Source organism: Mesoplodon mirus, assembly GCF_964341445.2.
Source record: "Mesoplodon mirus genome assembly, chromosome: 5".
Taxonomy (NCBI): domain Eukaryota; kingdom Metazoa; phylum Chordata; class Mammalia; order Artiodactyla; family Ziphiidae; genus Mesoplodon; species Mesoplodon mirus.
Window position 1 is genome coordinate 150557707 of NC_138980.1, and position 59589 is coordinate 150617295.

Genomic DNA, 59589 nt, shown 5'->3' on the forward strand with positions numbered 1-59589 from the left:
ACGTAGGCTCTTCCCAGATCAGGGCTCAAGCCTGTATCCCCTGCATTGGCAGACAGATTCTTAACGACTGTACCACCAGGGAAGTCCCAGAACTTTTATTTTTAACAACCCCCAAAACTGGTACATGTGACAGGCTTTGGCAAATTGTGTCTGAGCCAACACTGAATCAGTAGAAGGGGAAGCAGATTTCGGCCAGACTGTGGAAGAGTCTGCAAGGACCCAGTCCTCTCCCCTTCTCCTGCAGAGACACACTCCCTGTTCCCCACTAGTCCCCACTTCCTGAAGTAGCACTTCAAAAACTGTTACTGTCCCCAGACCCTAATGAAACTATTAGACCACTGATGATATCAAGAAGCTGTTCTGGTCCATCTCGGAGAGATACTAGAAAACATTTTAACAAGTCTATTTCATTTACTAGTTATTTTGTTTTGTTCTGAATTGTTCCAACAGATTCCACTTACTCTGGGGGCATACGAGGAGCTCTGGGGGCTTACAAGGAACACACTCCTTTTTTCTGTTAAGTCTGATAAGGTCAGAATTGAAACCGCCAGAGGCTGGAGTAAAGAAGCAACAGCACCCCCTAGTGGCAAGCATGCTCCAGTCCCTTGAGTTAAACAATAGCGTTAGGCTCTGGAGTTAAACCACTCAGAGGGAATGAGAAACATAGAATCTTCTTAGGCTCCCAGTCAAGGGTTTGTTAAGCTAATAAGTACTCCAGATGGTATCTCTTTTTCCATTAAAATGTCACTGTGTGAATAGTTTGAGAAAGCAAAATGGCAGGCAATGACTTAGCTAAAGGAAGATTGCAGCAAAATAATTATTGTTAATGCTTTATCATCACACCCTTATCATTACACCTAAATACTGCGATTTGTGCATTAATTTTTTTCTAATAGGACATTTTATTCCAATATTATTTGTATAATTTTTACTTTCCTATTTTTTTAACATCTTTATTGGAGTATAATTGCTTTACAATGGTGTGTTAGTTTCTGCTTTATAACAAAGTGAATCAGGTATACATATACATATGTTCCCATATCTCTTCCCTCTTGCGTCTCCCTCCCTCCCACCCTCCCTATCCCACCCCTCTACGTGGTCACAAAGCACCGAGCTGATCTCCCTGTGCTATGCGGCTGCTTCCCACTAGCTATCTACCTTACGTTTGGTAGTGTATATATGTCCATGCCACTCTCTCACTCTGTCACAGCTTACGCTTGTGCATTAAAGTGAGGTCACTAGATGAGTATTCTCTGCTGGCATCAATTCCTTCATAAGAATGTTGTTTTAGGTTTAAATAGATTAAGTAGTATGAACAGGGCTTCACACTTCCCTTTTAGGCAAGATGTCCTTGCCCTTTACAACACTGGACACATCTTTGCCCTGGTGGTCCTGATGGCTGCAGATGGCAAGGATCAAATGACAATCGGGAGGCGATAAGACATTTTGTCATGATGGTTTTCAATAGTGGCAGGCACTTGCTAGCTTTAGGAGAGGACCCGGATTTGTTTGGGTTTCTAGCTATCATCTGGGTTTTTCAGTTCTTTGCAGTACGTGGCAGGAGCCTGCAAGTCTAAAAAACATTTCATTTGGTTTATATTTGAATGAAGTCAAACAGCTCTGAGAAAGCAGATACGAAAGATTTCCGTGGCTCTACAACTGTATTGGGTAAAATCCTGCAGAGGAAGTGTCAATATCAAAGGGCAAGGTCATTTATTTGCTCTTCACTTTAACCTTGTGGTGCCCAAGTAAAAAAAGGTGTTTTTTTTTTCTCAGACTAAGACTTCAGCATATTATACCCTAAAATAAAAATCAATCACTTTCAGAAAATGTCAGTCTGTCCCATAATTTTAAACACTACCTCCTTAAACTGTCTTTAAACAGATATATTTTGATATCAGATTCATCATTACATACTCCACAGGTCAAGAAAGAGTAAAGAATGAGTGGTGGAAAGGAGTAAAATCCTGAATTGTACAAATTTTTCAAATGTTTGTGACAAAATCTTAGAAACCAATGGAAAACAGTTATAAACACATAACTAGAGACTTTTCCTTAAAAGTAGGACTTCCCCGAAAGCAATAAAGGGTACTAGTTTTGTTTCACTAGTACAAATATGTGCTCTAAAGGTTGACAGTCTTTGTTCAAATCTTGAGCAAGTTGCTTAGCCTCTTTAATCCTCTTGTTTCCTTATCTGAAAAGTGGAAATAATATTATCTAACTCAAAGGGTTGTTATATTAACGAACCCGAGTAAAACAATTAGACAGCACCTGGAATATAGTAAGCTTAGTCCAATAAATGTGAGCTAGCATACAAAAGATTAGAGACAACCCAAATATTCATCAGCAGTGGATTGGTTAAGTAACTTGTACAGTATACACATTAAAAGAAATATTTTGCAGCTATTAAAAAAAACTGAAGAAGTTTTCTATGCACTGATATGGAAAGATCTACAAAATACACTGTTAAGAAGAAAAAGAAAGATACAGACCAATAAGTTACTTTGGAGTTAAAAGGATGAAGGAGGGGCTTCCCTGGTGGCGCAGTGGTTGAGAGTCCGCCTGCCGATGCAGGGGACACGGGTTCGTGCCCCGGTCCGGGAAGATCCCACATGCCACGGAGCGGCTGGACCCATGAGCCATGGCCGCTGAGCCTGTGCGTCTGGAGCCTGTGCCCCGCAACGCGAGAGGCCACAGCAGTGAGAGGCCCGCGTACCGCAAAAAAAAAAAAAAAAAAAAAGGATGAAGGAGAATAAGAATACATTTGGGGGAGGGGGTCTCTGCACCATCCCCAGGTGCAATGGCGCTTCTCTGGGTTTGTGGGGCTCACTGAGTGCCCAGGGAAAGTCAGGAGCAGAGCTCTGCACCAGCTGTGGAAGTGGACTGCGCTTCACTTTGGTCTATGTACCCAGATGATTTTCATCCACCTTGGGTAGTTATCCCCTTTGATCATCAGCACTGCTCTATGTTATATATGAAAGTTATTAAGAAAGTCCATTCTAAGAGTTCTCATCACAAGGAAAAATATTTTTTTTTCTGTTTCTTTAATTTTGTATCTATATGAGATGAGGGATGTTCACTAAACTTATTGTGATAATTATTTCATTATGTACGTAAGTCAAATCATTATGCTGTACACCTCAAACCTATACAGTGCTGTGTATCAATTATATCTTAATAAAACAGAAGAAAAAAGTTTAAACAATTAATTCAAAAAGAATACTTTCATACTTCTTTGTATTTGCATGAAGAAACTCTGAAAGGATACATGAGAAACTAATAAAAATTATTATCTGACAAGGGATACATGGAGAAGGGGACTAGGTTGTCGACTGGAAAAAAAAAAAAAAACACAACCTAGAAGTGGAGAATTACGTTTTATTCAGAGGATCTTCTAAGGGCTTAAGCCTGGAAGACAGCCTCCCAGAGCACTCTCAGGCACTGCTCCAAGGAGGCAGGGGGCAGCCAGGATATACAGGAGTTTTGCAACAGAAACCAGACAGCTGGACCATCAAAAGATTACTGTTAATGAAGAAAACCAGACATCTCAAGTTACTGAATTTAGCGCTGTTCTGTGTATGGGAAGATGCAAGAGTCTGGGCTCACTGAAATCACTCCTTTGTCGTGCACCTTAGTATCCTGCTTTTCTCCATCCTGAATCCCCTCAGGGTGCACAGTTGGGAGTGGCTGCAGTGGCTGCTGGCTTGGTGGCTGCAACATCCTTTGTTTACTGACAACAACATTTTTCACTCACAAGGTGAAAAGATGGAAACAGGTTAGATTGAAAAAGAGATGGAACTAAGACTTTACACCTTATACTTGCTTATATTTTTAATATGTTAATGAATGCATTACTTATTCGCAAAAGAAATTTTAAATGATTTAATTTTATTTTGTTAGCTGCTATTACTTTTTTATTCACAGTGCAATAAAATAAGCATCCTAAAGATGCTCTGTCTTTTGTATGTCTGCTTCTTTGTTGGTTCTTTTGTTTGAAGGAACCGGAGTATATTGTGATGATACACAGAGCCATGATAGAAACAGGAATCTTATTGAAATGCTTCATGGGCACCAGGGGCAAAAGGATGGTCTGGATGCAAGGTAGATCTGGTGATTCATAGATCTTCACTTTAATGCACTGCTGGTATAGTTCCTTGATATTTACATAACCGTGTTTCCAATGTATGCTCTTTAACAGTGAGCATATGGGACTTCCCTCGTGGTGCAGTGGTTGAGAATCCACCTGCTAATGCAGGGGATAGCAGTTCGAGCCCTGGTCCAGGAAGATCCCACATGCCCCGGAGCAACAAAGCCCGTGCGCCACAACTACTGAGCCTGCCTGCCACAACTACTGAAGCCCGCCCGCCTAGAGCCTGTGCTCCACAACAAGAGAAGCCACCGTGACGAGAAGCCCACGCACGGCAACGAAGAGTAGCCCCCGCTCACCTCAACTAAAGAAAGCCCACGGGCAGCAGCAAAGACCCAATGCAGCCAAATATAAATAAATAAGTAAATTTATTAAAAAAAAACAGTGATGGGGATATATGTATATGTATAGCCGAATCACTTTGTTATAAAGCAGAAACTAACACACCATTGTAAAGTAATTATACTCCAATAAAGATGTTAAAAAAAAGTGAGCATATGAGTGAAGTGCACTGATGGTATGTATTTAAATATACATATAGATGTAATAAGTTACTTGTACTTGTAAAGAAATTAGTCTCACTCTCTTTTTTCTCCTTCTTCAGCTTCTACTAGTATGAACCTGCTTCTTGGGAGAAAATGTGGCTTGTCAGAAAGACCATCAGACAAATCTTGTTTCAAATGTAGGCTTTACTGTTTGCTGAGTTATCCTCTTAAGCTTCAATTTTCTTACTTAAAGCATAATGAAACCTTCTTTATAGGGTTGATGAAATCAAGATATATAAAATACACAATGCAGCATCTTGAACACATATAGGCTTCCACACCCTCCCCACCCATGGGTAATAAGTGAGTTTTTTAAATATATGCATAAGCAAATATGAGCCAAAGAGAAATGTTAGCAAATATTTTTAGCGGTTTATCCAAAGATATTCCTCCAGTGATACACAGTTTGGGTGTCAGACTTCCTGAGAAAATCAAATCAACTTACAAACATTCAGTCCAGAAGGAACCTGATTAATAATTACCAAGGAGATTACCAACTATCTGACATTAGATTCTTATGAGTCTGTGAAGATAGTTACTGGGGAACCTAGGGCTATTTTACTGGTCTAAGTTTATATGATCTAAAATGAGAATGTACAGGCTTATCAAAGTATCAGGACCTTTTCTTTAGACTGAAATTATATCAACTTGCATTGCGACAGTGATGGTACAGTTCACGCAATGGGAAAGGCCAGTTGACAGTTGCATTACTGTAACTTTGATTAGGCAAACAGTGAAACCAGTTATGTTAATAAATGCTTTTATTGTCAAAAAATCTTTCAAAACCTGTGGTCCAATGCAGGGTGAAATGAAGAGGGCACCTCATTTGTGAAAACATCAAGAAGAACTTGGCAGAACATTTAGCACTTAGAGTCAGTAGAGGTTAGTGGCTTCTCCCATCAAGACTAAAGTGGGGAAACCTCAAAATGGGAAGTAGCCTTTCAACACTGTCCAAACACAGGAAGCAACCTTTCAGTTCACAGGGGAAATTGAGCAACACTCTTGAATTGTATAAAACAGACCCATGAAAATGGACGTACTTGTTAATGTCTGCTCTGAAGTGTGTCTAAAACTGCCACTTACTTCTCCCCCAGAATAGACCCTATGTTTTTAGGTAGCAGGTTGAGAAACACATATTTTAACAGGATGGGCACATACATAAATGAATCAGTGCAATACAGCGCCTCAGAATCATTCTTGACTATTTCTTCCTTCTCACTACCTCCCACACCCAATTAGTCAACAAGTTCTGTAGAACATACTTCGAGTTATACACCCCTTTCTACTGTCAGTGTAGAGCCAAGCCCTCCATATCTTTTACTCCTTATCTTCTGTCTGGTATATTCACTTATTGGGATATAATTCACATAGCATAAAACTCACCCTTTTAAAATGTATAATTCAGTGATTTAAAAAATATTCACACGAGTGTGAAGCCATCACCACTACCTACAGAAATCCTGTAACCCTTAGCAGTCACTCCCTATTTTCCACAGCCTTCTAGGTCCTGGAAACAACTAATCTACTTTCTGTCTCCGTGAATTTACCTCTTGTAGACACTTTATATAAATAGAATCATATAACAAGTGGCTTTTTGTGTCTGACTTCTTCACTTAGCACAATGTTTTCAAGGTTCACCCATGTTGTGGCATGTATCAGTACTTTATTCCTTTTTATGGATGAATAATATTCTATGGCTGTACTGTATTTTGTTTATGCATTCATCAGTTCATGGACATTTGAGTTGTTTCACTTTGGGGCTATTATAAATAATGCTGCTATGAACATTCATATAGAAGTTTTTATATGGACACATGTCTCCATGTCTTTTGAGACTATACCTAAGAGCAGAATTACTGAGTCATATGGTAACTCTTTGCTTAACATTTTGGGGAACTACCAAACTGTCTCCAAAAAGAGCTGCACCATTTTACATTCCCACCAACAATGTATGAAAGTTTTAATTTCTCCACAACTTCAGCAACACTTCTTACTGTCCAACTTTTTACTTACAGCCATCTGAAAGGGTACAAAATGGTATCTCAGTGTGGCTTTGATTTTTATTTCTCTAATAACTAATAATATTGAGCATCTTTTCATGTGCCTTTTGGCCATATGTATTTCTTTTTTGGAGTAATGTCCTTTACACATTTTTTAAATTTGGTTCCTTGTTTTTTTGTTATTGAGTTGTAAGAGTTCTTTACATATTTTAGTTACTAGACCCTTATCAGATATATAATTTACAAATATTTTCTCCCATTCTATAGGTCGTCTTTTCACTTTCTTGATAGTGTTCTTTCATGGACAAAAGTTTTTAGTTTAGATGAAGTCCATTATATCTAATTTTTTTGCTCTTCCCTTGCTTTTGGTGTCATATCTAAGAATCCACTGTCAAATCCAAGGTCATGAAAATTTAGCCCTATATTTTATCAAAGAGTTTCATAGCTCTTTTTAGGTCTTCATTCATTTTGAGTTAATTTTGTATATGTTCTGAGGTAGGAGTCCAACTTCATTCTTTTGCCTATGGATATATAGTTGTCCTAGTACCATTTGTTAAAGAGACTTTTATTTACCCATTGAATTGTCTCAACATCCTGTTGAAAATCCTCATCTTAGGAGGAAAACTTTTTAAAATCCTTTACCATTAAATGTGATGTTTGTTGTGGGTTTTTCATAAATTCTCTTTATCATGTTGGAGAAGTTCCCTTCTACTCCTATTTTGTAAAGTATTTATATCATGAAATGGTGCATCTCACCTGCATCTACAGAGATGGTTGTGGGCTTTCTGTCCTTTACTGCTTTAATATGATGTATTACCTTAACTGATGTTCATATGTTGAACCAACCTTGCATTCCTGGAATAAACCCTCATTTGGCCATGGTATGTACTCCTTTTTATATGTTGTCAGATTCAGTTTACTAGTATTTTCTTGAGGAACTTTGTGTCTATACTAATAAGGGTTATTGTTCTGTAGCTTTCTTTTCTTGTTATATCTTTCTCTGGTTTTCATGTCAAAGTAATACTGGCCTCCTAGAGTGAGTTGGAACATGTTCCCTCCTCTTCTATTTTTGGGAAAATTTTGTGAAGGATTGGAAGGACTCCATCTCTGTCACCTTACCCTCCTATTAGTAAACATTTGTATAAGTAACCATTTGTGTTTGTTTGGGGTGTCTTTCCAGTGTTTCTTTCATGCAAATATAAGAAATACAAATATATGTTCTTATGATTGGATGGATGAAAAGAGAGAAGAAGGATGAAACAGTTATCCACAAGTCTTTCAGTGTAAGAAATCTTGGATTCTTACAGTCAAAACTACACTTGCCAATTCTCCCCATTCCACCCTGTCAATTATCCCTAATATATATGTCAAAACCACAAGGCTTATTAAATTCAGTCTGCCTGTTCTCTTCCTGTACCCTGTGATTGGTCTTACTTTAAAGTGACGATTATGAACCTCAAGTGGGCCTTTAAATGTAATCACACTACTTTGCCTAGTCCATTCAATTGTTCATCCTGACTATTTCACACTTCTTTTTCTAAACCGTTTTCCACAAATTCACTCTCTAGTAATAACCTTCTTCTCTACCTCCCTGAGAAAACTGGACCAAAAGAGAGAGCTTCCACATACCCTCACTGAACCAATGTATTTTCTCTCTGGTTAGCATGTTGCTTCTTTATACTCCTAACTCAGTAGCTAGAAATTCTACCTCACATTTCTCTACTAGAGTCCTGAAGAGAAGAAAGATAACTTTGGACTCATACTGAGTCTTTTTTGATCTCTAGAATCCCTGGGATGCCTATCAGAGAACATTGGTTCAGAATACTCTCAGACAGGCATTCTAAACAAGAAAGAAGCCTTGCCCCAACCTCAGCCCTGGAACTAAACTGGTGTCTTTTGGGGCACTGGGATGGATGTGAAGATGGGTGAGTTGATGCTAACAAGATTTTTTTGTGTGTGTGTGCTTTAAATATTTGTTTGGGGAAGGGGGTCACACATTTCTACTCAATTAAGATAAACATTTATACAGTCCAAGTCTTTTATTTTCTTTACACCCATTATGCCATGAATTCATAGGGAATGGGCTCCAACAGTTCAGGCTCCTTTCCATTGGTTCTAACGAAGTGTGCTTCTCTGGGTGGAGCAGGCTGGCGCTTCAGTTGAACCCAAGTACCTTTCTCTTTGGCTTCCTTCTTTTTCTGATTATTTTCCTTCACCCATTTCAGGAAGCTATCTCAGCTCTTAGAGTGCTTAATATGCTTGATACACACATTAATTCTCTTGGCAAGAATCTTGCCCTTAACCTGATTGTTTACAATGATGCCAACAGCATGCTGGGTAACACTGTAGACTCTCCCAGTTTTGCCATGGTAACATTTGTGGGGCATTCCTTTTTGAACAGCGCCCATTCCCTTGATATCCACAATATCGCCTTTCTTGTAGATTCGCAGGTATGTGGCCAAAGGAACAACTCCATGTTTTCTAAAAGGCCTAGAGAACATGTAGCGGGTGCCCCTACTCTTTCCCTCTGTGTTGGTCATTTTGGCGAATTACGGGAAGATGGCGGTTCCGGCTGAAAAGCCTAACAAGATTTTAAGTGGCAGGAACAGAGCTCTCTCTTAGCCACATAAGGCTTAGTAGAATCAATACTGGGCTTAACCAGTGTTTATCTTGCATGTCTATGCCCTATGACATTCCTCTCTTATTTGTCTTGTCATGAATCTTTCTTTACTGGTGTTTACTTAATATTGATAATTGGGATGCTAGGGAAAGGTAGGGGGTGCAATGGGGAAAGCTGGTGCGTATAACTTAGACTGAAAAAATCCAGAAATTCTTACACTGACTTGTTGATAACTATTTCATACTTACTTTCCCCCTCATAGTTTCAAGATCTACTATCTCACATTTGTTCTTAATCAATGGCTTTCTTATTTCATTGAAAAAATGGAATCCAATATAAAGGACTTCCACACACTCCCACTGTGCAACCATGCACCTACCAGCATCTAAGCCCAAATACTCTGCCTTACACTTTGTTACCACAGGTGAACTCTGCATGTTACTGAGGCCAACTCCTCCAACTGTTGACCAAATTCCATCTTGTTCACTCACATTTAGAACCTGCAGAGCCAGCATTCATTATCCTTAAAAACTCTGCTTAGAAACAGTCCTGCACTCAGTGAGATCACATCCCCACTCTTTTACAATTAAGCATTGCATGGTGGAGTGATTATGTGACCCTTGTTCCAGCAAAGATATTTAAGTGTTTCCCCAAACAAGTACATTTCCAAGACCCAATGATTTTCTGCATTTGGGCCCAAGGTATGTACTCAGAGCATTTTGCAGAATGAATAACATTCACAGACACAACCCCAGATCCCAGGGTTCAACTCCAGCCAGAGAGTTTCTAACTCTCTCAGGAAAAGTTTTGCCTAGTGTTTGATTCATTATTGATGAATGCCCCCAATAAAGTACAATAAAGTATGTTGATTAGGCCTATTTCAAGAAGAAAGCTTATTATCCTTTTAAATCCAGTAGGTTCCCCACACCTTATGCCAGAGGAACTTTTTTTCACTCTCATAACAACTAAGCACTCTGCTGAGTGATACGCCCCTTTGGTTAAAAAAAGAAAAGATAGGGCTTCCCTGGTAGCGCAGTGGTTGAGAGTCCACCTGCCGATGCAGGGGACACGGGTTTGTGCCCCGGTCCGGGAGGATCCCACATGCTGCGGAGTGGCTGGGCCCGTGAGCCATGGCCGCTGGGCCTGCGCGTCCGGAGCCTGTGCTCCGCAAAGGGAGAGGCCACAGCAGTGAGAGGCCCGCATACCGCAGAAAAAAAAAAAAAAAACAAAGAAAAGGTAAACCCTAAGTTTCTTCAGCAAGAGTATAAAAAATATGATGCTGCCCATAAATAAAATTGAATTTCTAAAAAGTTTTATATTCTATATGAAAGCATCTTTCAAAAATATATGGGAAAAAAATGCCACTGATGATTTAAGCTCCCAGGTAATGAAAGGAGCTATTGAGCCTAATTCTTCTAGGATAAATTCAAGACATTAAAGCAGTATTTCTCATGAATTAGTGGAAACATTAGGTCATTGCAAAAACTTTTCCATGTGTCCCAGCCTCTGTCATCTGCCCTCTCTTTTTTCACTTCTCTTTCAACCAAAAAAATTCCCCCATGTCAATTTTCAGGCATATTTTCCAGATACACTTAACCCCAATATTTATCTCTCATGACACCTGAAATTACAACTTTAACAATTTATTCTTTGCTTCAAACCATCCTCCCCCAGGCTGACCAACTTAAAAGTCCTACTTGAAAGAATACTGACTATGTAGAGGGAAAGAGAAAAGAAAGGTAAGGAAAAGATATAAGAAAGAAATTAAGCATATTAGCCTTTCAATCTGTGTCAGGGCTGAGCCAGTGATACCAACATTCCTGGATCTCAAAGCTCCCACTCTGGCCTTGCATCCTCCTCCAGCCCATTCTGCTGCCATGAGTAAATAGGTCATCTACTGTCTTTGTATAGTGACAGATGGTAACTAGACTTATCATGGTGATGATTTTGAAATGTATAGAATATCGAATCACTACTTTGTACACCAGGAACTAACATAGTGTTATAGGTCAATTATACTTCAAGAACAAACAAACAAAAGAACTCATAGAGAAAGAGATCAGATTTATGGTTACCAGAGTCAGGGGATGGGGGAGGAGGAATTGAATGAAAGCAGTCAAAAGGTACAAACTTCGTGTTATAAGATAATTAAGTATCAGGCATGTGATGTACAATGTGATTAATATAATTAACACTGCTGTATGTTATATATGAAAGTCATTAAAAGAGTAAATTCTAAGAGTTCTCATCACAAGAAAAAAGAGTTATTTTCTTTTTCTTTTATTTTGTATCTATAGGAGATGATGGATGTTTGCTAAACTTGTGATAATCTTTTCATAATGTATATAAGTCAAATAATTATGCTGTACACCTTAAACTTATACAGTGCCTTATGTCAATTATGTCTCAATAAAACTGGAATAAAAAAAAGGTTAAAAGTTGGGACTTCCCTGGCGGTTCAGTGGTTAAGAGTCTGTGCTTCCACTGCAGGGGACACGGGTTCGATCTCTGGACCTAGAACTAAGATCCCGCATGCCACACAGCATGGCCAGAAAAAAATAAAGGTCATCTACTTTACAAGGGGTTTCTTGACTGCAGCATCACCGCTGCCATCTCCAAGACTGCAGTGGTCCAATCAAGTGGGCGAAGCTGCAGCATGGGAACAGAGAGGTTACTGCTAACTCCTTCTACAAAGGCAGAGTGGATTGTATATTCCATCTTCCCAAAGAGCAGGAGTATGTTCCTTCTGGAAGGGCACCATGACAAGTGTCAACAGATGTTTCCTTACTTGAGCCCTTCACTTTGCTTTAAGGATAACTACAAGCAGGGGTTCTTAGGAGGAATACAAGCACACACAGCACCAAGGCATTTTGGTCCTTCGTGCAACAGCTGTAGCCACTTCACTCTTCTTCTTCCCCTCATCAGATTTTCCCTGAACCCAATTTGTACCTGATGTTGGAAAATCTGCCAAGGCAGCAGAATTTAAAAGCCTAGATGTTTTCCTACCCCCGTGATACTGTGAGCCAATGGTTGATATTGTAATGTGGGCACAAAGGAGTTGATGTGTCTCCTGGGGTCCTTGAATGCTGGAGGAAGATTTTCAGAAATGCAGGCAGGGACTTCCCTGGTGGTGCAGTGGTTAAGAATATGCCTGCCAATGCAGGGGACATGGGTTCAAGCCCTGGTCCGGGAAGATCCCACATGCCACAGAGCAACTAAGCCCATGCGCCACAACTACTGAGCCTGTGCTCTAGAGCTTGTGAACCACAACTACTGAGCCCACGTGCCACAACTACTGACGGCCACGCACCTAGAGCCTGTGCTCTGCAACAAGAGAAGCCACCGTAATGAGAAGCCCACACATGGCAACAAAGAGTAGCCCCTGCTTGCTGCAACTACAGACAGCCCACATGCAGCAACGAAGACCCAACGCAGCCAATAAATAAATAATAAATTCTTTATAAAAAATGCAGGCACATAAGCCTTTTTCTAGGCGCTTTATTCAAAATTCTTAGGGGCTGCATGGAGCCCCTGTGTTTGTCCTGTATGATAAATTGAAGAAAGCTATCTAGATGCTGTTTAACTAGAAATGGAAACCAAGGGAATCATGTAGAGTACTCATCATACTTACCATATGAACCACTGGCCTTTGAGAAATTTCTGGTGTCTTTTTATCCAAGGCAGGTTATATTTGCAGGTTGCTAAGGAAAGCTCTAGAAACAAGAATCAATTATGATCACACCCAACCACTGGCTCTGATGCTTCCACATACTGACTATTTCAGTTTGGGCAGGGAAAGAATAATTGTAATTTGGGGTCTAGAGATAAGGCAGCTCAGCCAATTGGATTTAAAGATCATCTAACTGAAATACTATTCTGTAAGATGTCAAATTATGTTCAAGTATTTATCTTGACAAATTATGTTTTCTATTTGAACTTAAGTCCTACATACCATTTTGCACAATTGAATATTTTCAGTTATGCTCTACATTGGACATTCTGTTGTAGAAAAATAAATACACAGAACACATTTTAGAAAAGATCTATTGAAAAGGAAAGCACAAGTTATGAAAGAAAAGCTACCTTACTTATCACCTCACACTGGTCAGAATGGCTATTCTCAAAAAGACAAGAAATAACAGGTGCAGGTGAGGATGTGGAAAAAATTGGTGCAGCCACTATGAAGAACAGTATGGAAAATTCCTTTAAAAACTAAAAATAGAGCTACCTTGTGATCCAGAAATCCCACTCCTAGGCATATATCCGGAAAAGATGAAAACTCTAATTCGAAAAGGTACATTCACCCCAGTGTACATAACAGCAGTATTTGCAATAGCCAAGACATGTATCCTAAGTGCCCACCAACAGATGAATGGATAAAGAAGATGTGGTGTATATATATATATATACAATGGAATATTACTCAACTATAAAAAATGAAGTATTGCCATATGCAGCAACATGGATGGACTTAGAGAAGATCATACTAAGTGAAGTAAGTCAGACAGAGAAAGACAAACATTACATGATATCAGATATCACTTATATGTGGAATCTAAAAAATAGTACAAATGAATCTATATACGAAACAAAAACAGACTCACAGACATAGGAAACAAACTTATGGTTACCAAAGGGGAGGAAAGAGGGATGAATTAGGAGTATGGTATTAACAGATACAAACTACTGTACATATAATAGATAAGCTACAAGGATTTACTGTATAACACAGAAAACTATATTCAATATCTTATAATAACCTATAATGGAAAATAATCTGAATATATATGTATATATATATATGAATCACTTTGCTGTACACCTGAAACTAACACAATATTGTAAATTAACTATATTCAATAAATAAATAAAATATTATTAAATGCAAAAGGAGAAAAAGAAAAGAAATGCTACTTTACTTACCATTTTGCCTATAGTTGACCTTGGATGAGAGAACTCTTTCTTATTTCTCTCTTGGCTCTTCCAAATGAGAAAATATATGTGAAAGGCACCAATCAGGTGCCTGGCACATTGCCAGAAATAAATACTCTTTTCCATTAAGCTTTATCTCCTCAGCTCACCGAACATTGCTATGGAACATAATAAAACCCAGAGTAAGTTACAAAAATAGCAACCTTTGGAACACTAACTAGAAATTATGAGTAGTAAACCATACACAGATGACTTGAAATAATTGATGCTACTCCACCTAATGTCTATTTAGTAACTGGATCAGAGACTGTTTCTGGTCCCTTTATGTTCATTCTCCCCTTGTTATATAGCAATGGAACTCTGATGTTGAACTGGACACACTATGACTTGAAATAAAGACTACATGTTATAATCTCCCTTGCAGTTAGGTGAGGCCATATTGCTAACTTCTGGCCAAGGTGATATTAGCAAACATGGTGTGTGCAACTTCCTGGAAGAGACCTATTCCAGCCCCTCTCCCTAAACACAACAAAACCCCAAGCCTCTCTTTCCCTGCTCTCTCAAGCCATTTTTTGGATCAGCTGGAAAGCCTGCCCAGGTCATTTTCCCCCAGAAAGCTTCATTTTGTATTCTGATACTCTCTTGATATGTGTATGCATCATCAGTTTTGATGTCCAAACCAAATTTTTGGGTAGAGGTCCATTTATGAGGGTATAAAAATACATAATGGAGCTCTCTGAGGATCTACTTTTTTGTGGGGTATCTACATGTTTAGCAAGATACCAGGAAGTTTCATAACCACCAAAACTTGGGAAGCACTACTCTGAAGTGTACAAATTATACAGAAGAGCAAAACAATAGTAAGCTAACATGGCACAGTCAAAAAGAAGAAAAAAGGAGCAAGAAAATCTTCTGGTCTCTCAATCTAGGTGTCAAATGTTTGCCGAGAAGTTAATATGAGCTGTCTTACAGGCCTCAGGAGATAACAGTGAACATATAACAGAGAAAACTCCTGCCCTCATGGGGCTTATGCTTCATATGAGTGTGAAGATATTACAATGCAATTGAGAATTTTCAGTGGAAGTGTTGAGTGGGAAGGATGCTTGCCTCTGTCACTTGGTCAAAGACCTACCCTTATTGTCCTCTCAACATAATAAAAATAAAAAGAGTTATAGTCAACCTTTTTTGAGTATTTATCAATATAATATGCCAGGCAGTGTACTTGGTACTTCATATGTATTACCAAGCATTCTAATATAAGCATTTACACCTGTATGTTTTCCCCTTTTGACTCATTTGGGTGTAATAAAAAAAAAAGCACTGCATCCAAATTCAGAATATTTGGACTCATTTCCTGATTTAACCATGTGCTTAACTTTCCTCACTTAACTTTCCTCACTCTCAATTTCATTAAATAGAAATATTGTCTATATACTGTCTTTCCAAAGTCATGGAGAAGACCAACTGACTTCTCACACGCTAAGCACTTAGGACAGCACTTAGCACATAGAAAAGACTTGACAAATACCAGTCATGATTACTGTGCCTAGTCAATCTTTTATTATTAAATAATAATGGTAAGTAAAAAGACATTGCACTGTAAATTCGGCTTCATGGCATGGATTTCACGGAGTACTAAGTTTTTCTCCCCGTTAGTTTAAACTTTTCTTGAGTAGAAACCACAAAATATAACTTACACTCATATTATCTTTATCTTATTTATTGTACCACTGATTATGAAGCTAAGACTGAGGACTTTATTGCCTCCTGTTCCATTTTTTAAAAGCTGAGTTTATCACTCTTTTAGAGGCAGAAATCCAAATGGAGTTTTTTGCTACATAAATATCTATCTGTTAGTAAAAAATATGAAAGAGTATTTAATTTGCATAGCATCTTCCAGTTCTAGGCCAAAATATTTTAAACAAACCTCTTAGAATATCAGTCATTATTAGTTATTATTACCAGGGTATTTAGAACTACACCATTATTTTTAAGCACCTTCAAAGAACCACATTGCATAGATGTAGTAACATCATTTACTTAAGCATGCTGGTTTTTTCTAGTCCTTTATAAACAAGGTGAGATTATACATCTTATTCAAAGATATATACATCTTTGCATACATTAACAAGAATATATGCAGGATGAGTTCCTAAAGTAAATTTACTGGGTCAAAAGTTACAGATAGTTTATTTTTACTTTTTAAATAAGCAATCAAATTGCCTTCCCAAAGGACTGCGATCATTTATACTCTCACCAGCAGTGGAAATGCTTTTCTAGCCAACACCTCTATTAACATTAATTTTAAAAACTGTCATTGGAAGAGGTTAAAATTAATGGCCAAAAGATGGAGGTTGAATTACTTGTAAATTGTAACTATGTACGTTTGCCTCCATCCCCTACAAACAAAAGTAACTGACCTCTAAATACATCTACTTTTTAGTCTCTATATTTAAAATGTATTAAGTTGTTTAAAGAAAACTTTTCCAATTAACTAAAGAAATAATTTTAATTATACAAAGTTTAATATGTCAGCCCTAGATTAGAGAGTTGGACCGATGTGGTTTTAAATATCTATATTGTCATTGATGTGTTAGCATTCAAAAGATCCAGAAGATGGCAGTATAATGACGTTTTCCCTAAATTTTAGAGAAAAATTTAAGCAGGAAAATCTGAAAATATAGATTCTTCCCATTTTTATTTTCTCTTTTCTTAAAATGATGCAAGATCACTAGATGTAAGGCACTAAGGAATGTGTAGAGGAGACCTCACACTTACAGGAAAGAGAAGTCATAATGGGTGGAACACACAGCAGACAGGGAATTTGAGGACTGCCACTTTGAATTTCAGCCCTTTGAGCCAGGACACTCTAAATCTACACTTTCCTGTAGGTGAAATCATCTAGCAACACCCTCCCCTCAAGACTATTACGAAGACTAAATGAGATAAAATATATAAACCTGTGCAGCACTGAGAATGTAATGAGCATTCTGGTTTTAATTTTTAAAATCCTCCTCTGTTAGAGATATCTACTGAAATATGCATGGTTGAAATAATATGGCATCTTAAATTTGCTTTTAAATGCTTTTTTTAAAAAAAGAAAAATATTGAGATTAAAAAAAGATTGACAAGTTATTGATAATTTTTGGAGTTGCTATGATAAGATTAAGGGGATTCGTGATACTACTCTGTTTATATGTTTTAAAATTGTCATGTGTATACACCATGTGTATACCTCAGTCTGGCTGAGATTCAGAGACTGGGTTGCAGGGCGGCAGCAGCGGATGCAGAGAGGGCAGGTAGAATGCTACTGCAGTGGTCCAGACAGGAGGTGATGGTGGCTTAGATTGGACTGGTGGGAGTGGAGATCTTAGAGAAGTGGATGGACTCAGAATGTTGTGGAGATAAAATTGACAAGACTTCTTGGTGATTTGGGATGGAGGGAGGTGGAGGGAAGACACTGCCAGAAGTCCTGGGTTTGGCCATTATTATAATTAAGGGAGTGGGCTATGGAGGAGGGTTGCAAGTTTGGGAACGGTTGTCTTTTTCCCATGATAAGTTTGAGATTTCTATCAGGCATGCTATGGAAATGTTGAGTAAACAATTGGATGGAGTTCACAACACAGGTCAGGACTAGAAATGTAGATGGGGGGGGGGACTTTGCAGGCAAAGTCACATAGATAACACTCACAGTCAGGGGACTGAGTGATGTCACCAAAGGAATGAAGAAATAGAGAGGGAACCTCAGGATAGATGTGCAGAGACTGAGCAAAGGAGAAGCCAGCAGAGGATTGATCTCCCCATCTGTAAAATAGGACTGTCTTAGGGCTATTGGAAGGAGTATATAGGCTTTTTGTATGTAACATCCCTTGTGGCACATAGTAGGGCTTCAATAGCCATTATTCCTCTTTGCCGCATTCATTTTTCACAGAGGGCCTCTCCTCCTACTTCCCTGGGGAAAGCAGAAAACAAAGGCCGTCAGGTGGCAATAGCATCAACTTTCAGTTTCCCCGGCAATTCAAACCTACCTGCAAGTGTATCATTCACTCCCTCTTCCTTCCAGTGTCCCAAGAAGACAAATTCCCTTTTCTCTTCAAATTTCATTTTTCCCAGCTGCCAATTCTATCCCTCCTACCTCTTCTGAGACATTGTCCTACCAATTATGACATTCTGTCTTATACTTTCTATTCTTTCCCCTTTACAGATTCTTCCTCTCAGTAATTCTGTAAGCATGAGTTCATTCCATCTTAAAAAAAAAAAAAAAGTCTTCCTTATTTCTTTTAGTGATTTTTCTCTAAAAAGTGCTGCTCAATTTTCATTGTGCACATGAGATACAAATGAACTTATTTACAAAACAGAAATAGACCCACAGGCATAGAAAACAAACTTATGGTTACCAAAGGGGAAAGGGGAAGAGGGATAAATTAGGAGGTTGGGATTAATATATACATATACTACTATATATAAAATAGATAAATAACAAGGACCTAGTGCATAGCACAGGGAACTATACTCAATATTTTGTAATAACCTATAATGGAAAAGAATCTAAAAAGAATATATATATACATATATATGTGTGTGTATATATATATATGTGTGTGTGTGTGTATATATATATATATATATATATATATATATATATATATATATGTAAAACTTTGTTGTACACCAGAAACTAACACAACATTGTAAGTCAGCTATATTTCAATTTAAAAAAAAATCAACTGGGGCTTCCCTGGTGGCGCAGTGGTTGAGAGTCCGCCTGCCGATGCAGGGGACACGGGTTCGTGCCCCGGTCCGGGAAGATCCCACATGCCGCGGAGCTGCTGGGCCCGTGAGCCATGGCCGCTGAGCCTGCGCGTCCGGAGCCTGTGCTCCGCAATGGGAGAGGCCACTGCAGTGAGAGGCCCGCGTACCACAAAAAAAAAAAAAAAAAAAAAAAAAAAAAAAATCAACTGACCATAAATGTAAAAACAAATTTATTGTGCATATGAAATATCAAGGGATACTGTTAGCATGCAGATTACTATTCATTAGGTAGAAGGGCTGCAGAGTTGAGGTTCTGCTGATGCTGATGTCGATGCCACTGGTCCACAGGCCACACTTCGAGTAGTGGTTCTCAACCTTGACTGTGTATCATTATCACCTAGAGAGCTTTAAAGAATGCCGATATCTGGGTGCCACTCCCAGAGATCTCTATATCTTTGACACAGGCTGTGGGCTCAGCATCAGGATTTTTAAAAATCTCCCCTGATGATTCTAATGTGCAGACAATATTGAGAACTCCTGCTATCCAGAGGGTAGAATTATGAGGGACTTTCTACACCATATATTTCTATAGTGTTTGAACTTTTTGCCAAATATTATGTTACCTTGGACTTAAAAAAAAAAGATGAATTAGAAGAAGAATGAGGATGGGACTTCCCTGGTGGTCCAGTGGTTAAGACTCCACACTTTCAGTGCCTCCACTGTACAGGACATGGGTTGGATCCCTGGTCAGGGAACTAAGATCCCACATGCCATGCAGCACAGGCAAAAAAAATTTAAAAAGAAGAAGAAGAAGAAGAAGAAGAAGAAGAAGAAGAAGAAGAAGAAGAAGAAGAAGAAGAAGAAGAAGGAGAAGGAGAAGGAGAAGGAGAAGGAGAAGGAGAAGGAGAAGGAGAAGGAGAAGGAGAAGGAGAAGGAGAAGGAGAAGGGGAAGGGGAAGGAGGAGGAGAAGGAGAAGGAGGAGAAGGAGAAGAAGGAGAAGAAGGAGAAGGAGGAGAAGGAGAAGAAGGAGAAGGAGGAGAAGGAGGAGAAGGAGAAGAAGGAGAAGAAGAAGAAGAAGGAGGAGGCACTTTCCTTTACAATCAAATTTCTTGAAGTGTCCACTTCCTCACTTTCCATTCACATCTCAACCCTCCCCAGTCTGGCTTCTGTACCCTTTTCTCTCTAAAGCTGTACTGACAATAACCACACAACGCAATGGGTCACGTCTCAGTTCTTACCTTACTAATCTTTGGCCAATGTTGCAAGAGGTCCCAGGAACCTAAAGCAATATCCCAGCACACATCATATCATTAATGATTTTTTTCTTCTTTCTTGTGGGCTACAAATGAGAATAGTAAATTATGAATGATTCCGTATTGTCATTAAGCAAGCAACAGTGCTGACACCTGGCAACAGATGAAATATGCATGCATGCAAAGCTCTTGTTAAAAAAACTCTCCACATCCAAAATTAATGTCCATCCTAAAGGAACTAAAAGGGTCAAAACATTTCTCCCTTTTTGAAGCAGACTCTCAAGAATTATAGCAAAGCTTCCCTGGGTCTGCTTTCTCACAAAGGGGAAGAAGTAGGTGTGTCCAAGACTGCTCAGACACTGAAAGAAGAAGAAACATTTTTCACAGATAACTTGTGCCAGTTCAGGTCCTCCAGGAAGCAGACGCTAAGATAGAATTCAAGTCCGTGAAGAGTCTGTGACACAGCAAGGGAGGAGGGAGCAGAAGTGGGGAGAGCTCATACTGCCTGCAGGTCAGACAAGGCAAGAAAGAAGGGAGGGGGGACTGGTGAGGAAAAGCACCGGACTACAGTGCAGCTCAGAGAAAGTCTCAGCCAGGCCAACAAGGAGTCCCAGAGTCAAGACTGCCTGGCAGAGTCCCCACACGTGGGAAGGACTGGCCTGGCTCCGGGACCCTCACCATGCTGAGTCCCTGACTCGGAACAGCCTGCCCAGAGTGCGGTCTCTGGACCACCGCAGTGGGTCCCTACAGAGAGCTCTTGGCCTGCAACTCTGCTCACAGCAGGATCCCCAGCAGCACACTCCCAGGCTGCCCAGGACTGAACTCGGCTGGTTAGTATTGGAATAATTTTAATATGGTTTGTGCAGAATAAAGAGGCAACAGAATAATCCTTTGACAGTTCTATCTCTTCGTTTCTGAAACTTTCGTCTCATTCCTTATCTTAAAAACACCAAAAGTAGGTCTAGTCTAAAAGTAAGGAAATTGGCCCTAATTTGATGAGACAGTCTCTGCTGACTTCTTGGAACACCCCACCCAGAGCTTCCGGGCACCCCTCTTGACGCTTCTTCCCCACCCAGTCCTCCTCTGTATACATCACTGATCCGCTGCCTGTCCCCTAAATTCTGCCCTTCCTCAAGCTGCGCTTGTCACTGTGTCCACACTACCTGGGCTACAGTTGTGATGGAATGATATCTGAAGTATTAACCGATGCAGTTTTTCATTAATAATATTTCCTCCTCTCTTGCATGATCCCTTCACCCATCCAAATATGGGAAGTGTGAGAGATACTAAAGACATGCGGTATTCGAATCTCTCTTTGGGTTTTATTGCTCACCTGGGGCCTAGGGGTAGGGTTGGGGGTTTACCCAGAACTGGGGATAAGGGGCAGGGGCCCTCTGGACGATATGCACATCTCAGTATCTTCATCTATTCTCCTTTCTCTCTGCTTCTGCATCCCAGAGAAATTGATCTGGTCTGCGAGGCATAGAGATGCAGGGCTGTCAAATCAGGACCCGAGCCAAAAGTATAGTGCATTAATCACTAGTAAAGTTGTCTCCCATTAGTGACAGAATGATACTACATATACCGGTGACACAGGACAATAGGAAGAAAGAATTGGGTCTTGAGCAAAAAACCAAGTCTTAGCCATGGAACAAAGAGAAAGAAGCACATTTTGAAAAATAAAAGGATGTCTTTTAGATTTAATCAGATACAAAACTTGCAGGCAAAATGAGAAGTGTTCCATACAGAAGCCTATAGGTAAAACAGCTCTAATCTTTTTTTTTTTTTAATTTATTTATTTTTGGCTGCTTTGGGTCTTCATTGCTGTGCGCAGGCTTTCTCTAGCTGCGGCGAGTGGGGGCTACTCTTCGTTGCGGTGCGCGGGCTTCTTATTGCGGTGGCTTCTTTTGTGGAATATGGGCTCTAGGGCGTGTGGGCTTCAGTAGCTGTGGAGTGCAGGCTTAGTCGCTCTGCGGCATGTGGGATCTTCCCCAACCAGGGCTCAAACCTGTGTCCCCTGCACTGGCAGGTGGATTTTTTTTTTTTTAACATCTTTATTGGAGTATAATTGCTTTACAATATTGTGTTAGTTTCTGCTGTATAACAAAGTGAATCAGCTATACCTACAGCAGATGAATTCTTAACCACTGCACCACCAGGGAAGCCCAAAACAGCCCTAATCTTAAATAGCTAAAAGTTTCTACCTCATTATCATATTACACAAGCTTTTCAGTGCCAGATTTTCCAGCAGAAGAGGAATAATGAGTTTAATAAGAATGATAATGAGGAGAAATTATCCCAGCCTGGATTTCTGGCCCAGATGAAAATATCTTTCTCTGAGCACCGGAAAAACAGGTTTGCAGCCCAGTGTGGATCTGGATTTTTCAGAATGTGGCCCCAGGACCTTCTGCCTCAGTGAGTTCCTGTTAAGAGGCTATTGCATAGACCTACTCCAGACCTACTGAGTCAGAATCTCTGCAGAATCTCTGCAACAATATACAACTTTAACAACCACCCCAAGTGATTTTTACACACACTCTAATTATAAAACCACTGCTTTAAAATTTAAGAAAATTTGCCAAAAGGGTGTGAAGAATGTTAACTCCTTGGATTAAAGAGACAGTCTATTTTATAGTCCCATTATAGAATAATAGAAAACTTTATGGCTCTTGTGCAGTTTAGGGTCAGGAGCAGGCAATACCCAGACCAGATTACAATAGCAACCTTATATTATTTAAAAGAGTAGATACTCTAAAATCCTCTCTTCATTGCAGCGCCATTCAAAATCTTCTCTTCAGACAGTTGAAGCTGGAAAACTGGAGAGGGTTTGAGTCGGTGGCTCTTTCCCCTCTGTGGGACATGGAGAGAGTAGCTGTGATAGATGACAGGGCCTCGGTCCCTGCCACCTCCTGAAAAGACCTGCAAGTGCGCTGCACCTCAAAGCGGGCAGTGATGGAAATGCTAGAACTGGGTGGCAGCTCTGCACAAAACCTCAGGGATGCACTGCCAGAGGAGATTCAGAAGCCCCTGCTGCAAGATGCGCAGTGGACTTTTGAATCAGCTGTGCAAGAGAATGTCAGCATTCATGGGCAAGCATGGCAGGAAGCTTCAGACAATTGCTTATGGATTCTGATATCAAAGTCCTTGAAACCCAGTTTGATGAAATCATAGTCCATGTAGCCACAAAATGTAAGCAGTATCCCCGAAAGATCCTTGAATGTGTCATCAAAATCATAAAAGCAAAACAAGAAATTCTGAAGCAGTACTAACCTGTTGTACATCCATTGGACCTAAAATATGACCCTGATCCAGCCCCTCGTACGGAAAACTTGAAATGCAGAGAAGAAACAATAGCTAAGGAGATTAGTGAAGCTACAAAGTCCTTGCCTGCATTAATTGAACAAGGAGATGGATTTTTCCCAAGTTTTAAAGATGCAGCCTATTATCCGGCTCCAGAAAGTCCACCAAGAAGTCTTCTTCCGGTTGTTATAGGAAACCAGATGTTAAACCTGAGAGCTTTATAGCACAAGTAAAAACCACACCAGTGGAGACTTCTGCTAGGAAAACCACTGACTTGGTACTGAGAAGAAAGGGAACTAAAGACTGCCCCCAGAGAAAATGGTATCCGTTGAGGTCAAAGAGAATCAGTCTTGATACATAAGCTCTTTCTGTTTATCTTGGGAGTTGAAATTAGGCACTATCAACATTTAGATTACAGCTTAATGCCTAGACAGGACTTCAATTAAAACAACAGATAACTAGTGATTCCTTTATACAAATATAGTAGCTCTATGCTGGGGTATGATGTAATATTGTATTTCTTCCCTCACCTTTTCATCTATAGTCAATGAAAAGCATATTTTTTTAAATATTTACACAAAGTCTGTCAATGGTCACTAAGAGTGCACACTTTTACTGTCCTTAAATACCATCAACACTTGGCTGCCTTACAGGTTGTTTTTTTTTTAAATAAATTTATTTATTTATTTTTGGCTGGGTTGGGCATTCGTTGATGCACGCGGGCTTTCTCTAGTTGCGGCGAGCAGGGGCTACTCTTTGTTGTGGTGTGAGGGCTTCTCAATGTGGTGACACCGCAGCATGTGGGATCTTCCCGGACCAGGGCTCGAACCCGTGTCTCCTGCATTGGTAGGCAGATTCTTAACCACTGTGTCTCAAGGGAAGTCCGAGCCTTACAGCTTTTAACGGAATTTCAGAAGTAACGTGTTTCATTGTGTTTCCTGGATATACATCTTTCTTTAAAAAAGAGCTGTGTAGGGACTTCCCTGGTGGCACAGTGGTTAAGAATCCGCCTGCCAATGCAGGGGACACGGGTTTGAGCCCTGGTTGGGGAAGATCCCACATGCTGCAGAGCAACTAAGCCCGTGTGCCACAACTACTGAGCCCGCGGGCCACAGTTGCTGAAGCCCACACACTCGTGCTGCAACTACTGAAGCCTGTGCGCCTAGAGCCCATGCTCTGCAACAAGAGAAGCCACTGCAATTAGAAGCCCGCGCACTGCCTTGAAGAGTAGCCCCCCTTCGCCACAGCTAGAGAAAGCCAGAGAGCAGCAACAAAGACCCAACACAGCCAAAAAATAAATACATAAATAAATAATTTAAAAAACAAAACAAAAAACAAAGATGCAAACGTGCATCTGGTTCCAGCAAGGCTGTGCCATCAACAACCGGCGTGAGTGAAATTGCACCTTGCCCTCCGTCTCCTATTGCTAATGATCCTTCAGCTCTACCATCTCCCACCTCCTCTCCCTCCTCCAGTCAGTAACTCTTCTTGCCTGTTCACTCGATGCCAGTCCCTTATGCCAGCTGTTGTACTGTACTACTGAACTTTTCATGGTACAGTACTATAAGATTAAAAATGTTTTATTTTTTGTTTGTTTTTTACGTATTATTTGTGTAAAAAGTATTATAAACCAATTACGGCACAGTATTATATAGCAGATTGTGTTTGTTGGGTACCTAGGCTAACTTTGTTGGACTTACGAACATGCTCTTGGAACAGAGCTCATTCGTATGTAAGGAACTTACTGTATTCCCTGGGATACCTCCCTGTGGGTCACTGCGACCACCCAGACCCAAGACCCTTCCCACACAGCTCTTCTGATCAAGGAAAGCACTCCCCCGCCCTTCCCTTGAGACCTTGGAGTAGTCATGTGCCTTGCTTTTACTAGATCCAGGGTACTGCACTCTCCTTTGTACTGTTTTTACATATTGCCTAGCCCTTTATAAATAGTCCGTTTATTAAACTCTCCTCAAATTGTCTAATTTGAATGTACCGTATATATATTATTAACCCCAGGCTGATACAGAATCTATTGGTGACAATAACCCAACAAGTTCTGTCCTCCAGGAACTAATCTTGAAGAAGGATATAGAGAAAAGTTTTTAATAACAGCACTACTATTGCTCATTTCAAAAGTTTAAACAACTAAAAGGTTATTTTTGTGAGAAACTTAACTTTGACACCAACGATTTTGTAGTTTTGAACTTATGCTTTTATTATTATGCTTTTTTGCCTTCCAGAAGACAAAAATTCATATGCATAGTCCTCTATTTCTTTCTTCACCCTTACAGTAACCTTGAGAGAGATTGAACACCTTCTAAATACTCAATATTGATTGTTTAATACATGCACAAACGAAGGATACCTATTGTCATATGAAAATGTTTAATTAAACATTTTTGAGATTAATTATTCCTTTTCAAAGATCATTTCTCATCTTTTTGTTAATAGAATTTTTGTGTGTGTCTTTGGAGACAATTTTTGATTTTTTTTTACCCAGAAAAGACACGGGGTTATTTTAGTACTTAAAACTAATGTAAATTTTATAAAAGTTACAGATTCAAAAAGCAGGGCTCTTTATTCAACTTACAAATCCTATTATTTTATTTCTAAATCTAGTGAATTTTAACATCTTCCTTTAAAGTAGCCTTTTAGATGTTGCAAGAATAAAATTAAGATAATATCCATGAAGTCTTTGGAGACCCTTGTAACAGAGATTTTAGATAAATGTTTCATTCTAATGAGAAGCTAAAGCAATCTGCTAAAACCCCGCAAAATTTATTTTTTAATTGTAGAAATTTGAAAGCTATTTGGTTTCTGTTATAATTATAATACTTAGATTAAACACACAAAAGTCAAATTAAAGTTAAACTCATTTGCTAAAAATAAATAAATAAATAAAGCAGTCTTTTATTAATATTTGGTGTCACTCACAAACTTAGTTAATTAAACCTCACTTAAATATTTTAAATTTAATATTCCTTCTACTTACTGCTTGTAACTAGCAGAACTTAACCAAATGTTTAGAACAATAATGTATCTAATAAAGTTGAAAATTATGTGAATCTTAAGTTCTCTTAAACATTTCAATGCTTTCTACAAACTTTGTAAACCTATCTTAATCTTTTCAACTTAAAAAAATCAGAACTCTAAAATTAAAAATTCAATTACACATTTTAAGTTAGAGTCATGAGGCTAACATATCAGATCCTCTAATTAGCCAAATTATCTTAACCACTACAAACATTTAAAATATGAAACATACACAGATCATTCCCAAAGTTAAGGCAAAATAATTAATTTCATTGGTTGTTAGTTCATTATTTCTATATGTAAGGGTCAATTGAGTTTTATCATTCGAGCAATTTGGGGCTATTACCACAAGCAAGTTGATTTAAACATTCCAAACAAACAAGGTTACCTGCTTAGCGGCTGATATCAAACCAAAAATTTTTGACCAAAACACCTCTAGAGCAGCCAACATCTAGGGCAGTTTTTCTTGCAACACTGACGCAACTTGCGCCCTATTTTATGGTCACTTTGCAATTAAAGGAATTATCCCCACTCTTCTCCAAGTGAAATTGTCTTACAGCCCCCATTCCCTGGATTCAGGTTATATATTACCTAATACTCAAGGTTGTATTCAATTCATTTATTTACTGTTTGATTCCATTCTTTACTCTTTTTGTATTTTTCCTTTTTTATAGGGGCACAATTCTTATATTTTTATGATATCCAATTAGGCTGTGCATATCTTCCTATCTGTGTCATGCTAATGATAGTACTCTTTTACCATCACTGCCACTCTTCTTCAGGTTACTATATATATGATAGGAAAGGTCTGGGCAAAGGATACATTTCATAGGTCTCCAGAGTAAGGACTTTAATGCTTCCCTACCCTCTTGGGCCCTGCTCTTGAGTCATATGCCTTAGCCTGAGAAGGACCAGTCAGAAATGACTTGGGTTGAGTGGGTCTGGGCTGGGAAGGCTTAGATTGGGAGGATTGGGGCTGGCATGGCTTGGGCTGAGTGGGTTTGGATGGAGAAGGTTTAGCTTGAGAGGTCTAGGGATGAGAAGGCTTAGATTGGGAGGACCAGGGTTGACATGGCTTAGATGGAGTGGGTTTGGATGGAGAGCACCTAGCTTGGGAGGGCTGGGGCTGAGAAGGCTTAGATTGGGAGGACTGAGACTTGGAGGGCTGGTGCTGAGTGGATTTGTCTGAGTGAGTTTGGGTTGGGAGAACACAAGTTGAGAGGGTTTGTGCTGGGACTGCTTGGCCTGGGATGACTTGGGCTGATTGGATTTGAACTGAGAGCTGAGCAAAAATTTGCTGTTGGACATAGGATTGAATCCCATTTGGAAAGATGGATTTGAAGGCCCACCTTGTGTCTTCAGCTTAGCTCCTTGCTGACAGGCAGTCCTTATGGGTTTTTGTATGGCTCCTGCTGCTTGAAACACTTGATGGTGAGGATTTTCAATATGGGATTTTGTTCTCATGAATTTTCTAATTGCCTCATTTGGCTGTGTTCCCCAGGCACAGACTTGCCTAGGCTGTGACTTCCCAACCACTCTTGCTGGCTGTGAACCCAGGGAATGGAGGTGACCTCCCTGGAAGTCCACTTCCCCAGAACTTTCAAGGGCTCCCATTTTCTGTGGTCTCTCAGGCCAGGCCTGTACATGCTGAGAAATGGGTCTTGGTGGTCTCCCAAAAGTTTTATCCATGTGACGTCCCTGAGCAGTTCTTGAAAATTTCATAAATCTTTCACCTGAATAAAATCTCTGAGGTTGGAATTATTGAATCCCAAAACTTTACCTGGACTATGGACCCTTGTATTCTGAAAGGGTGAAGGATGGAAACTCTGAGACCTCTGCTCTAACCAAAACTGGGAGACCATAACCCAGGGGGCTGTCAAAGAAACACGGTTATAATTATCTCCATTTCTGGTTGGTAAAGGACAGCAGTTTTTCAGAAAAGGCATGAATACTGGGGTGAGATGGAAATTCTCAAGATTTTGGCTGATCTCACATCTAGCCTCAGCCTCTCTTACTGACATCTAAGCGGGGCTTTCAGATGAGTTTTTTGGCTGACTGTGTCTTTGTGGTCCCTCAACTTCAGCTGTTCCAGCCAAGTTTTCAGTAGGGGAAACTTGAATCCCCTGCATATTCTCAAAGTCGTGGTCTATCTGTATCCCCAACTCCCTGGCCAGGGGTGCAATGTCCTCCACAGACATACATCTGAGTAAAGAGGACATCACTTCTTTCAGGGCAGCTTGAAGACCCTCCATGTTCCTCCCTGTCTCTCCAGCTTCCTCCTCCTCCCCAAAGAGCAGCTGTGATGGCTTCAACTTCAGGATCCTCTGGGAAATCTGAGCCTCCTCATTCCCCCTGGCCTGCGGAATGAGGACAAAGTAGCATCTTTCAGTGGCAGCTTCTCCTAAAAACATTAGCAAGTCCCATTCCTTCTCACCTAGGCAGTCAATGAAAAAAAACACAGCTGAGGAAACTTCCATCAAGAAACCAAACTGTGGGCTTCCCTGGTGGCGCAGTGGTTGAGAGTCCGCCTGCCGATGCAGGGGACACGGGTTCGTGCCCTGGTCCGGGAAGATCCCACATGCCGCAGAGCGGCTGGGCCCGTGAACCATAGCTGCTGAGCCTGCGCATCCAGAGCCTGTGCTCCGCAACAGGAGAGGCCACAAGAGTGAGAGGGCTGCGTACCTCAAAAACAAAACAAACAAACAAACAAACAAACAAAAGAAACCAAACTGTGTCCAAAAACTTTCTAGATCCCCACGAAGGCTGGCCACAGCAACAGCTTTCTGGAAAAAACTGGGGTTTTCCTTTAGACCATCACTATCAGGAAAACTCCATGTTACCTCAACCAGGCCATCAGAGATCTGCTGGGGAAGCACCAGAACAGGCAAATCCTGATGGAGAAAGATTCTGTGTGATTTCAGGTGGGCAGGGCTGAGCAGTGTGTTGAGGATTCTGGACTTGGAGAAGCTACAGTATCCTAGACGCACAAAAGAGATGACAGGCATCTTCATGAGAGTCAGAAATTTTCTGTATCCCCTGTAGGCCTTCCTGAAGACTGCATTGACTGCTCCTTCACAATGTCCTTAATGGCCCTCAGCATTAAAATGCTTTTGTTTTTTTCTGCATCTGGCAGTAGCAGGGAAGGGCAAACTGGCACTGATACGTGTTTGACATGACTTCACGTTGCAAAGAGCTATCTGAATACAGCATAGAGGCACGAAGGACATCAAGGGGATTAATGGTTTCTGGTTCTCTAATTTCCAAATTCTCTACTCCAGTCAAAAATTCCCCTTTGCGGGCTTCCCTGGTGGTGCAGTGGTTGAGAATCTGCCTGCCAATGCAGGGGACACAGGTTCGAGCCCTGGTCTGGGAGGATCCCACATGCCGCGGAGCAACTAGGCCCATGAGCCACAATTACTGAGCCTGCGCGTCTGGAGCCTGTGCTCCGCAACAAGAGAGGCTGCGATAGTGAGAGGCCCGCGCACTGCGATGAAGAGTGGCCCCCGCTTGCCACAACTAAAGAGAAAGCCCTCGCACAGAAACGAAGACCCAACACAGCCACAAGTAAATAAATAAATAAATAAAAATTAAAAAAAAAAAATTCCCCTTTGCTATCTTCACCCAGAACCTGTGTCTGAGGATTGAATCTCTGTCATATCCAGTGCTTGAACTTTCATCAGGAAGTTCCAGGCTAAGTCACCTGGAGTCTCAGTCACCCACCTACATCCTCGGTCTAAGAAGAATTGTTTAACGAAATCTGGCAGAAGCTTTCTGCTTGTAACCGGGTTAAAAAGGATAGGACATCTTTAAACACTTTTTTCTTTCTGTAGGAAATAAGATAGTCAGTGAATGTCGTGTTCAGCATCTAAGCTTCCTTCAATGACTTTTTAAATTAAATAAGTTATTGACATTTTCATTGGAAAAAAAAAAGATGAAACAATACAAGTAAAGTTCTTTTTCATTGTTCTGTCGATTCTATTTCCTTCTAAGAGATATGTCAATATAGTATGGTATGTTTCCTTCCCATCTTTTTTCTGTGCAAGTACATAAGTATGTTTGCATATGTAGAAATACACTGTTTGGTTTTAATGGATGCTATTTTATTTTATAAATGATATTATACTGAATGATCCTTCTTCGGTATAAAACTTTTTACTCAGTGGTGTTCCTTGCAAACTCTTCCAAGTAAGTATATGTAGAGAACTACTTAATTCATTTTAGCTAATCCATTGTACTTCATGGTTTGGAAGAACCATTATTTATTTAACAATTGTCTACTGGTGATCATTTAGGTTTTCCAATTTTTTTGGCTAATGTTTGTATGCAGCAATGAAAAACCCTGTTAAAAGCTTCATTATACACATGTATGAGGAATTCTCTAGGTTGATACCAATTTATTTCTTAAATGTTAACTCTTGCTAAAGTTTGGAGAAATGGAACATTTTGTTATCATTGAAGTTTTCTCAGAATTTACATGTTGTACCTAATTTCTCCTGAGGTCATTTTCTAATTTATCTTCTAGCCACTTCTTGGGAATACGGAGACAGTGCTTAGTAGAGAAAGAAAATCAGAGAGCATTTTCTGCTCCTGATGGATAGCAAATTAGCATAAGATTCTTGGATCCCCTATAAAAATAGCCTAGAAGAAACAGTAGAAGTGAGAGAAAGTATGGATTTCAAGAATTAACAAAAGTAAGGCTTCCCTGGTGGCACAGTGGTTAAGAATCCGCCTGCCAATGCAAGGAACACGGCTTCGAGCCCTGGTCCAGGAAGATCCCACATGCTGCGGAGCAACTAAGCCTGTGTGCCACAACTACTGAGCCTGCATGCCTAGAGCCCGTGCTCCACAAACAAGAGAAGCCACCACAATGAGAAGCCCACGCACTGCAACGGAGAGAAGCCCCCGCTGGCTGCAACTAGAGAAAGCCCACGCACAGCAACAAAGACCCAACACAGCCAAAAAAATAAATAAACTTAAAAAAAAAGAATTAACAAAAGTAACTCTAAGAAATCCTTGGATGGTCTGAAAGTTGCTTGAACTGGTATATATGATGGATGAAAAGTTGAGGGAGGAGTTAAGGCCAGCATGAAAGATTCCCAGAGGAGGCACTGAGAAGATGGGTTGCAGAGAGCATTTAATTTCTGCTCTTGCCTATCCCCTGCTTTTCCTTTGGACAAACATCCTCTGCTTCTTCAGCACAGAAATCAGTACTCACACAGCTCAAGCCAGATGCCTAACGTTGACAAGGTAATAAAAGGCTACTGTGGAGCAGTACAGGGATATACCTAATAAGCATAGAGATGGATGAAAAATTAAGAAGCAATAATTTCTAGAACCCAATACCATTTATGTAAATTAAAAATTCATGAAAATAGCCCATGTAAGGCAAAAAAAAAAAAAAAGATCAGAGATTTTAGCTGCCACCCACTGAAAGGAGACTGAGTTTTGAATTTGAGTCCAGTCAGGTTAATTGGGAACTAAACCAATGAAAAAAACCTAAGATTCTTTGGAGAATTTCACAATCCAGAGTCTCTATAACTGATCATACACAATGCATAGGACAAAATTCAAAGTTATGAGACATAGGAAGAAAGAGGAAATGTAACGCACACTTGATCAATGGAGACCCACTCCAGGATGACCCAGATGTTGGATTTAGCATATAAGAATTTTAAAGCAGCTATCTTAACTATTTTCAAGAATGTACAATAAAATAAACCCATAATGAATGATTAAATAGCAATTCTCAGGAAAAAAAAAAAAAGAAAGCATTTAAAAAATTGAAATTCTAGGGCTTCCCTGGTGGCGCAGTGGTTGACAGTCTGCTTGCCGACGCAGGGGACGCGGGTTCGTGTCCCGGTCTGGGACGATCCCACATGCCGCAGAGTGGCTGGGCCCGTGAGCCATGGCCGCTGAGCCTGTGCGTCCAGAGCCTGTGCTCCGCAATGGGAAAGGCCACAACAGTGAGAGGCCCATGTACCGCAAAAAAAAAAAAAAAAAATTGAAATTCTAGAATTAAAAGTGACAATACCTGAATCTTTTCAAAAATCAGTAGATGGACTGAAAAGAAGATTGGAAATGACAGAAGAAAAATTCAGTGTACTTAAAGATATAGCAGTAGAAATGACCCAATCTAAAGAATAAAGAGAAATTTAAAAAAAAAAATGAATGGAGCCTCAGGGACCTCAGGAAAGATATCAGAAACTCTAACATACATGTACTTGGAGTCTCAAAAAGAGAGGAGGGAGCAAGTGGGACAGAAAAACATTTGGATAAATAACAGCTGAGAATTTCCCAAATTTGGAAAAAAAATTCCAAATTTATAGATTCACAAACCCTACAGAAGATGAAAACAAAGAAAAGCACACCTAGACACATCAGAGTTAACCGCAGAAAAAAACTTTAAGAAAAAAATCTTGAAATCAAGCAGAAGAAAAGTAACACAACACTTAAAGGGGAGCAACGATAAAATGACAAGACTTAGCATCAGAAAAAATGCAAGCCAAATGACAGGAATGACATCCATAAAACACTGAAGGAAAAAATCTCCAATCTGAAATTCATTACAGCAAAAATATTCTGGATTGAAGGCAAAATAAAGACGTTTCAATAAACAAAAAATAAATAAAATTCTTCAGGATAACAGGAAATAACAACAAATTAAAACTTGGATCTTCAGGAAGAATAAAGGGCAGAGGAAATGGTAAATATATGGGTTCCTACCATCGACTGACCACAACCAGTATAAGCTAGAAGAGAAGGGAGTTGATTGATATAGTCCATATACAAGTTGACCTTATACATTGCAGAGCACACAGGCAACGGCTTAAGTCTTCCTGAGACTTTGACTTGAGACACAATGATGGGCGTGGGGGGCATAAAATGTAACATGACAAAAAGCGTGAAGATCCTTCTCCTTTGACTCAGATGCATTTGGATTTTTTTTTTCCGGTTCCCAGCTGCATAGACAAGTATTACAGAGGAAAGAGACAGAGGATAGCCACATGCCTCCAGTCAACTAGAGTGGATTGGTAACCATTAGAACTATACTGCAGGTCATAACTACATTATTATTGAGATTTTTCTTGACCTATTTTCTTAAAGGTGTTAAATTGATTGCAAAAATAGCCCCAATTAATGGTTTTCCGGCATCCATACTTTTTGCAATACTACTTCACAAGAGGTGGAGTCTATTTTTCCCCAACCCTTGAATTCTAATTAGCTTTGTGACTTGCTTTTGCCAACAGGGTGTGGCAGAATTGTATGCATTATGGGTTGAATTGTATACCCCCAAAACAGATATGTTGATGCTCCCAGTACTTCAGAATGTGGCCTTACTTGTGAATAAGGTCTTTACAGAGGTCATCAAGCTAAAATGAGATCATTAGGGTGGGCCCTAATGCAATCTGATCAGTGTCCTTATAAAAAGAGGAAATTTGAAAACAGAGACATGCACCAAGAAGATGGTCTACAAGCCAAGGAACACTGCAGGCTACCAGAAGCTGCGAGAGCAGGCTGGAACAGCTGCTTCCCTAGTGTCTTCAGAGAGAGTATGACCCTACCAACACCTTGGTTTCAGTCTTCTGGCCTCCATATCTGTGAAACAATATATTTCCCGTTGTTCTAAACCACCATTTTGTAGTACTTTATTGTGACAGCCCTAGGAAACCTATCATACAGATGGCGTGATAGTTCTGAGCCTAAGCCTAAAAATGCCTTGACTACTCTCTCTCTCTCTGTCTCTCTCTGACTACTCTCCCTCACCAGAAGAATATGCCTCGCAGAGTCTGAGAACAAGTCCAGACTAGCTTGCTAGATGAGAGATGAGCCTACGCCAGCTGACCACAGATATAGAGTAAACCCAGCGAAGACCAGAAGAACTGCTCAGCCAACTATAGACACATGAACAATTATACACTCTTATGGTTTTAAGTGACCCTAATTTTGAGATGCTATGTTGAGATATTATTATTGTGATAAATAAATGATACAGAAAAATCATGCAAAAAACACATAATATTAGAATGTTATCTATGGAGGAAGGTGAATGGGAAATAGAGAAAAAAAAATGAAATAGATGAACAAAAGGGGCTTTTTGCAGAATAATGAGGGTAGTATGCAATGACTAATTAATTAATTCAACCCTATGCAACAACTGTAATATATTTAAAAAATTAAGAATGAGGTCTAGGGCTTCCCTGGTGGCGCGGTGGTTGGGGGTCCGCCTGCCGATGCAGGGGACATGGGTTCGTGCCCCGGTCTGGGAGGATCCCACGTGCCGCGGAGCGGCTGGGCCCGTGAGCCGTGGCCGCTGAGCCTGCGCGTCCGGGGCCTGTGCTCCGCAGCGGGAGAGGCCACAGAGGTGGGGGGCCCGCGTGCCGCGAAAAAAGAAAAAAAAAAAAAGAATGAAGTCTAAAAGCAATTATATATTGGGAAGGTATGGGGGTGGGACAACAGCTGTGTTATGGGTTGAATTATGTACCCCTCAAATTCGTATGTTGAAATCCTAAGCCCCAGTACCTCAGAATGTAATGGTATTTGGAAATGGGGTCACAGGGTAGATGTAATTAGTTAAGATGAGGTCATTATGGTGAGCCCTAACCTAATATGACTGGTATTCTTATAAAAAGGGGAAATTTGAACATAGAGACATGAACCCAGGAAGACAACCATCTGAAGATGAAGGCAGATTGCGGGGGTAGGGTGAGGGAGGCAAGGGTGGAGGGGATGCTTCTACAAGCCAAAGAAGCCCAAAGATTTCCAGCAAACTACAAGAAGCTAGGAACAGATTCTTCTTTACAGCATTCCAAAGGAACCAACCCTAGAGACACCTTGATTTCAGACTTCCAGCCTCCAAACTGTAGGACAATACGTTTCAATTGTTATTGTTTAAGCTACCGAGTTTGTGGTGCTGTTTTGTTACAGCAGCCCTAGTAACTGTGTCAGGGTGTGCTGAGGAGGTAATTACTCTTTTCTGACCCATAACTGGATTATGAATTCCCAGGATTTGGACTGAATGTGAGTTGGTAGTTACCTTCCCCTTCTGTACTCAGAACTTGGTGATGTTTATTTTCCCAGACACTATCTCTCCAAATTAAGCATTTCTCATATTTTGAATTTTCATTGAGAAACATTCAAATTCAAGATTTCCTCATCAAAATGGCAATATTTGGACTGGATCAAGACAAGCTTTATTTTGGGATTTTATCCATTTATCACAAATTCCTCTCCCGTTTCCACTTTGATAGTTAGGTTCATAACCCCCATATGCCATTGGTCACAGAGGAGCTAAAATGATTAAAAAGGCTTAATCTGAGGAACAGAAGGTAACAGCTAAAATTAGTGGTTATATGTATCATGGAGGTGACTGCAGAAACCTTTAAGATGATAGTCAATATTTACTTTAGCTTATACTGTCCACTGTTCCTGGGTCCTGGGTTTTCCTCCCTGTCAACACTCACCTCTGAGGAAATTCCAAGTTAGAGAAGTCCAAGAAATTTTTGTGTAGCTGCTTTTCTGTTGCCGTCTGGTGCCTTTCCTCAGCCCCTCTCCCCATTATGTCATGGCAACCTAAAAATAAGTTGTTGCCTAATTAACTATACACACATCATTCCCATACTTTCCATACTCTTCTCCTCTTCCTCCTCCAATGACATGCCAGTTTCTGAATCCTCATAATTCTGTTCTTCATCAGAGAACTCCATGGTTTCAGAATACAGAGTCCTCTTTGCTGTCATAGATAATGCACTCTGGGTCATCATAAGCATCCTCTTCCACGGAGGTGTCTGCATCTTCAGAGTACCCAACAGATTCTAGATATTCCTCTTTTCCTAAGTGCAAAGAATCATCTGGCTCCTCATATCTCTGTTCATCCTGTAAATACTCAATTGTTGCTGGAAATTCATATTCAACATTCTCAGCCAACTGCAGAGATGTGAATTTTGGTGTGTTGTATTCCTTCTCATTTTCCCTTGAGGACCAAGCACTTTCCCGATAACCAGCCTTCTTGTCCGTGAAAGACTCAGAGGTTTCCAAATCCAAGTGTTCTTTCTCTTTGAAGGATATGGTGATCTCAGGATTCTCAGGCTCTTTCTCTCCAGGAATAAAAAATACCTTCCCTGCTTACTCCCACAGGTTGCGGTGGCTCTATATACTCATGTTTTAAAAGTTCTGGAAAGAATAGGAAAGGTTGGGGGATTTTTATTTTAGTTTTTGAAATTAACAGATGTTATATAATAACTTGACTTTCCATGACCTTAAAGCATCATCTCCTTCATTTCACTGGATAACAGGAATACCTACCACCTCCTACATAAATGGCAGCGACTCAACTGTCAGAACTTTCTCCCACTGAAAAATATCAGATCACACTCCTGCCTTGCTCAAAAGTTCGAGTCTTTCACAGCAAACTCAAAGAGTAAATGAGTGAAATAGAAAACTTGAATCCTGTGTTTACTTGTGGATTTACTGTGACCCCAAACCAGCTCAGACTACATAAGGCCATTGCTAATGAAATCTGATCCTAATGATTTCTAATCAAGAAGCAAATAGCTCTGATTTGGAATAAGTCCTGGAAATAACAAGACCTATTTCTCTAAGCATACGGGTCCTGTACTACATTAGAGACCATTAACATTATCTTTTTATCTGAGCCTCTGCCTCTCTAACATCTCTTAAAATAATCTTCACTATTTTTTAGAAAAGGAGCTACACCTGCCTCTGGTAGTAATTTACAGAACTGCTAAACAATTCATACTGGAGGAAGTGCGCCCTCATTTGCCACTAATTATCTTTGAACTAAGGTTCTGCTGGCATTCTTCTCACAGAGAAAACGAAGTTGTGGACTTTCCTGGTGGTGCAGTGGTTAAGAATCCGCCTGCTAATACAGGGGACACAGGTTTGACCCCTGGTCCGGAAAGATCCCACATGCCGTACAGCAACTAAGCCCGTGCGCCACAACTACTGAGCCTGCGCTCTAGAGCCTGTGAGCCACAACTACTGAAGCCCGCACGTATAGAGCCCATGCTCCTCAACAAGAGAAGCCACCGCAGTGAGAAGCCCATGCACCACAATGAAGAGTGGCCCCCGCTCAACGCAACTAGAGGAAACCCATGCGCAGCAACGAAGACCCAACGCAGCCAAAAATAAATTTTAAAAAAATGAAGTTGCTAATCTACCACATATGTGTGTTAAAAATTATTTTTCCTATATTTTCAAAATGGCTATACTAAGTGAAAGATGCAGCTTTTGGTCTTGAGGTTGTTAATACCCATGAATTCACTTACTTCATAAGGAAATCCTGATGTGTCACTAACAGTAGCCTCTTTCCAACTATGAGTATTTCAGAATGTCACTGCCAGAATAATAAGTTTATACTAGCACTAAAACAAGTGCAGGCTTTGGGGACATTCCCTGGTGGTGCAGCATATAAGACTCCATGCTAACAAGGCAGGGGGCCCAGGTTTGATCCCTGGTCAGGGAACTAGATCCCACATTCATGCTGCAACTAAGAGTTAGCATGCCACAACTAAGGAGCCCACCTGCCACAACTAAGACCCAGCACAACCAAATAAAATAAATAAATATTTTTTAAAAATTGCAGCTTTTGGATTGAGTTTGAACAAAAAATTATAAATCCCCTAAAACAATAAGATACATCATTCCCTGCATTTTAAATCTTGGACATTTTTCCCTTTTATCATATTTCAGTGAAAATTATCTCCAGGAGAATGACAAATGAAAATAAAAGGTAAAAATTTTATTTTTTTCAGGAAATCTGCCTCCTCCCTCTCAGCCCAAAAAAGTGTAGAAATTTAACTTACCATGATTCAAGTGATTTAAGTCCCAAATGGTAGCTGACTCTGAAAAAGTACTAAGTAGGGCTTCCCTGGTGGCACAGTGGTTGAGAATCTGCCTGCCAATGCAGGGGACACGGGTTCGAGCCCTGGTCTGGGAAGATCCCACATGCCGCGGAGCAACTAGGCCCATGAGCCACAACTACTGAGCCTGTGCGTCTGGAGCCTGTGCTCCGCAACAAGAGAGGCCGCGATAGTGAGAGGCCCGTGCACCGCGATGAAGAGTGGCCCCCGCTTGCCCCAACTAGAGAAAGCCCTCGCACAGAAACAAAGACCCAACACAGCCAAAAATAAATAAATAAATATTTAAATATTAAAAAAAAAAGTACTAAGTAAACAGTTGAGAAAAAGCTGACCACTCACTTCTCCCTTTTTCTGTACCAAAATTAACAGCTTCCAACTTTTCTTCATGGGATCTGTAATATTCTCCAGAATCTCATACTCTTCCTCAGAAATTAGCCTCTGAGAGGTTAATGTACCTAAGATACAATCAGGATCTTGTTGGAGGATTTCAAGTAACTTTTTTCATTCTTTTTCTATGATTTCTGAGGGAACACTCCCAGTAGCCAATGTTCCTGTTTTCTGCAGAGTAGGAAATGAACTATGAAATAGTTCCAATGCATAAATACAAGTTTTTGGGGAGTTTTTTTTGTTTTTGTTTTGTTTTTTTTAAGGCAAAGAGTAATTCTATTTGGCAAAGATTAACTATGTCAATGATGCCTAGTGTTGGAGAGGGGGGATAGAAACAAGCCAAAGCAGCGGGGGAACCCCGCCCTCAGCCCCCACGGACCCTGGCTCCCTGTAGATTATTTATCGTTTTTTGATGACTTGACTCAGTTTCATATGACTTAGCCCCTGAGAACTCCTCTGAGTCAACTCCTCTGAGAAGCCTCTCTTGAACCTCAGATTGGACTAGGTATTCTCTACTCTGAGCTCTATCTGAGATAATAAGAATGTGAATTGATTAACCCTTTTGGAGAGAAATCTGTCAATATGCAGCAATAAATAAATAAATGTGACAGATAAAAATCAAAATTCATTCCATTCAGTGCAGCAATCCCACTGCGCTGAATAGGAAATTATCTTATGGAAATAATCAGACAAATGCCCAAAGATGTATGGACAAGAATCTGCATTACAACATTTTTATAATAGCAGAAAATTGAAAATAACTCAAATATCCACAAATTGGGGTTTATGGAACAAATGTTGATACATCAACAATGATGTTACCTAATCAGGTCTGGCTGTTCACCACTCAAAAAATCAATACTTGAGGGAATTCCCTGGCTGCGCAGTGGTTAAGAATCCACCTGCCAATGCAGGGGACACAGGTTCGATCCCTGGTCCGGGAAGATCCCACATGCCCGTGCGCCACAACTACTGAGCCTGCACTCTAGAGCCCACGAGCCACAACTACTGAGCCCAAGTGCCACAGCTGCTGAAGCCTGCGCGCCTAGAGCCCATGCTCCGCAACAAGAGAAGCCACCACAATGAGAAGCCTGAGCACTGCAACGAAGAGTAGCCCCTGCTCACCACAATTAGAGAAAGCCCATGCACAGCAATGAAGACCCAACACAGCCAAAAATAAATAAATAAATGTAAATAATAATAATAATAAATACGAGAGAGAGAGAGAGAGAGAGAGAGAGAGAGAGAGAGAGAGAGACAAATATTGGTAGAAAGGAAAGTTGCTTTTAATCAGAATGCTGGCAATCTGGGGAGGTGGTGGACTCAGTGTCCCCAAAAACCACCTCTGAAACTTATGCTTGGCCATGAAAGTTTTTATAGGGAAAAAGGGAAGTAATCTCAGTTAATCATTGAGATAGGGGGTGGGAGTCGCCATTCCCCCCCCCCCCCCCGCTGGGTGCAGACTTGTATGCAGGCTTGTCAACTTCCTGTGATTTTTCTTTAGATGCTATCTTGTTCATACAGTTTGTTCGCCAGATTACTGAAGGGGAAGCTAGGGAAGAGATCTGGTCATCTGTTAATTACTTATTCTTCAACTTCTTTGATCTATAGAAAGAACCAACAGATTAGGCAAGGTATTGTGTGATCAAGATTTGAAGGGCATGCTAGGGCTGGAGATGAGTAGAGCATAGAGCATGGGGGCACCTGGTTTCAGGTTATTGACAAGGCAAAAGGGGCCTCCTGCAGAGAGGTCTTTCCTGTGCCACAACTACTGAGCCTGAGCTCTAGGGCCCATAAGCCACAACTATTGAGCCCATGTGCTGCAACTACTGAAGCCTGCGCACCTAGAGCCTAAGAGCTCCGCAACGAGAAGCCACTGCAGTGAGAAGTCTGCGCACCGCAACGAAGAGTAGCCCCCGCTTGCCGCAACTAGAGAAAGCCTGCACGCAACGACCAAAGCAGCCAAAAAATCAATCAATCAATCAATTTATTTAAAAAAAAAAAAGTAGGCCCAATTCCTAGAAATCCCCACCCCTTCCCCCAAATAGCTGGAATACTCCTCCTACTCATTAGCCTATGAAATTACCCACCCCTAAAAAGCCTGACCACCCCATACCCTGGCGCCTTTCTCGCCTTCTGATATGGCTCACGCTCTGTCTGTGGAGTGTGTTTCTCTCTAAATAAATCAACTTCTTACCTATCACTTTGTCTCTCACTGAATTCCTTCTGTGATGAGATGTCAAGAAAAGACCGTGGGTCTAAATCCTGAGACCAGGTGTGTGATCTCTGTTAAAACACCGCGGGTTCAAGTCCCAATCTGGGATTTGGCTGGGTTTGAGTCCCAATCTGAGTTATACGTTTTCAGAAGTGAGCTGGGGGAAGGGTGGCCAGGAGATGAAGATTTGAAAATACATCCCTCACATCAAATACAGTGAAACAGGTGTAAAAATTTTGTTTGCAGGTAGGAGTTTAAATTATGTGATTTTTTTAAAAGAGGAAAGTCAGCACTAATTTCATCTATTGTAGGAAAAAAAGGCAGGTCAAGAGACCTGAACTATATCAGAATAATAGATGCAAGATTTATGAAGTCTCTATCACTCTCTGCAAAACACCGTAAGTAACAGCAGAGATTGCAACAGGGAAGACCCAATTTTGACTCCACGTTGGATCTGTTTCTTTGACTTTAGCATTTGCTTTTCGTAGCTTTTGTTATTATAATCATACATAATGGATTACCTCAGGGAACCCTACCCACCTGTGAATGGCTGCAAGAAAGAAGAAATTAACCATCCGCTCCCCAAGGCTGGTCATTCCAGAAGATGTTTATCCTTTTCACTTTACTTCCTCCCCGCATCTCCCTCTATTCTGCCTTTTTACTTTATTTCCCTCTCTGATTCTATGAAAGAAACTGGCATCCAGACCCTGCTAAGATGGTTTTTTGGGGACCCTAGTCCGCCATCTTTTCAGTCCGCCGGCTTTCCAAATAAAGTCGCATTCTTTGCCTCAACACCTCGTCTCCCAGTTTATTGGCCTGTCGTGCAGCAAGCAGAGTGAGCTTGGACTCTGTAAGAAGATCATCTGTTTCATAAGTCATTCTACTCCTGACCTAAACCTGGCATTTGGATAGAAATCTGGAGATGCTAAACTGGCTTCATAGGCCTCTATAGAGCCAAGGGCCTACCTGACCAGGGCCAGAATGGTGTGATTTCCAGCAGACCAAAAAGGGATAAGAGGAAAAATATTTCACTCTGATGTTTACAATTTGGGGAATGTCTGGGGTAAAAGAGACTCTGACATAGTGCCTGCCACACAGTTTGGTTCCTCAGTGGTTGCTACCTGTCCTACCCTTCCTGAAACCCAGCAGCACACTGTGGGGCCCTCCTGGGTACAAAAGCCTTTCCATGTCCCCCTTCTCTTGTATGTAGGAAAAAGGCTTCATCCTCCTAGATCTTCGCTGCTGTGTTCCAAAGGGTAGATTCGAACAGTTACTAATTAGGGAAGTGAGGGAATGCAGAAACAAAAGAAAGGCAGTCAAGAAACAATAGTGCAGCAATAAAGCAGAGTCCTAGTTCCTCCCCAATGGATATACATAGTAATCTGATACACATTTTTGAGTTCTGCTATCGGAACTAAGGCCCTCAGGTGGAGGTGGAGGGTGGCTGAGCACAAGATTCCTGGAACACCATTCTCTTACCTCACCACCAACCAATCAGAAGAAAGTCACATGCCCTGCAGCCCTTATTCTGCCTTTAAAATCTCTTCCCTGAAGGAATTCCCTGGTGGTCCAATGGTTAGGACTTTGGGCTTTCACTGCAGAGGGCCAGGTTCAATCTCTAGTTGGGAAAATAAGATCCTGCAAGCCGCGCCATAGGGCGAAATAATAAATAAATGATTTAAAAAAAACAAAAACAAAAAATTCTTCCCCCGAAACCGCTGGAGAGTTCAGGTCTTTTGAGCATGAGCTGCGCTGTCCTCCTTGTTTGGTCCTTTCTCTCCTCCAAACTCCAATGTTTCAGTTTGTTTGGCCTCACTGTGCCTCAGGCACACTAACTTGGGTTCAGCAACAGTCTACACTGATCTCATCTGTCATAACACTTGTGCTAAGCAGAATAATGATCTTCTCCAAAGATGACACAACCTGTGAATACGTTACAAGGCAAAGGACAATTAAGGTTGCTAATCAGCTGACATGGAGACTAGAGAATTATCTGGGTGGGGCCAGCGTACTTACAAGGGCCTACTAAAAGATAAACAGGCATAGTTAAAATTTAAGTTTATTTTAGCAAAAATCGATCCAAAAAGGGCAGCACCAAACCGGAAGTGGTTAGTAGCATTCTATGAGCCAGGGGAAAGACTTTATAAAGTGTGATGCAAAGAAAGGAAATGATTTGATTGACTGTAGTTTAAAGACTGGTTTGTGATTTGTGGTTTGTGATTATCGTCCTTAAGTGTAAAATACAGTATTGTCAACTGTAGATGCAGTATTGTACTGCAGATCTCTAGAATGTATTCATCTTGCATAACTGAAACTTTATAACTCGTTGATTAAATGTTTAGTATTAAGCCGTTACGTTTGTGGTAAATTGCTAGAATGGCAGTGGGGAACTAATACAACACCTAATCCAGTTAAGTCTCCCCTGAACTGCAGTTTGGTCCAAACACCCAAATGTTGGCCTTCTCTCTCTCTCTCCCTCCCCTGGCTGCACCTCCCCCTGAACCCCCTACTCCCCACGTACCACTTCCATGAGGACAGGGACTATGCCCTGTTAATGTTTCTATTCCCAGTTTCTAGAAGAGCCTAGTACTGACTAGGCACTAAATCAACTGTTAACCTGTCAAAATTAAACCTCTAATTCCTAAACGTCACCTTGTTCTGCTGGTAGTTAATTACCTTTGCAAGTATTTCACAAGTGATAGGTCACGAATTGTTTCCTTTAGAAAGCGCGCACATTTAGGATCGTTTTTCCCTAACTCTTAAATGTTTGGGTATTTTATCCTTTTGCGACGGGGGGGGCTTTCCTAGGCAAGGTTACAAGTGGATTAGCGTTTATCAAGAAGGCTTGGGAGGCTTCCCTGGTGGCGCAGTGGTTGAGGGTCCGCCTGCCGATGCTAGAGGATATGGGTTCGTGCCCCGGTCCGGGAAGATCCCGTATTCCGCAGAGCGGCTGGGCCCGTGAGCCATGGCCGCTGAGCCTGAGCGTCTGGAGCCTGTGCTCCGCAACGGGAGAGGCCACAACAATGAGAGGCCCGCATACCGCAAAAAAAAAAAAAGGTCTGGGAAGCACCAACATTAACAGTATAGTGTTTTTAAGTACAGATGTCCAAGCCCCATCCAAAGCTGCTGAACCAGATTTCCTCACGTTAGAGTTTAGGAAACAACACTTAACAAGTTCCACGTCTGATTCCTTGGCATAACAAGATTGGGGATCAAATCATTTGCCTCTAAAGTACTATAGTTAGGAAAAACATTATTTGGCTTTCTCATCATATTCTAAGCCCAGCTCCGTCCTCCTAGCGACTTCTCAGCGATGATCAGCGTTAGCCGAAAGCTTCCGTCGGGACCGCAGAAGAACCTGGCGAAGAACTCCAGTCCCAACCCGAACCCTACACAGATGCCCACCCCGGACCCAGAAAGCTGTGAGCCCCGCCCCTCTGAACCTTCTATTGGCCCCGCCTGGCTCGGGATCCTCCTCTCGACCCCACCCACGCTGCAGCGACGGACGCTTGAGAGCGGTGCACCGCACCCCGCCGGAAGTACTTTCCTGGGCGGAAGCTTCTGAGCGCGATATAGCGGAAGTGCCTTTTCTTTCGGTCTCTTTGGTCTCGGCGGCAGAAGCGGGATGGTGAGTTGTCTGCAAGGGCTCTCGGAATCGGCTTCCATCCTAGCGCCCTGCGCCGCGTTCTTTGCTGTCCATGGGGGCCCGGCAAGGTTTCCGATAAGGGGAGCCGGTGGTCAGAAAAGGGACATGTGGTGGCCCTCGAGAGGCAGAAGAATGGCCCCTATCTGTTTGGGAGTGCGGGGCCTGCAGTCGTGGAGCTGCAGCTGCTCTAGGCACCTTGCTGCTGCCTGACCTCTGGGGAGACCGCACAGCCCTGCCCGCCTATGGGAAAGGACAGAAGAAGCATAGTTTGAGAGTGGCTCTGTAAGCCAAGGAATCGTTGGCGGTGGTCCCTGGGCAGGAGCTCTTAGATTTTGGAGTAGGGGTGGTAGGAAAACCACGTTATCTCGTCTTTTGCATTATATCTTTTTTTCTTCTTTTTAATAATGTAGCGGATTTCAAAACACAGCAGCTCTTGCAGGGGGCTTTAGATGACGTGAAATTCCGATAGAGGTCTCTGATTTAGCATTTAAGAAAAGTCAGACTCTGCTAATGTTTGTAGCATTTGAATTCTTAGTACATTGCAGTCGATTTGAAAACATGTAAATAAAATAAATACACCACATTTTTTAAAAAAGAAAAGTCAGACTCGCAGTTTGAGACCTTGTGGTTGTCATGAAATCTTATCAATAGTTTCTTGAACTGAAAACGTAAGAACGTGTGTAGACATTGCTAGATTGAAGAATCGCCTGTCCCCTTAACTTGTAGACGAAGGGAACGTCCTCGTTTGGGAAGCGTCGGAATAAGACGCACACGTTGTGCCGCCGCTGTGGCTCTAAGGCCTACCACCTTCAGAAGTCGACCTGCGGTAAATGTGGCTACCCTGCCAAGCGGAAGAGGAAGTGTAAGTGCATGTTTACTAGACTCTGATAGAGAGTATCATGGCGTTGAGAATTGTCCCGTGTGTGTGTTGTACCTCAGTGGGGCATGACTGAGGCGGTCCCTAGAAGAATGGGGCATCTGTATAGCGATGAAGCGGGGTTAAAACCCAAGCAGGCATTTTTAAGTATATTGACCGACAGAGCTTACAATGTGTGTGGGGAAAACCGTTCAGAACCTTCACTTGAATGTGTGTTTTAGATAACTGGAGTGCTAAGGCTAAAAGACGAAATACCACCGGGACTGGTCGAATGAGGCACCTAAAAATTGTATACCGCAGATTCAGGTACAGTTTTTATGTTTCAGTTCTTTGTGGTTTTGTCAGCTTGCATAATTATCCTCTCAGCTGCTCTGGTTGGTGGGATGAGGTGTTAGCAAGGAACTTTTTTCTTCTGCCACCATAAGCTTCAGATCAGTTAGTTTAGATCTTGTGAATCTTTCAGTAAACAGTAGTATGAGCTATACATGCTGGGGCTTAGTTGGAGCTAGACTCCAGAAAATGTGATGACATTTGTTAGCATAACCTACATTTCACTTTCCTACCAAACTTTGTCAGGGTAATCGTGCATAAAGGAGACTTTCGGGTTTTGTGGCTTTGGGCAAGTCTGCTATAGAAACCTGTCAGTTGCTATTGCGTTTGTATAGAAAGAAATTTTATAGTCTTTTATTACTTAAAGACGGGCCTTAGAGTTTTAATTTCAGCCCCCGTCTAGACTAAACAACAGAAACTGCATTTTAGTGGTAGCTTTTGAGGGGTTAACCCACGTAAGGTCTCAGCTGAGGTGATTTCTTTGTTGGGGAGGGTGGTTGTCCTGTGCAGTGTAGGATATTTAGCAGAATTTCTGACCTCTACCGCTCAATTCCAGGTTTTCAAATTTTAAAACCTCAAGACAGTTTGGGGGTTTGTAAACAACACCCTTAGATGTGCTTGTGTTCATGTGCTGAAGTGACCTTTCTTTGCGCTTTGCATTTCATAACGTATAAGACTATTATACAGTACTATAGGCTTAGGATTCAGTGGTCTGCTAGTTCAATGTAAGAGTTAAGAGCATGAATTGAAGCCAACTTTAACCTGTCTGTCCCTCAAAAGAGGGATAATGGTACACTACAAGTAGGTGTTAATATTAAATGAGTTAAGATATAGAGTAGTTAAGCAGTTGAGAAAATGTCTACCATTAAACACATTGTTTTTCCTTGGCTAAAGGAAAGTAGGATCTCTGGCTCGTAATTCAAGAACCCGTTTTCACAAATGCCTTAGGAATCTTAAGTGGTGGGGAAATACTGGCCCAGTGATCAGTACAACCAAATACGTTGCCCTTTTTTCTTTCCAATTAAAGTTATCTGTATTCCTGAAATGGCTATCTTGAAGCAGAAGGAAGTAAATACTGCAGCTTATCAGTGATGTTGTAAAAATAAATGTCTGAACATATGAATTCAATATTGATTTCAGATTTAACTGAGATAAGCTCATAAAAATCTGTTATAGCAACAATTAAAATGTATGCGTTGGCATTGCTGAAGTAACTGTTCTTGTTTTTAACACGGTGCAGGCATGGATTCCGTGAAGGAACAACACCTAAACCCAAGAGGGCAGCTGTTGCAGCATCCAGTTCATCTTAAGGATTTCAATTATTAGTCACGCAATAAATGTTCTGGTTTTGAAAAACTCTGGTGTGCTAAGGTATTTTTAATAGGCTTGTATCAATGATTTGTATAGGTTTGCGAATGGGACAGCTTAAAATCAGATTTACTTGTTAAGTGGCTGTTTTGGAACAGTAACTTTTGAACTGGGTTGTGATACTGCTTAAGAGGACAAGGAACAAGCAGAATTCCAGATTCCTTCAAGCTGACAACACTGGCAGATGATGTGAAGAATATAGTGAATTTACATAGTACAATTCTTAGTACAACACATACTGATGTTTAAAATGTTAGAGTGAATGAAAGAGCATAACTTAATTTCTTTTAGGAACATCTGTGGTCTTTGGGGAGTGGTTGTCAATCATTACGATAGGCTTTGGAGTACCGGTGAGAACGTGAAGGATAGGAGTTAAATGAATTCTATTTTAGAAAGGTGATTTTTTCTTTTTTCTTAAAATGTTTACTGGAGTATAGTTGGTTTACAATATTGCGTTAGTTTCTGGTGTATAGCAAAGTGATGCAGCTATACATACACTTTTTCAGATTTTTGGAAAGGTGATCTTAACTGTTGCTTGGCACCTAGGTTATAGGCTGTGCATGCCGTTTAAGGTGGCCAGCTAAGTGAAAACTAAAGCAGCCTGCTCAGTGTGAGTCAACAACAAAATATGGAAGAAAGTTTGTAGGGCCACAGGCAAATGCAGTGGATGGAGTAGAATGTAAAGGAAGGCCAAGTATAAACTTACATTTGTAGGCTAAAGGCAATGATAAATAGATCCCTGGAATTACTTTAACCCTTAGCTGGGTGGTCATTGATTTTCGGTGCTTTGATTTTTTTTGCCTTGCTTTCCCAGTTCTAATGTTACTGCCATACAGTTTTTTGAAGTGAAGACAAGGCTGACTTTGTTGGACTGCTGAATGAGAGAACAGAACATTAATTAAACAACATAAGTGTTGGAACAACTGGCATTAAATAGCAGTGTGGCCAAGCTGTGCTGTCCTAGCTTTTAGCTTCCCATTGTATTACGTATAACGTCCTTAACCTGACCTTGAATGGGTCTTCATGATCATCACTGCCTCACCAATCTTACCTTTAGAATGCATTCCCAAAATTCTAGCTAATTCCTTTCCTCCCGCTTTTTTCCTAACGCATCCTTCAGGTCTTAGCTTACATTTAACTTCTACAGAAGCCCCTGCTGATCTAAATCTACATTGGGCTTCCTCCCAATATGTGAGACTCAACATAATGACTCAGTACTCTGTACTTTAGGGATGCATAATTGAGAGCATGGTTCCTGGATCCAGCTGACATTTGTTAGTGTGATTTTACTGCTGTGCCTGCATGCAGTTGTAAGCTGGAGGTCTTACGGGCTTCCGAGTGAGTGAAGGTGCTTCTACAGTGCCTGCAGCCTAAAGTTGGTATAGTAGGTTCAAGTTTATGAAATTGCTTTTGACCTACGAAAATAATGGTTTTAATATATTTTGGCTTCAGAGTACTGAAATAATCTAACTTGGTGTTAAGATCTTTCTGAAATCTTCTAGTGTTACTAATGGTTGATTCCTGAGTGATGGAGAGGCCCATTAAGATAGGTAATGCCCAGGATGGAATAAATATTAGGCTTTGAGGTGAGTGGTCACTGACCTGAAGACGTGGAATTTCTAAATCCTGGGCCAGAAAACAGTTGGCACAGAGGGGTTGTGAGAGAGGTGGGCAGTGATGCATTAAGAAAGGCCTGTGTGTTTGAGTGTAAAGTGAGCTTATTTCTTGTTTGCTGGTGCCTATGACCCTTGACAGGTTGGGTTTCAGTGGGAAATTGTCTGATGCAATGGTAAGTATCTCCATAGATCATAGGTGGCTCACAGACCGATTGAGGCTGCTCCAATCACAGTTAAAATTAATTTTAAGGGGAGCAGCAGTGGGAGAGAGATGGAGCTGGGTTAACACATTCAGTATAGAATGCAAACAGGTGGATTCAGTTCATTGAATACTAGTTTGCAGGAAGTTCACATCTGACGTATCTCATCGTGTCCTGAGGGTCAAAGTTGGTTTGGACAGTGGACCTCAATCTGACAAAAGATGCCTGGGGCCTGTGCCACAACTAAGGAATTTGTGTTTCTTGGGCAGAGGGTACTCAGGACCAGATGGGTGTCGCCAAAGGGTATCTCAATCACAGATACTGGTTTGTCAGGTTGAGAGAATGTGAGGGGGTTGGTAAGAATCTATAGAGGGGTGAGGATGATCAGGTTGTGGAAGGTCTTGAGTATTATACTGAGGAGTTTGGACTTTAGCTTGAAGCAATGATAAATCATTGGAAGGTTTTAAGCACACACAATGGCATGATTAGTTATCATTAGCAAGATTAATATGATGGTGATGGAAGGTGATGGTATGGATGTGATATGTTTTGAAGCTGGAAAACCAGGCAACAGGTTCTTAAATAGTCTGAAAATCATGAGGTCGTGGACTAAGGTAGCAGTGGGGCTGGCTGTAGGGGGAATGTCTCTACTGAGAACATGTAAAACTTGAATCAAAGGGAGTAGCTTCCAAGCCCCCTCTTGCTTCTGTATCATAGGCTGTGTGAGGCTTCCATGGGATCACGTATATAAAAATATAGTGGGACTTCCCTGGTGTCGAGTGGCTAAGACTCCATGCTCTCAATTCAGGGGGCCTGGGTTCAATCCCTGGTCAGGGAACTAAGATCCCACATACTGCAACTAAGCTTGTGAGCCGCACCGGAGACCCAGAGCAGTCAAAAATGAATTAAAAAATAATAACTTAAAAAACAGCATTGTGTCTGCAGTAGGCCTCAAATATTGGAGGTAGGAGTCTTGGATGTTTTGGACTGGGGGCAAGGAGGTGGTGCATTCATTGAGAGGGAATATAGGGTGGAGGCAACATGGGGGATAATATTAAAGTTAGGTTTTGTTGCCTGTGGGATATCAAGAGGAAGTACATTGGAAGAAGTGAGTAAGCCTGGTGGCCGTTCAAGTGGAAAGCCTGGGCTAGAGGTCTCCATTTGGAAGTAATGAACAGAGTTGTGAAAGGGAACTGATTTTAGGGGTTAAAATGGTGAAGATAATTTAAATGGAAGTAAGAGGTGATGGTGAGACCTGGTAGGCATTTAGAAATGAGAAAAAAAGGACTTCCTTTTTTCTTCTTTTTTTAAGGATTCAGTTTCTTGACTGATGAACTTCAGTAAACCATCCTTGACTCAGTAATGGTTGAAACCATTTGAAAATACAGATACTCTAGAAAGAAAAGACTATTTGGAGAGGTTCAAGGAAAGATTTGGGGAGATGTCCATAGGAGACACAAGGAGAGAGAGTGGTTCATTAATTTGTTCAACATAATGCATATGATGATGCTACTATGAGCTAGGCAATGTTAGAGATACAGTGGGAGCAACAACCGACACAGTTGAAGTTGACAGTTGACTCCAGTGGTTGCAGAAATAGCCCAGGACATAGGATAGGGTTGAGTCACACAAACCAAGTATTGTATGTGGCTGAAGCCAAGGAGAAAAAGATTTTAAAATTAAAAAAAAAAAAAAAAAAAAAAAAAAAAAACCTTCGGGGATTTGCAAACTTTAGGTTAGTGTTTATTTCCATAAACCTTGTTTCAATAGAGCATCAAGAACAAAGCTAGCTTGCTAGAGGTTCAGGGGAGATTGGGCAATGAGAAACTACAAGTTTAAAATTAAACACACTTTTGGAAGAACCTAGATGTTCTGTGATTCCCTTTCATTTCTGTTGATACAGTGCCCCTTATGAACCAGATCTAGTGACCTCTGTGCCAGAAGCAGTTCTAGGCCAAGGAGATACAAGTGGAAAACAAGGCAGACAAGAAATCTTTGTCTGACAAAGATTTCAATAGCGCGCGCGCGTGTGTGTGTGTGTGTGTGTGTGTGTCTGTGTGTGTGTTGGGGGTTGACAGACCTAGAACGGGTAAGCAATTTAGGGTAGTGATAAGTGCTGTGAAGACAAAGATACAAAGAGAGTGATAGAGTGGGAGTGGAGGAACCTTTAGAAAGGTGGTTAAGAAAGTTAAATTATGGGAATTCTGTGGCGGTCCAGTGGTTAGGACTCTTCACTGCTGAGGGCCCGGGTTCAATCCTTGGTCAGGGAACTAAGATCCCAACCCTAACTTTTACCAAATTAAATGATAAGGAGCTTTCTCTTTCTCATTCGTACTACATATGGATTATGTTTCATTTTGTTGTTGTTTTTTTCCTCAAAACAAAAGGTAGTTCAGATCGTAATCTAAGAGAAGCACAGGGCAGAGGCTATCAACCTCAGGAACCAAGAATGGAATCTGAAGCAAAAGTTTCCTTTTATGGTAAGGTAGAGGGATATCTTGTTCAAAGAAAGTACCAGTGAAAAAAAATGGTTCTCATGTTTGCAGGTGGCTTGTAGATTACCACAGGCATAATATGTTGATTGAGGTAAAAACACAGTTCTTATTTTTGTGTCCTCATCTTTATACAGTGGAAATAATGGTCCTGTGCCCCAGGATGAAGACTTGGTCTGACCCTTGTTTTTTTGGATTATTTACAGATAACAAAAAATACTCTCCAGTCATGATTAGTTGTAAAAACAGTTTTATTTTAGTAAGTTATTTTTTTATTTCAAATAAAATTTCTGGTCCTATGTTACAGTCAAACTTCAAAATTGACTTAACCTTATCTCACATCTTCCAGCTTGGGCCTCCTTTGGGTTGGAACCAGCAGTGGAGAAGGGGGCATGGTCCCTCTGATCTCAGCCTTCTCCCTGTATACGTTCTCTGGGGCTTGTGAGCTGCAATTGCACTCCTCAGTGGGGTTAAAGAGTAGACAGGAGGAGGAAGGAGAGGTGGGGGGATGGGGGATGGTTCTTCCTTGGCTGGGTGGGTAAACAGTGTCTGGACCCTGCAGATGATTAAACTTTTCCTCTCTTGGGCATTTGTATGACCTCTCCTGTAGTTCCCATCTTAATTCAGAATAGTCTTTTGTGATTCCTTCCTAGCCCCTAGGATCCAACCTCTTTCTCCTGAGGTTTTCTCTACCTCTGAGGGCCCTATGGAGAGGACTCAGAATTATCCCATGCTGTCTATCCCTCTCTCCTGAGTGGCCCACATCTTGTCCACAGGAAACATTCCCACCTCCCTGGCCTGAACAAGTTCTTAGTGCAGGGAGATCTCAGGCAGCAGCACTCTCCTGGCCCCCCACCAAAACAGTTGCAGGAAGCAAATTTCAAAGCCTTCTGAGTGGTTCCTTTGAAGTTTCCTTCCCTAGGTTTAGAGCTACAAGGTAGTAACCCCCTTTTCCAAGAAGGTTGAGTTGAATACTTAAAACTCTTCAAAGAAATTTATTTACCAGTCTTTCCCTTGGACCCCTCTATATCCTTGATCTGGCTGAGGATTCTAAAAGCTGTGACCAGATGTAAACTATTATAGAATGGATAAATAACAAGGTCCTGTATAGCACAGGGAACTATATTCAGTATCCTCTGATAAACCATAATGGAAAAGAATATTAAAGAATGCATATATATGTATAACTGAACCACTTTGCCGTACAGCAAAAATTAGCACAACATTGTAAAACAACTATACTTCAATTTAAAAAAAATGGTTCTTGTATACATTTCCAGTGTGTGTGTCTGTCTGTCTAATTTGGTACTTCGGGCCCACTGCAGTGAAAGCACCAAGTCCTAACCCCTGGACCACCAGGGAATTCAGAGCCCTAATCTAATAGTGTTACATTTATATAGCTCTGCAAATAAACATCTAGCACGTGTAAAAAGTGTGATTTGCCTTCAAAAATGTTTAAAGTGATTTGAACTCCAGAGTTACTATGTGGAGGAAATTAAGGCCTGTAGGGGAAAGGTCTTTTGTAAAAAAGACAACTGATGAAACAGGGTATTGGAGAAAGGTCCAGCTTCCTTAAGTTACGGCAAGTGGTAGAGGTGGCTGAGGAAGAAGCAAATGGGATTAATACCAGGTGGCCAATAGTTCTGTTTCAGAAACACGACCATCTTGGGCAAATGGGAGGAAGGATGGCTTGTCAGTAAATGGCTTAGCCACCTCAAGAGTGGAGAGGGCATAGTCAGAGCAGAAACTGTTTATGGTCCCTGTTTTGCAGGGGGAGCAGCCCTCAGAGAAGAAGCAGCTCCCCAAGGCAGGAGAGAGACAGGAAGCAGGAAGCCTCAGAGAGAAGTACTGTTCAATTAGGATGACGAGAGAGAAACCTCTGGGAACATACACCTCTGAGGTAGCACAGCATGGCGCAGTGCTTTAAATTTGCAGGAGACTTGAGATGGTGTAATAAAACTTTATTTTGGAGAGGAACAAACTAAGGCACAGAGAGATGGTGAAAGGTATATATTTTCTTTTTCTGGTAATAAGGATTCTGACAATAGTGAGTGTTACTGGAATGCATTTAATTAATACAGACATTGTTCAATGTAAGATTCCTTTTGTAGAAAACTTGTCTTTATTAAATAGAATACTTACTCATCTATGGCCTAGGTGTGGAACCACAGTGCTAGTCATACATCATATAGTACAGACATCTCATTAACATGTAATTTTAGCACTGGATTAACTCTTTAAAGGTAATAGCAAGCCATTTTCCGGTCATCTTGATCAGAGCAAATCTGCCCTTTCCTGATTCCTGCCCTCCCCCGCCAAAAAAAGTCCTATGAGAATATACTACAGAGTTTTAAATTTTTGAACAGCTCTAAATTTTGAATAAATTTCACATTCATCAGAGACAACTCTTCAAATCTAAGCCAGATGAACTATAGGCAGATTTAAAGACTATCACATGGGACTTCGCTAGTGGCGCAGTGGATAAGAATTCCAGTGCAGGGGATACGAGTTCAATCCCTGGTCTGGGAAGATCCCCACATGCCGCGGAGCAACTAAGCCCGTGCGCCTAGAGCCCGTTCTCTGCAACAAGAGAAGCCACTGCAATGTGAAGCGCGCACACCACAACGAAGAGTAGCCCCTGCTCTGCACAACTAGAGGAAGCCCACGCAGAGCAACGAAGACCCAACACGGCCAAAAAGTAAAAATAAAAAAAATAAAGTATCACATGATGCCTTTTGGTATTTTTCAATTACTTGAATTTAGACCAATGCTAAAATCTGCAGATGCAAGCACAGAAAGTCATTTAGTATTTGCAAAATAAGAAAACGTCAGTTATTGCTCAAAACTTGGTAATTATATACATATATAAACAACATGTACAGTATAAAAATACAAACATCCAATTAAAATAGCTGGTATACCTGTGAGGGTTCAATGAGGAGACAAGTCACATAGTAACTTGAACAGGAAAAGATTAAGGGATTAGGGTAATAAGGGATTGGCTAGGAAAAACTGAAGTGAACTCTTCAGGAAGAGCAGAAATAAGAAGCAGCCACTACTAGAGCAGAAATAGAGCACCCAGGATGAGGCCTCCCCACCCCCGGAGTTGAGATCCAGATGTCTGAGAAGATGCAGCATAGCTCACTGGATGTTGAAGTGTCTTGTTTCTGGGACTTGCTGGGAAGCCACCAGAAGGATGATGGCGGGGAAGCCATTCATGGGGAGGTGTCTTACCCAACAATGTTCTGTTTTGAAGCTGCCTGAAGGGGGTCCAGGGAAAGCTTCTGGTCATTAGAGGCACCTAGCCAGTGCACAGGGCAGGAACCTGGCAGTGCAGAAGCCACCAACACTGCAGGGGCCTGGCATTAGGAAAGCCCCCATACTGTGGGAGCTTGGTCCTGGAGAAACCGTAGGCCTCTTTCTGAATCACCAAGAATCATTTTGATACAGCTTAGAGCTCTTTGTCAGATTCAATCTGAGTAAAATCTGTGCTGAATTGGCCAATATAAATGTCTGTAAAATGTGCTAGACAAGCATCTAGTATAAATATAACACGAGCCACAAATGCAAACCACATATGTAGTTGTAACTTTTCTAACAGCCTCATTTAAAAATGTAAAAAAGTTAAAGCTAATTTTAATAGTATATTTTATTTAAAGTTATGCCCAGCATAGTATTATTTATCTTGTAATCTTGTATCTTATTGTAACCTTGTAATCTTGTCTTATTTTATTTATCTTGTAATCAGTATAAAAATTGAGATTTTATATATTTTTTTTCATACTAAGTCTTCAAAATATAGTGTGTATTTTATACTTTCAACACATCTCAGTTCGGACTAGTTGCATTTCAAATGTTCAACAGCTACGTGTGGCTGGTGGCTATCCTACTGGGTAGCCCAAACCTAAACAATAACAAGTTTAGTGTTTTGGGGTTGAGTCATCATTTGGTAAAGTTGTCTTCATCTAAAATAATGCTGGGACTTCCCTGGCGGTGCAGTGGTTAAGACTCCATGCTCACAATGCAGGGGACCTGGGTTCGATCCCTGGTCAGGGAACTAGATCCCACATGCATGCTGCAACTAAGAGTTCACATACCACAACTAAAGGAGCCCACATGCCACAACTAAGGAGCCGGTGTAACAAATAATACAAAAATAAATATTTTTTAAAAAGTAAAATAATGCTGCATTCACCATGTAAGTATATAGGTAAAATCAAAACAGTTGCTAGCTTTTAGGTCACATAGTTAATTAACTTAAGCCAAGATTTTTACCTGTAAAATGGTACAAAAGCTGTGAAATGGAGCAGGACCCTATGGTCCTTACCCCCCATGTCCTCAGCCTGCCTTTTGTCTGTGAAAAACTTCAGCCAAAGAATAAGTTTCATCAGAGAAGTGAGAAAATGTAGAAACAAAGACAGTCCAGCAAGACTAAATAATAATAATTGAGTCATTAAGCAAAATCAAGGACTTTTAGTTCCCCCTCAAGGGCTATAGATAATATTCTGAGCCATATCCTGTGAGCTGTCTTATAGATACGGAAACCCTCACTAGGTGGAAGAAGTTAACTACATGATGGCCAGACTGTAGCCATGACATAAGGTGCCACAATTCCAAGAATTGGCCTCAAGGAAATGGGAACAAACCAACCTTGGAACTGAAGATTAATCGTACTTAAAACAGTCAAGATACGCTGGTCAGACCACCAATGACCAATTTCAAGATGACTGTCAGAGCTGACTGTATTGTTTCTGCACGTAGCCCCCTCCCTCAGCCTATAAAAGCTCTTGACCCCTGATTGTCAGTTGTGGGGGGAGTCGGCCTTTGGACAGGTATCCCCCACCACCCGGGTTGCCGGCATCCAAAATAAAGCAAAGTTTCCTTTCCACCAACCTTGCCTCTTCATTGCTTTTGAGTGGCGAGCAGCTGGACCCCACTTTCGGTTACAGTTGTACCTACTTCGTAACGTTCGTTGTGAAGTGTTGCTATGAGAATAAAATGGGATGGTGCATATAAAGTGTTCAGCATGGTGCCTGGCACAGGGTCAGAGTCTGATAAATGTTAGTGATCATAATTATTACTATATAGGTAATATTCCTGGATAATGGGTATCACTGATAACAGCAGGAAGACAAAACCCTATAAGACAACATGTATCTTGGTGAATTCACAGTGGTCAGCAGTGTCTGCTCTACGCTAGAGACTCTACAGCACTGAAGGCTCAGAAATTTGATTTGATCAGAACAATAAGGGTGGCTTATCTCTCAGCGGAAGCTCTCGTTAACCAAATCATCAAGATAAACGTATATTCAATAAACTAATTTTTACGAACATTCTATCTACAAATGTAAACTGTACACTGTCTATGTGCTAGCCACTGATCTGGGCATTGGGAATATATCAGTGAACCAAGAAGGGTAGGAAGCGGGGAGAGTGGTCAGGCATAAGCCCAAGTCATGTTTAAAACAAAATTACAGTCAACTCATTAGTCAGGTAGGGTGGGTTAACCACTGGGGGATTATCTTTGATTGAGGTTCAGAAGCTGCTTGTGGATTCGGTTGAAAGGCAGAGGGAGCAGAGAAAGCATGGTCCTGAGATGCCTACCACTTGAGCTCAGTTTCAACCTCAAGGCCTTAATTTCTCCATCTACTCAACTTTTCCACCACACCATGCACTTCACCCGCCTCTCTGGTTAATCAGCAAACTGATTAATCCACTCCCAGATTAAATTAATAATTGTTTGAAAATAGGCTTGCCAATTGATCAAAAGTATAACTGTCAAACAGGCAGAATGCCCCTGATGTTCTGACAAACACTCTCTAATTCTGACAGCACTCTTATTTTTGTGTTCTCGAGGAAGCATCTTTCTATAGCTCACAGGAACTGACCAAAGAGGAAAGCAGGAAATCTTTGCTTTAACACATAGGCCACAAGGCACTGCCCAAGATCAGACAGTGTCTAGGAACACAGCCAAGCACAGCCTAGTTACTTACACTATAAGTCTTACCCAAATGGATCTATACCCCAATTACTAGGGGAAAATGTGGGGAAACACTGATCCAGCATTCCCAATTCTAAACATGTACCCTACACAAGCACTATCACAAGGGTACAAAGTTATATGCCCATGGGCATTTGTTGCATTATCTGTAATATAAAAAATAGAACAACTAAACCCCCTAAGTAGAGGCTGAGTTAAACAAATTACTGTACCTCTTTACAATGGAATAGCAATACAACTGCTTAAAAACAGAACCAAAAAAAAAAAAAAAGCCTTTACTATAAAGCTGCAGTAGTCAAGATAGTGTAGTATTGGGACTTCCCTGGTGGCACAGTGGTTAAGAATTTGCCTGCCAATGCAGGGGACATGGGTTCGAGCCCTGGTCCGAGAAGATCCCACCTGCCACAGAGCAACTAAGCCTGTGTGCCACAACTAAGCCCGCATGTCACAACTGCTGAAGCCCGTGCGCCTAGAGTCCATGCTCTGCAACAAGAGAAGCCACCACAATGAGAAGCCCGTGCACTACAAGGAAGAGTAGCCCCCACTCGCTGCAACTATAGAAAGCCCATGCACAGCAACAAAAACCCAATGCATCCAAAAATAAAATAAATAAATTTATTAAAAAAAAATAAAAACAAGACACAGGCTTGGAGAAAATATATGCAAAACATATGATAAATGACTTGTATTCAGAACTTAATAATTAAAAAATAAATTGCCCAATTTTTAAAATGGGCAGAAGATTTGAATAGGTAGTTCACCAAAGGACAAATATGCATGGCAAATAAACACAGGAAAAGATGCTCAACATTAATATCAGGGAAATGGGGGCTTCCCTGGTGGCGCAGTAGTTGAGAGTCCGCCTGCCGATGCAGGGGACACGGGTTCGTGCCCCGGTCCGGGAAGGTCCCACATGCCGTGGAGCGGCTGGGCCCGTGAGCCATGGCCGCTGAGCCTGCGCGTCCTGAACCTGTGCTCTGCGACGGGAGAGGCCACAACAGTGAGAGGCCCGTGTACCGCAAAAAAAAAAAAAAAAAAAAAGGGAAATGCAAATTAAAACCACAATGACATAGTACTACACATCTACTAGAATGGCTAAAATAAAACAAATAAATAGATAAAACTGATAATACCAAATGCTAATGAGGAACAACTGGAATGCTCATTCTTTGCTGGTGGAAATGAAAAATGGTACAGCCACTTTAAAACAATTTGGCTGTTTCTTAAGGTTAAATATATACCTACTATAACCCCAGCACTCCTACTCTTGAGTATTTATTCAAAAGAAATGAAAATGCAAAGACTTGTATGTGAATGTTCATAACAGCTATCCCTGCTCCAAGAATTAGAAACAATAAAACGTCAAAACTAGAGAATGGATAAATAATTTTTTCTTTTTTTTTTTTTTGCCTGAGCCACATGGTTTGTCGGGCCACAGCAGTGAAAGCACTGAGTCTTAACCGCTGGACCACCAGGGAACTCCCCAAGAATAGATAAATAAATTTTGGTATATCCACACAATGGGATACTATTCAGCAATAAAAAGCAATAAGCTACTGACACATGCAACAACATGGATGAGTCTCAAAAGTGTTATGCTAAGTGAAAGAAGCTGGATGCAAAACACTGTATATTGTATAATTTTCTTTATATGACATTCTGAAAAAGGCAAAATTATAGTTACAGAAATTAAAAGGTCACAAGGGAATTTTGGCAGGTGATGCAATTATTCTAAATCTTGATAGTGGTGATGCTTACACAACAGTATACATTTTTCAAAACGTTGAAATCTACACCTAAAAAGAGTGTTTTATTTTATGTCAATTACACTTCAAAAAGCGTCTAAAAAAGGGCTTCCCTGGTGGTGCAGTGGTTGAGAGTCCGCCTGCCGATGCAGGGGACACGGGTTCGTGCTCCGGTCCGGGAAGATCCCACATGCTGCGGAGCGGCTAGGCCCGCGAGCCATGGCCGCTGGGCCTGCGCATCCGGAGCCTGT

The 59589-nt window shown here is 41.0% G+C and overlaps 2 protein-coding genes and 2 pseudogenes across 4 annotated transcripts; 2 read left to right on the forward strand and 2 right to left on the reverse strand.

The window, feature by feature from the left end:
* Positions 1 to 8749: 8749 nt before the first annotated feature.
* LOC309805091 (large ribosomal subunit protein eL21-like) lies at positions 8750 to 9254 on the reverse strand (annotated as a pseudogene). Its single transcript has one exon. The product of its transcript is annotated as a large ribosomal subunit protein eL21-like (transcript).
* Positions 9252 to 23910, forward strand: LOC309804441 (kinetochore-associated protein NSL1 homolog; annotated as a pseudogene). The gene is made up of 3 exons: positions 9252 to 9291; positions 22605 to 22664; positions 23167 to 23910. The product of its transcript is annotated as a kinetochore-associated protein NSL1 homolog (transcript).
* Positions 23911 to 28539: 4629 nt separating this feature from the next.
* Positions 28540 to 42287, reverse strand: CARD6 (caspase recruitment domain family member 6; the record flags this gene model as incomplete). The annotated part of the gene is given in 9 exon segments (XM_082621765.1): positions 28540 to 29071; positions 29312 to 29607; positions 29610 to 29720; positions 29723 to 29913; positions 30204 to 30375; positions 30378 to 30406; positions 36189 to 36299; positions 36301 to 36700; positions 42194 to 42287. Coding segments are annotated over 9 exon segments (1872 nt in total). The 3' UTR covers positions 28540 to 28603.
* A 2298-nt stretch (positions 42288 to 44585) lies between these two features.
* RPL37 (ribosomal protein L37) lies at positions 44586 to 47272 on the forward strand. The gene is made up of 4 exons (XM_082623790.1): positions 44586 to 44691; positions 45436 to 45571; positions 45808 to 45892; positions 47157 to 47272. The coding sequence occupies exons 1-4, from the start codon at positions 44689 to 44691 to the stop codon at positions 47224 to 47226; spliced, it is 294 nt and encodes a 97-aa protein (XP_082479916.1). The 5' UTR covers positions 44586 to 44688; the 3' UTR covers positions 47227 to 47272.
* The last annotated feature ends 12317 nt before the right edge of the window (positions 47273 to 59589 follow it).

Coding starts and splice junctions, on each gene's coding strand:
- RPL37 (XM_082623790.1), top strand. Junction 45,572..45,807: donor TGCCAAGCGGAAGAGGAAGT/GTAAGTGCATGT, acceptor TGTGTGTTTTAG/ATAACTGGAGTGCTAAGGCT. Junction 45,893..47,156: donor ATTGTATACCGCAGATTCAG/GTACAGTTTTTA, acceptor AACACGGTGCAG/GCATGGATTCCGTGAAGGAA.